Source organism: Mirounga angustirostris, unplaced genomic scaffold, assembly GCF_029215605.1.
Source record: "Mirounga angustirostris isolate CCGP_5_RB_7025 unplaced genomic scaffold, mMirAng1.0.hap1 SCAF_10, whole genome shotgun sequence".
NCBI classification, from domain to species: Eukaryota; Metazoa; Chordata; class Mammalia; order Carnivora; family Phocidae; genus Mirounga; species Mirounga angustirostris.
Window position 1 is genome coordinate 85,049,649 of NW_026991718.1, and position 72,089 is coordinate 85,121,737.

Sequence of the window (72,089 nt, forward strand, 5' to 3'; positions counted from 1 at the left end):
TTGGTTAAACATCTGACACTTGATCTCAGCTCAGGTCTTGATCTCAGGGTTGTGAGTTCAGGCCCCACAGTGGACTCCATACTGGGCGTGGAGCCTACTTAAAAAAAAAGAAAAGAAGAAAGTGATGATTTAAGCTTATTCCAAATAAATATACTTCTGAGAAATGATAACTGGTGACTCCTGGTTACAGTAGATAGCTTCCTTCTGAGGATCCCCTGTTTGGTATTTAGAACCACCAGACCAGCTATTATGCTAAACTTATCAGCATATGTCAAGCATCCAATGGAGATCCTGAATGATTACTTTGAGAATGTGGCATGTTAGTAAATAGTAAAAAGACATTACCAAGAACAGTGAGATAAACATATTCAGGGGTCTGCATGCAAATTATGGATTTATCTTTTTGTTAGAACCCTCAAGTTAGTATCTGGTAATTTTAAAATTCTCCTCTTGCTTTGAGGGCAAACTTTAGCTTCTAACACATGAGGTGGATGTTTATTTGGAGACGCAGCAATGTAACACTCTGGCAGGTTCCTACTAGACCTGGCCTACACATGAGTAGTCAGACAGAATTTGCTATCTGATGAAGTCCCAGTTCAAGATGAGGAGGATTTCCAGAGCCCAGGAGGACTTGAGTGGCTAACACAGAGCATTGTGTCTTAAGGCCAAAGTCCACTTGTTTTTCTCATAAGCTCTTCAGCAAGAGGGAGTCAGCTTCTAATCATATATGGTGGCTAAGAGTTGGCTTTAGAAGTGAAATTTCTTCCTGGTCACTTGATTAAATGTTTAGGGAAGAAGAACCAAAAAAACAAACATCTACCAGTGACTATTAGGAACTTCTTTGGAACTTTCTAGGATCACAGGAAAAACTCATTCTTTTGTTGTATCCACATTAAGAGAAAGATCAGGTGCCAAATTTAAAAGGATGTTTGTGTTGGGTTCCTGAGTGGCTCAGTTGGTTAAGCAGTCGACTCTTGATTTCAGCTCAGGTCATGATCTCATGATCCCTGGGATGAAGCTCTGAGTTGGGCTCCACACTCAGTGGTGAGTCTGTTTCAGGATTCTCTTCCTGTCCCCCCCACCCCACACCACCCCTAAATAAATAAATAAATAAATAAATAAATAAATAAATAAATAAATCTTTCTTTAAAAAAGGATGTTTGTGTTTGAGAGAGGCTCACCAGCCTATTTTAGTGCTCATGAAAAATGTGTCCTCCATAAAGAAAGTATAATAAAGCTGAACATGGAGTGCATTGACAATCCTACAGCCTGTAGGGAGTAGGTTGGACCTGCAATCTGCCCATCTCTCAGTTTAGCCCAGAGAGGCTAGGTTGGCCTTGAAGCTTAGCTAGAAAGTCTCTTAGATCCCTAACTGAACTCTGTAATTCCAGGATAACCTGGGTTCAGAATGAGGTCCTAGGGCTTCTTTTAATCCCAAATTGTTTTATCCCTGCATCTGTCCCTTAAGTTAAGTTGGATAGAGTTTGCAAAATACCACCACAACTGCTTACTTAATGTTAGGATTTTAAAGTTGGACAACCAAATATTTTGGAGTACAGCTAACCTGGGGAAAAAAAAACAACAACATATTTTCAACAAATAAACACCTGTTGTGGGGCCCCTGCTGCATTGCGGATCCTGCGGGATCACACGGGGTCCCTTTGAAAGATCTATTTACCAAGGAGATTATTATATGATGACCTAACAACTGTGAATATTGGAGCAGTGAAGCTCCTAAAGGCTTGAGAATCCATCCCCAAGAGGTAATTAGTGAGGTACTATTCGGTCATTATTATGTTGTCCTACCAAGGACATAAGAATTTAGACCTACTTGCCTTTGAAACTCCACTCTATCAGCTACCAGATTTGTGACATTAGCTTTCCTTTGAGTCTCAGTTTCCTTACTTCTAAAACGAGGATAACACTATATCATGCACAATTTTAACAGTGAAGTTGGACACACTGTAGGTGCCCAATACACTTTTGTTTCCTTTTGCATATTATTAACACATAGGGTTCCAACCATCAGTATCGGGCTACCCAAAATGAGATACTAACAGCCAAGCCATCTTTCAAACTGTCATACAAAACAAGATTGGGAATTTTCCCCCCTGGTTTTTGGTTTTTGTTTGTTTGTTTTTTAGTGATTATTGTTGTTTTGTTTTTATTTGCTTTGTTAGACTCTAGATAGCTTTATGGTGGCATGTCATATTTTTCTCTCTGATGTCTATGAAGACCTACTAAACATCTAGATAGATTTGTTTTTGTTCCTGAGAGCTCTCTATGTTGCCCATCTTCTAGTGCCCAGATCATGGAGTCTTTCCTGACTGATTTCACTTACACTGATCTTGTTCTACCTGTGACCTTGACTATCATGGTTGGACACTGACGGGCTGCTTTACGTGGACAGCTGAGCCTGCCTAGTAGGCCAGGGGAAATGCTGGGTGGCATTTTCAGCTGCACGCCCATGTGCAGGGTCAGTCAGGAGGAAGGACCTGTCCCCCCCACCCCACACCACCCCTTTGAGGTTGATAAAGCTAACCAGGACAATGCTGGAAGGCAGGAGGTGGAAGGAGGCCCACAGTAGTAGAAGCCAACAAACAGAGATGAAAACAGGAGGAGGTCCAGGCAGACCGTCAGCATTAAGCAGTCAAACCAAAGTATCAGTCTCCTTCAGAGTGCTAGGTTTCAGTTCATGTTCAGGAGAGAGACCTAGAGAAAGGACTGCTAAAGGATTGCCAAGCCCATTATTGAGGCCACCAAGGTAGGGAGGTGGGCATAGGGAAGACACATCTCTGAGAATCAGGAGGACATCCAGGTCGTGGGGCTTAAATACAGAGTCAGATTTGGAAATGTGGCAAATTCACCTAAGGGCTGATCCTTAGAGAGGGAAAAAAAGATTGATTAAGTGATCAAGTTGTCAGGACTTCTAGTTCCTATCCTTCTCAGAATCCCAAGAAGTCATTGAGGTATATTGTTCCAAGGATAGATATTTACTTATTTTCTAATTTTTTGTTTCCTTGATTAGGGAGTAATTTCAAATCAGAGACTATAACTTAGCCTTCAAATAATGAGCATCTACTAGGTGCCCAGTAAATATTTCTTCTTTCATTAATATTGGATCATGGCTAAATGCCAGCCCAACACAATGCACATAAACAAATTCCTTTTATGTGTGGTCTTTTATTCCTCTCAAAACTTATCTGTGAGATCAAACTCTAAAGCAGAGGATTGTGAATCTTCCATAATGTGAAGTAAGAGTAGAAAAGAATCTTGTACTGTATAAGATGTTCTCTTGGACTTCTCTTTCAACATTAGAAGCGATTTCATTTCATCTTCAGGAAAGCATTAAAGTAGTTGTATTGAACTAGGAAAGCCTATTTTTTCTACGTGTACAGGTTCCATTCTGGGGGAAATCACTGCTTGCACACAGCTGCTTTTGAAATGTATACACATATACATGTGAATGTGTGCTCACTGAGCCCAGCAGAACAGAAAGAAATAAAAAAGATTCCACATCTTAGACATTCTTGCCTTGTCAGCTGTTCACGACTATTAACAGCAACCCCCACAGCAGCAACTTTGGGGGCAGGTGGCTGCTTCCCAGACAGTGCTACTTGGAGCTGGGAGCAAAATGCCTCCAAGGCAGACAGAAGCCCATTGCCCAGCCAAGCAAAATCATCTGCAGAGCCACTTTGACAGCAGCTGCAGCAGGAAAGACAGGAGCCTGTGGCCAGGCTGGTGCAGTCCTGGGAGCTGGGTGTCTGGGTGCTGAAGGAAACGTGCAGGTGCCCCACTCCTGACAGCGCCCTACTCCAAAGCACAGCCAATTTGACTTGCCAAGGTCTACCATTACTCTTTGTAAAAGAGGCTCTAAGAATTGTCCTGTATAGTGCTTTTAAGACACAACCAATTTAAAGCAGTATACTTAGGAATATAGTCCCTAAATATAAAATATTAAGAGAAAAATTATTAAGTCGCTATTTATAATTAAGTAGGTAGCTCTGCAGACAAAGCAAGAGAGAAAGGCCAAACGCACCTCTATGTCCACTGGTTGGATCATTCAAGCACAGAAGCCCTCTCAGCTGCAACTTCCGCTCTGCTGAAACAGAGAGGAGATAAAGTTTATTTCTAACTCCGCCGCTGTCCCCGGACTTCTGGGTGACCTTGTACACAGGACTCTTTGGCCCCCAGTCCACACTGTCTCTCCAAAGCTGTGAACTTTGATAAACCTGTCCATTCCAGGCACCTGAGGGCCAGGGTGGTCAGCGTGGGGAAGAGAGACGCTAGAGGATGGAAGAGGCCAGTGACTGAGATCCAAAGGGAGGCAGGAAACCCAGCACGGGGGTGGGGCTGGGGATGGAGGGACAGGGTAGCACTGGTGAGGAGCTTTGTCTCCCTCCCTTAATGTTAGTTTTCCTTTTCACTTGTTTTGTTTTGTGATTTCTGGTTCCTTGGTGGATAGCCCTTGGCCCACATTTATCTTTTCAAATGCTTGAGTCCTGCTTCAATACGTGAAGGGTTAGCATCTTCACCCTCCCCATGATGACTTCTTCAAGTTATTTAAAGAAGCTCCACTTGGACCTAGAGGTTGAAAGAAGGGCAATGGAAAAGGAGAAAGGAGCTCAGGTGAGAACAACATACACTCAGTAACAGAGGGTTTGGAATAAATGGTTAAGTCTGCCGTTGTGGCCGTTTCCTGAGAGCAATAAGTGATTTAAGAAATCAATATAATATTTGGCTTCTTTCTGTAAAAACTTGGTTAGGAAGATTTATTTCTATTTACCACTTATTTTTAAGCTCAGTGCGACAAGGTGGAAAAGCAGAAAACTGAGCCAATAATTGGGCTATTTTAAATCGTGCACCATGATCTATGGCTGTAGTCACAATGTACATCAATTGTTTTTGGTTCTTTACCTGTTGATTTATTTTGACAACATGGTAATAACCCATTGCAGGTATTGAGAGGTCCTTAAGTGTAGTAAGTGACCAGATGTGGAACACATACCCACTCTTAATAACCCCGCTTCGTTGTTGGTGATTTAGTAGTGATGTGGCCCAGCATTTCCTCTTGTATTACCTTGTTGTTGTTGTTGTTGTTGTTGTTTTTTAAGAGCTATTTATTTTTGAGAGAGAGAGCAAGAGCAGGAGGGGTAGAGGGAGAGGGAGAATCTCAAGCAGACTGTGCTGAGTGCAAGCCCACTGCGGGGCTCGATCCCATGACCCTGAGATCATGAAATGAGCTGATATCAAGAGCCAGGTGCCCTGTATTACCTTGTTGATTGGGATACACACCCAAAGGCCCACAGCAACTGAGATGCTTGTTAAAAGCAGATTCCTGGGCCTCACCTCTGATCCCCCAAAGCTCTGAGGGACACTATTAACCTTGCCTGCGATGCTGTCTTCTCTCCGGGGAAGAGAAGCTTGAACCACGTCATCCTTCAGAAACAACCATCTTAAATTGGGGACTTCATTATATTAATTTTGACGTCACAATGAAGCAAAATCGCCTAGCTAGTTACATGGCTAGCAAAGCAGAATCCATAGCCAGTATGGAATCTACTATTTAGAGATGATCTGTGAAACATTTATAACAGCAATTTTACTAGTGATTCTTTCTCTTTATTTTCAGCTGCTTTGTCTGTACCCATGATGACTAAGGTGTGGGAAGATCTGAAAATCCCAGAGAGCACCATTTAGGCTATTATAATTGGCTTCTCTTTGGTAATCCAGGGATGTCTTCTTCCCAGAACTGTGGATGAGATAGAATTCCTTTGGAAATACCTGTGTTGTTTTTTGTCTGTCTGTTTGTTTGTTCTGTGGTTAGAGAAGAGAAGGAGCTTATAGAGAATCAATAATTGACTCTAATTAATTTAGACTCCTGGGTTTGTCTCTACAATCCAACCCTCCATCCAACTTGCTTTGTGTCTCTTCCTCCAAACGGAATGATCAGTATAGTTGTCCTCCAGCCCTTCCCTGTATTGACACCACCAGACCTCTCCTCATGCTTTTTCCAACACTAAACGAACTCTCTCCCCTGCTTATGCAAATTACACCCATAACCATTCTACCCTACAGCAAATACTTTCCTCTGTTCAGTTTGCAGGATTTATCATGTTTAGCCTCTACTATTTTGGTGGCATTTAATCATATTTTCATTCATTACATCCCTTGCATTGTTATTTAACTTTTTCACACTCTGTAAACTCTGACTGTAGTAATCATATGTTCTATTTCTTTGTTTTCCCCCACAGGCTATAGCGCAGCACACAGAGTATACAAAATATGTACAGTGAAATGACTATTCATTGTTTTACCTCAGCAAATTATATTTCAATTCTGGAAGATTGGAAGCATTTAAACAGACAATTTATTTTTTTGGAAATCAATAGGATTGTATAAAATATAAAAAAAAGATAAACAGATTCTTGAATATTCTTAGAAATTAAAAATGTTCAGTTTCTTAAGGAAGTGTGAGCATCATGTTTTTCTCATGTACATTTACATATTTTGTAAACATATGTATATGGTACAGGATTGCTCCTCAGGAAGAAGATCCTTTTCCTCCATAGGATAACACCTGGCTTATAAAAATGAATAAAAATTCAAAAATTCTTCTCTCCCTAAAGGGAAGCTACTGTCTGCACTTAGAGACCTGTCTCCCACTCCACAGCACCGAAGGTTTTTTTTAGTGATATTCGATATTCACATCTACCTTACATTGTTCTTTTCTTTAATTCTGTCCTGTTTTCCCACTATGGATTGTCTTTGAGAATTTCCGGTAGTCATACCTGATTTTGATATTTTCTATTAGTTATTTAGCTTCTCTAATAACAATGAGCTCTTTTTGTTCCCCAATTTTATTTAATCTTTTTACCAAATTGTACCTTGAATTTAAATTATTTTTATGTTTTGGGAAAAAATGAAAAACTTAATTTATCAGTCTTCAAAAAGAGGAATGAGGATATATCTACTGCCTCTTCAGGCCACCATCCAGATCCAGAATATCTTAAAGTCCTGGAATTTCTTCCTTCTTTTTAGCAACCATATTTATCTAGAACCAAACATGATATATGACTTCTGAGTTTTTTTCTAATTTATTATTCATATCAAAACCTTATCAGAGTATGAACTGAAATAACTTCCATTAATGTAATAGAACAAAGTTACATAGCTAAGAACTGTTCCACAAAACCCAAGCTGAGTTGTGTCCACGTGTATGGATGTGGCCGACAGAGAAGTCTGCTCTAGGAATGCATGCTAAGGGGTAATAGTACTCAGTGGACTAGACGAATGACAACCTAGTAAATAGTAAATGAGGGTTTAAATGAAATACATAAAACCTTAAAACTAATATTAAGTTTGTAGCATGAAAATGTTACTGAGACTAAGTGTATAGGTAGGATTATGGAGTAATCCATATTTAAGTTGACTTTGTTGACAGGAGTAATGTGATGTTTCTTTCTCAGCTTAACACTTAAGGGTTAATTAAATATCATTGGGGGTGCCTGGGTGGCTCATTTGGTTAAGCATCTGACTCTTGATCTCAGCTCAGGTTTTGAACTCAGGATCATGAGTTTGGGCCCCACATTGAGCTCCATGCTGAGTGTGGAGCCTACTTAAAATAAATAAAATAAAATAAATCATTGAATGAAAGTAGTCAAAAAGTACAAACTTCCAATTATAAGATAAATAAGCACCAGGAATGTAATATACAACATGATAACTGTCATTGACACTGCTGTATGGTATTTTTAAATGACAGGTACGAGAGTAAGTAGATCTAAGAGTTCTCATCACAAGGGAAAAGCATTTTTTTCCTTGTACCTATGTGAGAGACCTCCATCATACTGGAGGATAGGTTTCAACATATGAAACCTGAGGGAACCCAAGAGTTCATTCTATAGCAACCTATGAGCTAAAGAAAGAGGAAGTAGAAGGAGAATAGAGGGGGAAAGCAGAGAGGAGGAAGCTTAGTCCTGATCCTTGTGGGTAAGTGAGTGTGGAGCCTGGGATCATGTGTAAATGAACAAAGGGAAGAGTATGTGTGGCTGGACAAGAAGGAGAGTGAGGAGAGCTGGAGACAAGCTAGCCTTCAAGTCCAGATAGCTCTGGCAACACTGTCCCATGCCAAGAGTAGGCTTTGCTCACTGAGAGAGAGAAGGACAAGGCAATTTTTGGAAATATAATATAGGGAGAAGCACCCTCTACTTATTTTAGCTTGCTCCTTTGTACCTCAGATGTCTTGAGAACTAAAGGCCGAACACACAAACAAGTAAATCAATAAAAGAAGTAAATTATGTCAAAAAAATCATGCCTTAGGCACTATATCAATTTATCCATCTATATAAATTGTAACACATTAAGTAATAAAATGCAATATTAGATCTTTTAAATATTCAAAATTCCCAAGGCTGACCATAATCTATCTCCCTGATTATCTCCATGACCTCGAATTCAACTAATCTGTCATGGTAAGCTGGCTTCTGGGTTGGTGGGTCACTGAACTAATGCAGACGTGCTATTTTAATTTCAACAAGATATATCATAAGGTTCAAAGAGGTCTGTGTGAGTTGAGCCCAGCCTGAAAGCGGCTGGTAAAAAGTGATATTTTCTTCTAAAGATTTTGTACAACAAATACAAAGCCAACCTTGATAAAGAAATAGAGTCCCAAAGTGTAAAGAACTTTCTGAAAGATTTCAGTTCCCGTTCCATACTTTATATGCTTGCCTTCAAGTTAGAAGCTTTAGCAGAGTTTAAAGACTTCATCTCTTTAGATGTGGAGCTCTTTATTTAATGCTGAATTCCATCTCTTATACTCATAAGTAAATACATTAATAACATTCTGTTACAACTTTTAAAGTTTATAAGAAGTGAGCTTGCAGATGGCTACTTAGTGAAGTTCAGCAAAGACAGAATAGATCTTATTGAGAAAATGAAGGGGAAAGCAATCACTCCCTCTTTTTTTCTCGTGCACCACATCCTAGATATGACTTTGGAACAGCTGAAGCAGATGCCCTTTGAGTTTTCAAATTTGACAAAGTTGGGATGGAAGTTATTTTCCCTCCTCTATTATTTCTGGTATGTCAGTTTCCCGGTAATTTTGGGGAAGGTACCATAGTCAGGTGGCCATTAAATCTCATTTCCTTTTTCTCTGACTATTCCTTGACTCCAGTGACTAGTCCAGTGGTCTCCAAAGTGGGGAAGGCACAAGAAGATCTCTTGTGGGGGTGGTGCTGAGTGTTGTACCTTTACCTACAAAAATTGGCATGGGAACATGGTGACAAGTATGAGTTTTATCTTCTACGTGCCCAATTTTTAAACTTCATACTTCTTCCTTTTTAGGAATCGAATGATTTGCTGTCTTTGTATGTACACAATTTTGCTAGTATATGGGGATTGGAATGGGGCACATGGTTTAATCACAAGTACCTCAAGAATTGAGTTAAAATGTTTCTTCTGCATCGCTATTTAAAACATAAGACATGTCTATTTTGTAATGAAAGGATTATTAAAAGAATTTCTGGCATGAAGAAATAGATGACAGAAGAGTGCAGGGGAGAATTTGGGTCAGATCTTGGAAGTTCTCAACCAGTCATTGTGAGGCAGTTATTTAGTCCTGAATTGGCCTGAATACCCACTTCTCCTCCTCATCCTGCTCAAGAGAAGGGAAACTGAGCTGTGTCTGTGAGGAACCATCTGAACCACAAAGTGGAAAATCCCCACATGTTTGATCCTGCAGTTCCAATTCTAGAAATCTACTTTAAGGAAATAATTGAAAAATGAGGCAAGTAGTCACATATATACATGCTTACTGAAAAATATATTAAAAAACACAAAAGAGAAACAACTTACACACCCCCAGCTAGGGTACTGGGCACATTCATACTGATAGACCTGTTCAGTGCTACATGGGACTATTGTGCAGCCTTTAACACTGATGCTGTGTAAAAAAATACGAAAGCATAGAAAGTGACTCTTGATATGGAGTTCAGTTAAGAACTAATGATCAAATACTTTATCCTGATACTGATATTTAAAGAGAAACTATAAAGAATTGGAAGAAAATCCACCAAAATCATCCACTGTCGTAATCTTTGGGTGGCAGGGCCATTGGTTATTTTTACATTCAATTTTTATATTGTACACGTTAAGATTTTATTTTTTATAATAAGCATACACTACATTTACAATCAGTAAAAGAAAAACAAAATATTTAAAAACGAGAGAAAACAATGAGTCCGGCTGGCAGGAAGCCTCAGAGCTGGCGCCTCCTCTGGTAAGTGACGGTTGCTGACGCTCCTTTTCGTTTCCCCCTTCCCTGCTGAGAAGGGATGTGCTGTCCTCTTCTTCCCAGCTACCCAGCCCAGCCACACAGACACTACTTACTCCTTTTAGAAAGGATAGATAGATCTCTGTGAAGAAGTGTGGCCTTTTCCAGATGCACACCTGCCTTTTACAACTTTGCAGAAAACCGTCTCAAAGCAACAGAAATAACCTCTAACGACGATGAAGTACCAGGATCTGTACTTACACGAGTGCCTGACGTGGCACCGCACTTAGGGGACCCAATTAAGAACATGTAAATGTGATCTTTCTGCCATCAAGTTGAGAGCTCCTGTAGCCCGCAGGGCTATGCAATGCAGCCCCCACGTGGGAAGGGGAAGGCACTGTGCATGTTCATCCACTTGCTATTATTACCTACATGTTCTTCTACTTAAAATCCACAGGGTCATAAATAATCTGCTTTGATGAAGCGGTGAAGGCAATCTTTATTCAGACTTTGGATATTTTCTGCTTTATTTTTGTTTTCAACTTTTTTATGGAACTATGGTTCACATGCAATGTTTCATTAGTTTCAGGCGTACAACATAGGGATTGGACGATTCTGTACATTACTCAGTACTCGTCGTGATGAGCATAGTCACCATCTGTCACTGTGCAGTGTTATTACAATATTATTGACTGTATTCCCTATACTGTACTTCTCATTCACATGACTTATTTATTTTATAACTGAAGTTTATACCTTTTGTACCCCTTCTGTTCTCTGTTTTGGATATTAAAAATATATTTTGTCATATTCTTCCAAGCTGTTATGCAAATTGAGCCCCTGTCTTCAAAAGGGGGTTTCTGGAAGGATCTTAACACTGGCTGCAATACAGCTGACATATGAAATCCCACTGCGATCGAACATGCAAGGTGGGGAGCCTAGTTCCATTGTCCTCCACCCCACTCCAGTGTCTCCTAAGCTCTGGAAGTAAGACAGAGTAATTCTCCTTGCTGACTGTCTACTCAGGGCCTCACGATTCTGTGGCTGTCAGGTATGAACAAATTAAAGGCTTTTTGTAATTTTCTATTAGACACAGGCAGCCTTGGGATATCCTTGGCCACCTCATTCCCCTTACGTTCAATTTCCCATCATCAGTCTTGCCTGCCTTTGCCTGCTTTCTCCACAAAAGGGCCTTCATGGGGGCTTTCTCACGCAGTGGGAGCTTTCTCACGCAGTGGGGGCTTTCTCACGCAGTGGGACAGTGCAGGGGCTGGGCGGGATCTGTGATGAATTTCTTACCAGAGGTAATACATGTTGAGGTGGTAGAGACACTGCATAATTGGTTTTTCCTTCAAGGGTATGTTTGGGCCTCCGCCTCCGTGAGCTCTCGCCCTGGCCTCTTATATGCTCATTCATTCTGTGCGGGTCTCAGAAATGCACACACACGCACACAGGCAGTATGAGCACGATCACCTCCCTGGAAATAAAACATTTCAAAGGCTTTTCCCTCCCTTTCTTCAGTTTAAGTCCTTCATCATCTTCCCGCCTAGTAATGCCCACATCTTTTCACATTTTATCTGTAAATCACCCCTTCATCTGTGGATCATTCATCTTTTGGGATCAGGATTGCTTTAAGGATCAGATGGCAGATATCACAGACATGGCGCTTCTTTGAAAAGTGAGGAACAGTCTACAGGGGAACAGTGGGTTTGTACTGTTATCTCATAATTTCCACAGTTAGTGCATCTTGCCTGGTGTTAGAACACAGTGAGGGATTCTCATCCTGCTCTCCTTCCTCTCATGACTTGGGACTCCTGCCTAATCAGGAAATCTGGGAAGAGGGGAAGGCAGTCTAGCTCACATTAAGCATGGTGTATTACAGTCAATCCTTCTTGGAATCTTATGATGTAAATATGATTACCTTTTCTACTGATGAAGACACTATGGCTCAGGATAGGAAGGCCAAAGCCACCGGGCCAGAACATAGCAGGGTGTACAAGCGCATGATAATTCCTCTGCAGTTTTTCTACTTATTCCAGACAATGCTTCTCTAAGAGCCCCGTAGTGTTACTTCTGTGGTCCTACCTTACAGAGATGTATGCATATGTGTATCAAGGTGTTTCTCTAGTGGAGAAACTTGCAACTTGACAGCTTCCTATTGTCCTTTCTCTTGACAATGACCTTATCCAAGTATTTTTATTCTTGGGCTGGCTGGAAAAATTTATTGCTGATGTAGGGGGAGAAAATGATTCTTCTTCTATCCTCTTAGGTTCAGTGGCTGGGGCCAAGGGATCAAACGGAGAAAAGACAAATTAACAAGAGGAAGAAAACAATTGTTTATTTATGCATGCAACGCACATACACATGGGAGAATTCAGTGATGAATAACTCAAAGGAGTGGTTAGAATTTGGAACTTATATATATCTTAGCGAAGGGCAATAAATTTGTCGAAGGGTGACAAGACAAAGGAAAGGGGATTTGGGCTTCTTGGGGTGATAAGTCGTTGGAAGGTAAATATATGGAGAAACTAATGGAAGACAAGGGGTTTTTTTTTAGTAAGGTTTTTTAAAATTACAAATCCAATTCAGTGCCAGTTTTTTGTCCCCAGGACTAACAGTAGTTCTCCTCCTGGTATGGGAAAGAGGGGAGGAACACCTTCTCAAAGGGAGATTTATGCCCTGCTTTTAGGCAGAAAGAGAGGATAGAGAATTTTCCCTGTCCACAGTTTCTTATGCCAAAGTGACGTATTTGAGGTGGCATGTTCTGATCCCCTTCACTGCTTCTCAAACTCTGAAAAAGGAGGATGAGCCTGAGTAATACTGAGGGTGATGAGAGCCCTTAAGCCACAGAATGTTTTGCAAGCTGCTGCCAACTTTGAGATACCAGTGCAACACAAAAAGGACAACAGGCTGACCACCTCTATTTTAATGGGGGTTTAATTTTAAAATTGCTATTATGAGAGTATTACTTGGAAATTGACCAAAGTAATGCTTTGTTAACAATGTGTTCAGATAGAAACACATAGGTTTTCCTTATCAAAGTAAATATTTTAACTTCGTATGTCCCCTTAAGGGATCTAGGAATTCTAAAGTATATGATGTGCTACATTTACATGTGATACAAATATTTTTTCAAATATTTTGGTCCATTTAAAGTGCTTTTAAAAATATATTTTCAACCCTGTACTTCATTATGTACATTATCTATGACCCTGCTCCCCAATAAAGAAGAAAGAAAAATTCAGCTTGGATTTTCCTTGCTTCTTTCCTTTCTCAAAGGCTTAATTTATAAATGCTTCATGAAGAAGCAGTTGGTTTAAATATTAACATACAATGAACATGTACTAAAAGAGTCAATTATGTCAAGATCAACTAACCAGAATTCTCCATTAATGAGACATTAAAATACACTCTGCTTTTTTGACAAAAATGTTATCTTGTAAGAAAAAATATTGAGAGCAAGGTATTAAGAAAAAAAAATCAGAATATGATATAGACTAATGACCACAGCAGCCCCTGAATATTCATATCCTCCTATCTTTTCCAAATTCCCCAATGATGACCAGAATCATCTTGTCTTTTTCCTACATTGGGCTCTGAGCTCCTTAACCCAGGGATGTGTTAGCTCCTGATAGACCTGGGCCACAGCACAGTGCCTGGCTCACAGTAGGTTTTAGGAATGAATTCATAGCAAAAAATGATGACCCAGAGATCCTGATTCTCATTCACCTAAAAACGTTAAGTCAGTTCTGTAAGTACCCTCTTGATTAAGGTAAGTGGGAACATCATCACTATCCTGGGGTGGGAGTTCCGGGGACGGTGAGGGAATCTGCATCTTCCCTGATTACACCAACAACTCTTAGCCATATTCTACCCTCATCACCAAGGGCTCCATCTCCCTCCAGGGGAATTCATGGCTCATGATGGCAATGGGTCTCAATGAGGAATGGGGTGCATTTGCGTAGGCACTTTGGGGGGGATTCTCTTGTAGTAAAAGAAGGTGTTAAATACTCAAGCTCTGGACAAGAAGTGCAAAGCTCTGCTCTGTTAACTACCAGCTTGTTTAGGTTTCAATTAACCTTTCTGTGCCTGTTTGTCAACGGGAAATGGCAGTAGTAACTGCGAATACAGTTGACCCTTGAGCAACAGAGCTTAACTGCGTAGGTCCACTCACTCACAGACTTTTTTTCCAAGAAATACAATACGGTACTTTTTTTTTTTTTCTTATAAATTTCTCAATAACACTTTGTTTTCTCTGGCTTACTTTATTATAAGAATACAGTATATAATACATATACAAAATATGCGTTAATTGGCTGTTTATGTGATCAGTAGGGCTTCCGGTCAACAGTAGGGTGTTAGTAGTTAAATTTCAGGCAGTCAAAAGTTACACATGAATTTTTGACTATGCGGGGATTGGTGCCTCTAACCTCTGAGTTATTCAAGGGTCACTTGTTCTCCACAGGGTTGGTGTAGAGATTAAAAGAGACAATGCCTTCCAAAGTGCCTGACACACACATACATGTCGATTTCCAAATCTACTTAAGGAATTATTTGAACACACTGGCCTATCAGTGTAACAATCATTGATTTTTCCCTCAGCTAATCTTCGGTGACTGGACGGACCCCCAGTGAGAAGTTCTTAGTGTGCAAGGGTGCAGCAGTGTCTCAGATGCTTTGATGAGCCTATTGTTACTGAACATCTGCTTACATTTTGGGTTTGTTCCTTTGGCTGGATTCTCAGACACAGACTTACTAAGCTGAAAGTTAGCACCATTCCAAAAGCCGCTTTCCAAAAAGTTTGTCTGATTAATCCTCCAACCAGAGACCCTCAGCTTTGTGAAACCTTACTGTACTCTCTATTTTCCCTTAATCTTAAGTTGAGAGTATTCTACATGGAAATGTGAAAAAATAATGTAAAATCTAGGCATAAAGTCTATTACAATCTTGGGGAGCCTGGGTGGCTCAGTCGGTTAAGTGGCTGCCTTCAGCTCAGGTCATGATCCCAGGGTCCTGGGATCGAGCCCTGTGTCGAGCTCCCTGCTCAGCGGGGAGTCTGCTTCTCCGTCTCCCTCTGCCTGCTTCTCTGCCTACTTGTGCTCTCTCTCTATCTCTCTGTCAAATAAATAAATAAAATCTTAAAAAAAAAGTCTATTACAATCTCTCAGAGACTGTGCAGAGGTGATTGGCAGCACATATCAGGCAGAGCAGTGGACCCAGGTCAAGGTGAGAGTGGGGACCACTGCTGACCCTGCAGACCTACACAGTGGGAGAACCTAACAGATGGCCCCATCCATCTCCCTACCCAGAGCAAGAGCATCCTTTGATCCATAGCACTTCCTGATTCTAGGTATTTTCTTTTCCTTCCATCTTAACTTTATCCTTGGACCAATTCCTTCAAAGAGAGCTGACTGTTTCTGCCCCAGAGTCAGATGAAACTCCTTGTTTCTTGTGTTTAGATCAATAAAAAGGGCAAAAATAATTTAAAGAACTATTGACCTTCTTTGTTGTTTGCACAAATTATTTTCATCTTTCTGTATGTTTGCAGCTAAAGGGGTATTTAAAAAAAAAAAAGAAAAAGGCAAGAGCTATATTTTTTATCTCACTGGAGTATCCCCATTGCAATACTTCCTATATTTGCCTGCCGAGGAAATGTGCTACAGTTCTTCATGAGAGGAATGAAGATTTATATGTCTTGTCTTTGTCCTGTGCACACCAATTCCAGCTCATGGCTTCAATAAACTACAACAGTTAGAAGGTTTAGAAATGGTCAGCTGGAGGCAACAGATGATTTCTGAATTCAATCAAAAGATGAGCCAGTCAGAGGTGCTTAGAGTTTTCCAAAGCCTATACATGCTTCCCTATGTTGTGCTGAGCTGATAGAATAATTTCTCTTAAACCCAGTAGGCCAGATTCTAGAGCTCCTGAAGACTTATGCCCTGGAGAGCCTGAAAACCCATTCATAATGCACTATGTGGCTAACTTATAAATGAACAACCCCTGCTTCTAAGATCTGTCAGTCAGGTGTAATGGCATGGTGCCTGGAGACCCAGGATGTAGTTAGCAGAAGGCTTTAGTTCATAATCATAAGATGCCATCAACTCACTTTGTTTTTGTGTCAATGGTTTGATAATGAGGTTTTTTGTTCCAAATGGTGCTCTCGTGGAGAAACAGGCAATCAATCATTTTGTTCGCTCTCTCATCTGACACTTACTGGTATCTTGAATATGCAGTTTCTGCGAATAGCCCCGTGTCCAGACACAGAGACTAGTTGCCTGGGCTTTCTTGCTCCCTGAGTGTTGGCAGATCTGTCGGTGCCCGACGGATAAAGGGGACGGTGTGGAGAGAGAGGGGAGTACTGAGTCCACTGTGCAAATCAGGGGGATTGGGTCACAAAGAGAGGGAGTCCCACTCTGATAGTGAAGGTGAGTGAGTGGTGTGAGTTCCTCATATTTTAATGAGGTTTTTGATGACTTATTCATGCCTTCACTAAGCCAGGTAGTTCTGAACTCAATACGCTATTGTTCATCATGCATAACATATTGAACCTGTAAAGATTTATCAAGTCCAGTTTACTTCAATGAATAGTTATTGAATATCTGATATATGCAAATGTTCTTTAGGCTTCCAGACATGAATTCAGTGATGATAAGAAAGCAGAACATATTCTCAGGTCACCTCCTGCCCAGGCAGAGGGATAGCTTTGTGTGCACACCTGAAATAGGAGGTGGTAAATCTTCATGAAAAGGTATGAGGAGTTGCAGAGAAAAGAGCTCAAGCAGGACCAGAAAAATTCTATGAAGGAGATGGAATTTCAAATACAGTCATCCACACACCACACTGCATGGTGATCCACACACCACACCACACGCTGATCCACACACCACACTGCACAGTGATCTACGCACCACCCTGCACAGTCACCTACACGCCACACTGCACAGTGACCTACACTGTTGTAGAAAATGTGAGAAAATGCCCTGTCTTGATGGGGGGTGGATGTGTTTCTTGGAATTCAGTCACTTGGAAAGTTAGAAAGGTATAATTTTCTAATGTTTACATATAAAAAAAATTTACTTCCCTTTGCTTCTATGTTTCTTTCTTCCTTTTTCTTACAAATGATGCAGATGACTCTTAGTCCTGTATTTAAATTGGCTGGGAAAAAAATGAAATTACGTTTCAGCTGAGACTGTTTTCCCAAGAAAGGGAAGAAAATAGGGAATGCAATACATATTTTAATGGAGACTCATTTCTGAAAGTGGCTTGAACTATCCATATTAAGCTTTCAGATAAAGTTTTGGTTGGCATTTGAAGTTTGCGGTTCGTGTGGAAAACTTTAAATTGAGTGGGCCAGAATTTTGCTTTCCCTCTTCAACAACTTTTTATAGCTGGAATGCACTGTTTATTCAGACCTGTGCTCTGCTGCCATGTTTGCTATTTTTAAAATCATATCTAATTACATTTTCATCCTTTTTATATCCCACACTTTAAAACTATAAGATATGGTTTGATTTTATGGGGCTTTAAATGTTATACAGATACAGGATGACTATAAAATATGAAGACTGTTGTTTTGGAGCAGTTTATAAAAAATATGGCCATTGTTTATCCTTAAATCACAAAAGCCTCATCCTAATCAGAAAGTATTTTTAGAGATGGTATGTATGCCCCCTGCTCAGTACTGGACACCAGGAGTTTGGAACTGCCCTGAAGGATATTATCTCCATTTCGAGATACAGGGAAGAAAACGAAGTGGCTCCAGACTTCCTATCACGTGAGTGACAGGAGCAGAGTAGGGGAGGTGAGCGGGCAGACAGACCACCAGTCTGGTGGGGGATGGGGGTGTTGCGTGTGTCAGGGCAGGAAAATGGGAAATTCCCAAACCTTCCTCTCGATTTTGCTGTGAACCCTAAAGTGCTCTTAAAAAAAGTCTTTAAAAAAAAGGATTTCTCAAAAAGTTTCCATGTTTCTCAACCACTCCTTCCCCTTCCAGGAAATCTTCAAGTCACCAATTCCTTCTTTCCTTCCAGAGGATATTATGTGCACATGCACGCATTGTCCCCCCTTCCTTTCCAACATGAATATAGAATGCTCTACTCATTGCTTGGCAATTAGCTTTTTTATAAATATTTTTACATCATAAATCTTGAAGATAATTCCAGTATCAGTTTAAATAACTTCCTCAATCTTTTTTATTTTGGGGGGTGGTGGGTAAGTTTGCACATTATTTCATAGCACAGATAACCCAAACTGAAAATATATTTAACCCTTCTCCCTTTAAACAGCATAAAGAGAATTTATGCTGTTTAAAATCTTTGATAGTACAAACCATGCTGCAAAGATTATTAGTTGAACCATGTGCAACTAAACCCAGAGGACTATTTTGTTGTGGTTGAGTTGTTTTTCCCAAACAGGTCAGAGAGTGTCATGACCCTCAGCACACTCTCTCCATTGCCTGTTTTAAAAACAAATTTCAATTCCTAAGCAGGACTTAGTGCTCAGCTGCCTCCCCTGTCCCCCTCTCCGAGGTATCTCTGCCCAGTTCTACATTCTGGCTTCTGCAGTCTGACGATCACTGCTTCATAGATTTTCCCACCTCTGAGCGTTTGCTGTCATTGCCACTCAGCCACCTGGAATGCCTTCCATCAGCAGTCCCCCCTTTCTCCAGGCTGAAAAGTTACCCTTAGTCTTTAAGATAGCATTTAGCTTATCTGTGGAGATTTCCCTGAACCCCACAAGCAGAATTAAAACCCTTTTCCTCTGTGTTGTACCTCTGCTTCCATGAACGTCATTTTCCTGTGTGTTGTGGCGAGCCCTTCGTGGGTCTCTTCTTCAAGGGCAGCCCTGGATTTACTATTTCTATTCCTCCCTGTGCTGCCACTGTGACTGGTGTACAGTAGTCACACAGAAAATATCTGCATTGCGGGTGCCTGGGTGGTTCAGTCATTAAGCGTCTGCCTTCGGCTCAGGTCATGATCCCAGGGTCCTGGGATTGAGTCCCACATCGGGCTCCCTGCTCCATGGGAGCCTGCTCCTCCCTCTCCCACTCTCCCGCTTGTGTTCCTGCTCTCGCTAACTCTCTCTCTGTGTCAAATAAATAAATAAAATCTTTTTTTAAAAAAAAAAGAAAATATCTGCGTTGAAAGAAGTAGAATGGATATGATTTCCTTGCTTCTTCCTCCACCTGTCATACTCGACCTGCATTAGGTTAAGGTTCTTGTGCTCACAACAAATTAGTAACTATGGAAAGCAAGCACTCAAAAGCTCTGGCTAGAGAGAACCTTGCCTTCATGCCAGAGTCACCTTATGTCTATTGATGACTTAGTGACCTTTATTGGTCATCATCTGCCACTTCTTTTCAGTTCCTTAATCTGTTGTATGTCTGAGCTACCTTTGTTTCCTGCTGCTTAATTTTAATCTTGCTTGCCTAGAAATCATACTGCTGTTTACACCGACCACTGACTCCCAGCTACCTCTTGCCCTCTTCTTTACCTGCCTAGAATTTGAACCCTTTCTGCATCTTAGTTCTTCTAGATTTATTCTTTCTCAATACCACGTGCCTCTTCTAGTTCCAAAATGTATAGCTTTCCAAAGTCATCTTCCATTTACCATGATAAATAGTTTTCGGGTGTCTGATCTTCATTTGAGTCTTCAAGATGATAATTTCTATTTGTACTCCTCGTGAATGAGCAGAGATTGGTGTGGTTAACCGACAGAATGCTTGGATGGTTCTCAGCCCCACTGTCTAGATCTGTAGCTGGATAGCAGAGATACATGTCCACTTTCTAAGCCAATCTCTAATGTGACACCTGCAGTTTTCAAGCATGATCTAGTTGGGATTAGAGGATCTCCCCTGAAGTTCCTGGGTTCTCTCACACTTTGTACAGAAAGAGTTCTCCAAAATCTACAGTTCTCAATATGTATTGCTACCAGGATTCATCTTTGTTTCCACTTCCACTGCTATGCTGTGTGTGTTGAAGTTAGACCTCTCCTAGATCAGGGTCCTACCACTGGTTTCCCATAGTTCTGACCTAGTTTTTTTCCTGGATTGTGTTCTTTGAATAGACAAAGTAGGCTAGCGTGGGGAACAGCGAGGGGGACACAGTGGTTCATATGCAAGGAAGGCAAGGAAATCATTCTGACACCATCATCCACTCATAGACCTCAACATCTTTAATAGAAAGAAAGAAAAAAAAAAACAGCCTTAATGAAATGGGAACAGAATGTTAGATGGAGAATAGATTAGAAAGAAAGTTATAAAGAAGGGGGTTCTGAAGGATTGAGTGTAAACTGAAAATCAGTGCAATCATGAAGTGTCTTATATTGGTTACACTAATGAGCACAAATGATGCCATGGAAAATTAAATCACTAATATGGTAAACATGGCCAAAAAATCTTTCAGTGTACAGATACAAAAAGAGAGCTAATGGCACATCCACTTTGGATGGCACATTGGCAGTTTCTTATAAAGTTAAACATAGTCTTGTCATAGAATCCAGCATTTATATTGCTGGATATTTACCAAATGAGTTGAAGTTTTATGTCCACACAAAAGCTTGCATTCAAATGTTAATAGAAGTTTGATCAATAATCACCAAAAATGAATACAATCATGATGTCCTTTGATAGATGAATGGATAAACACACTGTGGTACTTCCAGACAACGGATTATTATTCAATAATAAAAAGAAATGAGCTATCAAGCCATGAAAAGATATGAACTTAAATGCATGCTCAGTGAAAGAAGGCAGTCTGAAACTGCTTCATACTGTGTAAATCTAAGTGTATAACATTCTGGAAAAAAAGCAAAACTATAGAAGCAATGAGAAGATCAAGGGTGGCCAGGGGTTTGAGGGGAGGAGGTAAGGGTTGAACAGATGAAGCACAGAGCATTTTTAAGGCAGAGAATGATTCTGTGTGATACTGTGATTGTGGATACATGACATTACATATTTTTCAAAACCTCTAGAACTTTACAGAACAAAGAGTGAAGCTTAATACATGCAGAGTAAAAAATAAAAAGCATCCCCAGGAAGGAATGTAGACTGTGAAAAAAAAATCTCACTGCATTTTAAAAATGCATGAAACAACCTCACTGAAGGAGAGGCTGTTACTTGCTATCTCTCTTGGATCACTTGCTCTAGGAAAAGCCAGTTGCTATATCATGAAGACACTTCAAGCAGTCCTATAGAGAAATCTACATGGTAAGGAACTGGGAACTTCTGACAATAGCCATTTTGAAGCCATATATGAAAGACCCACAGCAAGTATCAATCCCCAATGGGGAAAAACAGAGAAGTTTTCCTCTAAGGTCTGGAAAACAACAGGGATGTCCACTCTCAGCACTGTTCAACATAGTACTGGAAGTCCTAGCCTCAGCAATCAGACAACAAAAAGAAATAAAAGGCATCCAAATTGGCAAAGAAGTAAACTTTCACTCTTCACAGACAATGTGATTCTCTATGTAGACAGCCCAAAATATGCCACCAAAAAAATTGCTAGAACTGATAGGGGAATGCAGCAAAGTCACAGGATATAAAATCAATGCACAGAAGTCTGTTGCATTTCTATACACTAACAATGAAGTGGAAGAATGACACTGTATGTTAACTAAATTGAATTTAAATAAAATTTTTTAAAAATAAATTTTACACGAAAAGAAAAAAATAGTCATTTTGAAAGTAGATCTTCCAGCATTCAGATAATTGCAACTTTGGCCAACCTGGTGGGACAGAAACAACCAGTGAAGCTCCTTTCAAATTCCCGACTCAAAGAAACTGTGAGATAATAAATGTGCTAAGCTGCTAAAAAAGGCACAGAAAAAAGGAGAGGACTAAAGGAGAGGGAGAGAGAAACAGAAGGAGGGAGGGAGCAGAGGATGGAGAGAGAGAGAGAGAGAGAAAGAGAGATGAAGATATTGAGGAAGAAGTTGATAGACATGGAGGAAAGACCATGGAACTCCAATCTAGAATGAATAAAGAATAGTCAATATATAAAAGCAGAAACTTTCATGAGCTTTAAAAGTATTCAAATACATTGATTCAAAGAGTTGGCTATATTTTGAACCAAAAAAAGGGGAGAATTCCAAGTTTAATCCAAAACAGAAAGGAAAAAAATAAAAGAGAGAAAGAGAAAGTCATTCAGGTATCCTAGCAGCCAGAAAACAATAAAACAAAAACAAAAGGAAACACGTTATTTCTAAGAAATCTGCATGACTTCAGACATTTACTCTGCTATACTAAATTACAGCAGAAAAGAAAAGAAATAGTAGGAGGAGTGATGTCAGCAAAATGGCCAAATATCCTCCCTTGAACAATAATTTGGCATTCATCCACAGACAAAGGAGCCTCTGTGGGATCTGGGGGGCCAAGTAGGATTTGGAAACCTTGGTGCAATCCAAGACTGAAGAGGGCCATTTTGAGAAGGCAGGCTCAAATCCACGTCACGGAATCACTGACTATATGTGGTCTGGTTACAGAAAAGGGAACTCCACACCCCTGCGAACTTTGCGACAGCCCACTTTGGCTATGGGTCTATGAATCCTTTCTTCTCTGCTCCTTGGAATATATTTTTAGCAAATATTCTCAAATTTATGTTTCATTGGCATTATTGCACAGCATTAGGGAATATCCTTAAAATTATAATGAGTAATGCCCTGATAATGACAATGAGTATTGTCATTGTAATGATGAGCTATAAGATTGATGAAGAGGATGGCTTGTTAATGAAATGAAAAGTAGATTAAGTAAAATGTCAAATTAATTAGAAGAATGCAAGATTACGTAGAAAGAGTCAGATCTCAGCTATATTTATTTTTAGGTGCTTTCAAAATCAACCTGATAGTAATATGTCAAAATTATAAGGGTGACCATTTTAGGATAGTGGGATATAAGGTGATATATAAGCTAAAGAATAGGCTAAATTGCTGTAACAAAGAAGCTAAAAATAGAGTTGTTCAATAGAACACAAGAGTACTTATCAGTCAAGTAACAGTTTGGAGACAGGCAGGTGGTTCGGAGCTGGTAGGAGGCTGTGCAGTTAGAGCTCCTTCAGGAGCCCTTGCTTCTTTTTTTTTTTTACACTTTACCTGTAAATACTTTATTATGCATATCATTAGCTAGAGTTTTAATATTTGTTTGCTTGTTTTTTTTTTTAAAGAAGATAGAAATTTATTTCCCATATAACAGTCTAGAGGCCAAGGGCTAGTAAGCAGCTCTGTTATTTTAATCTGTGGCTTCTATTTCAGGATCCCACATGGTTTCTTTTTTTTTTTTTTCTTTTTTTTTTTTATTCTTATGTTAATCCCCATACATTACATCATTAGTTTTAGATGAAGTGTTCCATGATTCATTGTTTGTGCACAACACCCAGTAGGAGCCCTTGCTTCTGAACCACATCCTTCACTGTGGTCCCTGCCCACTAGCTCCAAGCTGGTTGGGCGGTACCAGCCTGTGTTCTAGTCTACAAGAAGGGTGCGGGGAAGGATGGGCTAAATAGCTTTCTTATAAAAATGTGATCTAGAGTTGGTATATAGTACTTCTAGTTTGATACCCTCATGGAGCTGAAAGAGGTCCTAGCAAAGACAGTCAGCAGCTGGGCTTCAGTCTAACTTCCTCAAATGCAGGCGGAATTCTATAGCTGGAAGTAGCAAAGGAAAGGAAGTGGCCAAGCTCATTTCATCATTAACTGGAGGACTTCTTTTCTTAATATTTGTCTATAATTTTTAATTAAAAATAGGCATGTATTCCACTTACGATTTTTATAGACACACACACACCTACACACAAACACATAAACAAGGAAGAAAAGAAACTCTCAAAGACTTCATTCTATAATACCTCTTAAAATAAAGATATTTATTACAGGTAGCTGTGTGCTCTGCAGATGCTTTACTTTTTTGTCAGATTTCTGATTTGAACACCAAGGAGAGAATGATGAAATGAATTATCTAACAGAAACCATAATCTCAAAGTAGTTTCTCTGGAGCTTTCATAGAACAGATTGTTGTCCTGATTTTATGTATTGTATTTTTAAAGCTGATCAGCCTTCCTGAATGCAGTTTGAGTAGTAAGTTGAGACTATTCACTCAGTGACGCCCAGCTCATGTCCAGGAGGAATTAGCTGGAATGCAATGGGTGGCTGTGAGAAGTTGTCCTGAGTTAGAAATTCCCACAAACAACCCAGAATTTGTTCCATATCGTTATTTTGTCTTTGGTCCGTGATCATATGCTTTCTAGTTGGATAGATTGCAACACTTCCCCTCTGTAGTATAGAAAGAAATATCAAGAGATTCTCCAAAGATTGTGAAAACTTCAGACCTATTTATTTCTCCAATTATAGGCTTTGGCTTTCAGATCAAACCTTATGTCCCTTTCTAAAATTTTAAATCATTGGTGGGCTTTAAAATATTGCTAACTACCAGAGGCAAAAAATGTGAAAGTGTTGAAAATATTAAAAGTGAGCAATGTGCCTGCAAAAAAATGTCTTCAACTGAATTTCTCAGCTAATGACAATGACAATGTGGGTGTTATTTAGTTGACTATTTTAACTGAAAAACACATATGATACAGTGGCACATGAAACACAAGAAGACTGATGAAATATGAAAGCTATTGAGTGGAAAACACTGGACATGGATGGGATGGTTTTATAACTGGCAGAAAATGTCCACTTAGGGACAAGATAATTGCTCTGTCAATCTAGATCCTATGGAATTAATAGTCTACTTGTGTATTTTTGTTGCATTCTCCCCCTATGATTACGGCAATGACTTTTAAGTAAATAGAACCACTTAATAATTTGATATTAGAGGTCACTAATGGCAGCCATTTATGGACATAGCATTGCCTCAAGCTTAAAATGAGTGAGTAATAAAGCTAATAATAATGGCTAACGTCATGGGCCAGGGATATTTGAAATGCATTACCTATGTCAATTAAATCCTCACAACAGTCCTCTGAGAAAGGTACTATTATTATCCACATCTTTTAGATGAAAAAAAATGATTGTTAAATTGCTTGAATAATCTTTCTAGGTTCATGTGTGTTTTAGAAGCACAGTGAGGGTGTGTGTGTGTGTGTGTGTGCGTGTGTGTGTGTGCTCCTTCTACAGAAGACTAGCAGAAAGTAGGTTGTAGAAAGAAGTAAATATGATTGACCCTTGAGCAACAGGGGGATTAGGGGCATGAAGCTTAATCAAATATCTGAATATAATTTTTGACTCCCCAAAAGCTTAACTGCTGATAGATTACTGTTGACCAGAAAGAAGCCTTACCGATAAGATAAACAGTATATTAACATATATTTTGTATGTTATATATATTATATACTGTATTTTTTATTGTTATGTTAATCACCATACATTACATCATTAGTTTTTGATGGAGTGTTCCATGATTCATTGTTTGGGCATAACACCTGGTGCTCCATGCAGAACGTGCCCTCTTTAATACCCATCACCAGGCTAACCCATCCTCACATGCCCCTCCCCTCTAGAACCCTCAGTTTGTTTTTCAGAGTCCATCAGCTCTCATGGTCCCTCTCCCCCTCTGATTCCCCCCCTTCATTCTTCCCCTCCTGCTATCTTCTTTTTTTTTTTTCTTAACATGTTGCATTACTTGTATCAGAGGTACAGATCTGTGAGTCAACAATCTTGCACAATTCACAACACTCACCATAGCACATACCCTCCCCAATGTCTATCACCCAGCCACCCCATCCCTCCCACACCACACCCCACTCCAGCAACCCTCAGTTTGTTTCCTGAGATTCAGAATTCCTCATATCACTGAGGTCATATGATACATGTCTTTCTCTGATTGACTTATTTCGCTCAGGATAACACCCTCCATTTCCATCCATGTCCTTGCAAATGACAAGATCTCATTGTTTTGATGGCTGCATAATATTCCATTGTATATATATACCACCTCTTCTTTATCCGTTCATTTGTCGATGGACATCTTGGCTCTTTCCACAGTTTGGCTATTGTGGACATTGCTGCAAATATCGGGGTGCACGAACCACTTCATATCCCTACATTTGTATCTACAGTAGTGCAATTGCTGGATCATATGGTAGCTCTATTTTCAACTTTTTGAGGAACCTCCATACTGTTTTCCAGAGTGGTTGTACCAGCTTGCATTCCCACCAACAGTGTAGGAGGGTTCCCCTTTCTCCGCATCCCCACCAACATCTGTCACTTCCTGACTTGTTAATTTTAGCCATTCTGACTGGTGTGACGTGGTATCTCATTGAGGTTTTGATTTGGATTTCCCTGATGCCGAGCAATGTTGAGCACTTTTTCATGTGCCTGTTGCCCATTTGGATGTCTTCTTTGGAAAAATGTCTGTTCATGTCTTCTGCCCATTTCTTGATTGGATTCTTTGTTCTTTGGGTGTTGAGTTTGATAAGTTCTTTATACATTTTGGATACTAGCCCTTTATCTGATATGTCATTTGCAAATATCTTCTCCCATTCTGTCAGTTGTCTTTTGGTTTTGTTGACTGTTTCTTTTGCTGTGCAAAAGCCTTTTATCTTGATGAAGTCCCAATAGTTCATTTTTGCCCTTGCTTCCCTTGCCTTTGGCGATGTTTCTAGGAAGAAGTTGCTTCAGCTGAGGTCGAAGAGGTTGCTGCCTGTATTCTCCTTTAGGATTTAGATGGACTCCTGTCTCACATTGAGGTCTTTCAACCATTTGGAGTCTATTTTTGTGTGTGGTGTAAGGAAATAGTCCAGTTTCATTCTTCTGCATGTGGCTGTCCAATTTTCCCAACACCATTTGTTGAAGAGACTGTCTTTTTTCCATTGGACAATCTTTCCTGCTTTGTCGAGTTGAGTCAAAGATGAGTTGACCATAGAGTTGAGGGTCCATTTCTGGGCTCTCTATTCTGTTCCATTGATCTATGTGTCTGTTTTTGTGCCAGTACCATACTGCCTTGATGATGACAGCTTTATAGTAGAGCTTGAAGTCTGGAATTATGATGCCACCAGCTTTACTTTTCTTTTTCAACATTCCTCTGGCTATGCGGGGTCTTTTCTGGTTCCATACAAATTTTAGGATTATTTGTTCCATTTCTTTGAAAAAGGTGGATGGTATTTTGATAGGGATTGCATTAAATGTGTAGATTGCTCTAGGTAGCATTGACATCTTCACAATATTTGTTCTTCCAATCCATGAGCATGGAACGTTTTTCCATTTCTTCGTGTCTTCCTCCATTTCTTTCATGAGTATTTTATAGTTTTCTGAGTACAGATCCTTTGCCTCTTTGGTTAGATTTATTCCTAGGTGTCTTATGGTTTTGGTTGCAATTGTAAATGGGATCGACTCCGTAATTTCTCTTTCTTCTGTCTTGTTGTTGGTGTATAGGAATGCCACTGATTTCTGTGCATTGATTTTACATCCTGTCACTTGACTGAATTCCTATGTGAGTTCTAGCAGTTTTGGGGTGGAGTCTTTTGGGTTTTCCACATAAAGTATCATATCATCTGCAAAGAGTGAGAGTTTGACTTCTTTGCCAATTTGGATGGCTTTGATTTCTCTTTGTTGTCTGATTGCTGTGGCTAGGACTTCCAATACTATGTTGAATAGCAGTGGTGATAGTGGACATCCCTGCCACGTTCCTGACCTTAGGGGGAAAGCTCTCAGTTTTTCCGCATTGAGAATGATATTCGCTGTGGGTTTTTCATAGATGGCTTTTATGATATTGAGGTATGTACCCTCTATCCCTATACTCTGAAGAGTTTTGATCAAGAAAGGATGCTGTACTTTGTCAAATGCTTTTTCTGCATCTATTGAGAGGATCATATGATTCTTGTTCTTTCTTTTGTAAATGTATTGCATCATGTTGATTGATTTGTGGATGTTGAACCAACCTTGCAGCCCAGGGATAAATCCCACTTGGTCGTGGTGAATAATCCTTTTAATGTACTGTTGGATCCTATTGGCTAGTATTTTGGTGAAAATTTTTGCATCCATGTTCATCAAGGATATTAGTCTGTAATTCTCCTTTTGGATGGGGTCTTTGTCTGGTTTTGGGATCAAGGTAATGGTGGCCTCAGAAAAAGAGTTTGGAAGTTTTGATTCCATTTCTATTTTTTGGAACAGTTTCAGAAGAATAGGTATTAATTCTTCTTGAAATGTTTGGTAGAATTCCCCTGGGAAGCCATCTGGCCCTGGGCTCTTGTTTGCTGGGAGATTTTTGATGACTGCTTCAATTTCCTTAGTGGTTATAGGTCTGTTCAGGTTTTCTATTTCTTCCTGGTTCAGTTTTGGTATTTGATGCATCTCTAGGAATGCATCCATTTCTTCCAGGTTATCTAATTTGCTGGCATAGAGTTGCTCAAATATGTTCTTTTAACTGTTTGTAATTCTTTGGTGTTGGTTGTGATCACTCCTCTTTCATTCATGATTTTGTTGATTTGGGTGATTTCACTTTTCTTTTTGATAAGTCTGGCCAGGGGTTTATCAATCTTGTTAATTCTTTCAAAGAACCAGCTCCTAGTTTTGTTGATCTGTTCTACTGTTCTTTTGGTTTCTATTTCTTTGATCTCTGCTCTGATTTTATTATTTCTCTTCTCCTGCTGGGTTTAGGTTTTATTTGCTGTTTTTTCTCTAGCTCCTTTAGGTGTAGGTTTAGGCTGTGTATTTGAGACCTTTTTTATTTCTTGAGAAAGTCTCGTATTGCTATATACTTTCCTCTTAGGACTGCCTTTGCTGCATCCCAAAGATTTTGAATAGTTGTGCTTTCATTTTCATTGGTTTCCATGTATTTTTTTAATTCTTCTTTAATTTCCTGGTTGACCCCTTCATTCTTCAGTAGGCTGCTCTTTAGCCTCCATGTATTTGAGTTCTTTCCGACTTTCCTCTTGTGATTGAGTTCTAGTTCCAAAGCATTGTGGTCTGAAAATAGGCAGGGAATGATCCCAATCTTTTGGTACCGGTTGAGACCTGACTTATGACTTAGGATGTGATCTATTCTGGAGAATGTTCCATGGGCACTAGAGAAGAATGTGTATTCTGTTGCTTTGGGATGGAATGTTCTGAATATGTCTGTGACGTCCATTTGGTCCAGTGTGTCATATAAAGTCTTTATTTCTTTGTTGATCTTTTGCTTAGATGATCTGTCCATTTCAGTGAGGGGGGTGTTAAAGTCCCCCAGTATTACTGTACTGTTGTCAATGTGTTTCTTTGCTTTTGTTCTTAATTGCCTTATATAATTGGCTGCTCCCATGTTAGGGGCATAGATATTTACTTGTTAGATCTTCTTGTTGAATAGACCTGTTAAGTAGGATATAGTGTCCTTCCTCATCTGTTATTACAGTCTTTGGTTTAAAATCTAATTTGTCTGATATAAGGATTGCCACCCCAGCTTTCTTTTGGTGTCCATTAGCATGGTAAATGGTTTTCCACCTCTTCAATTTCAACCTGGGGGTGTCTTTGGGTTTAAATGAGTCTCTTGCAGACAGCATATTGATGGGTCTTGTTTTTTAATCCAATCTGATAGCCTGTGTCTTTTGATTGGGGCATTTAGCCCATTTACATTCAGGGTAACTCTTGAAAGATAGGAGTTTAGCGCCATTGTATTGCCTGTAAGGTGACTGTTACTGTATATTGTCTGTGTTCCTTTCTGGTCTATGTTGCTTTTAGGGTCTCTCTTTGCTTAGAGGACCCTTTTCAATATTTCTTGTAGGGCTGGTTTTGTGTTCGCAAATTCCTTTAGTTTTTGTTTGTCCTGGAAGCTTTTTATCTCTCCTTCAATTTTCAATGACAGCCTAGCTGGATATAGTGTTCTTGGCTGCATATTTTTCTCATTTAGTGCTCTGAATATATCATGCCAGTCCTTTCTGGCCTGCCAGGTCTGTTGCCAATCTCATGTTTCTACCATTGTAGGTTACATATCTCTTCTCCCGAGCTGCTTTCAGGATTTTCTCTTTGTCTCTGAGACTCGTAAGTTTTACTATTAGATGTTGGGGTTTTGACCTATTTTTATTGATTTTGAGAGGGGTTCTCTGTGCTGCCTGGATTTTGATGCCTGTTTCCTTCCCCAATTTAGGGAAGTTCTCTGCTATAATTTGCTCCCATATACCTTCTGCCCCTCTCTCTCTTTCTTCTTCTGGGATCCCAATTATTCTAATGTTGTTTTGTCTTATGGTATTGCTTATCTCTCAAATTCTGTCCTCGTGATCCTTTATCTCTTTTTTTTCTCAGCTTCTTTATTTTCCATCATTTGGTCTACTATATCACTGATTCTCTCTTCTGCCTCATTTATCCTAGCAGTTAGTGCCCCCATTTTGGATTGCACCTCATTAATAGCCTTTTTGATTTCTACTTGGTTAGATTTTAGTTCTTTTACTTCTCCAGAAAGGGTTTCTCTAATAACTTCCATGCTTTTTTCAAGCCCAGCTAGTATCTTTAAAGTGATGATTCTGAACTCTAGATCTGACATCATACTAATGTCTGTATTGAGTAGGTCCCTGTCAGTCAGTACGGCCTCTTGTTCTTTTTGTTGAGGTGATTTTTTCCATCTTGTCATTTTGTCCAGAGGAGAATAGATGAATGAGAGAACAAAATGCTAACAGGGTAACAACATCCCCAGAAAATATACTCTACACAAATCAGAAAAGACCTGAAGCCAGGAGAAAAGAAAGGGAAAGAAAGAAAAAAGAAAAAGAAAAAGAAAAAGATAAAAGCAAACAAAACAGAACAAAACAAAAAAACCCCAGAATATGATCAAATATGATCAGGCTGGTGCATAGATCAGTGCCACACACTAGATTTTGGGTGTATTTTGGTCTGTTAGAAGAAAGTCCCTCCCCAATTTTTAAAGAATAAAAACTTATATATATACAAAAATAAGGGTTGATTTGATGAAGGGATGGAATATGACTGTAAAGATGGAAATTATAAAAAATTTTATAAAAGGAATTGATAAGTTATTTGAAAAAAGAAAGAATTGTATTTAAAAAAAAAGGAAAAAAAGGGAGAGAATGTGATCAGGCAGGAGAGTAGAACAAAGCCATAAACTAGAGATTTAGGGTATATTTTGATCTGTTAGAAGAAACTGTGTCTCAAAATTCTAAAGAGAGAACAGCTTATATATATATATATGCCAAAAATAAGGGTAACTACTATGAAGGGATAGAATATGACTCTAAAAATGAAAAATAAATTTTTTTTAAAAAAAAGGGATTGATAAGATGTTGGTTGAAAAAGGGAAAAAGAAAAATTAAAAAAAAAAAAGACAGTTAAAAAAATTAGCTTTGAAAGACTAAAGAATCATGGTAAAAAAGCCATGGATTCTATGTGCAGTATTCCCCTAGCGCTGCAGTTCTGCCATTCTCATTGATCAGTAAACTTGGTCTTGCCTGGCTGTTCTCGCTAATCTTCTGGGGGAGGGGCCTGTTGCTGTGGTTCCCAAATGTCTTTGCTGGAGGCGGAATTACCCCGCCCTTCCCTGGTCCGGGCTAAGTAATCTGCTCGGGTTTGCTCTCGGGAGCTTTTGTTCCCTGTAAGTTTTTCGTACAGCTTTGGAGGCTGAGAGTGAAAATGGTGGCCTCCCAATCTCCACCCCAGCGGAGCTGAGAACTCAGGGCCCCGCTTCTCAGTGAGCCCCAGAGAAAAGCCGTCAGTCACTCCCGTCTCCCCGGTCTCCAGCCGCACTCCGTGCTCACCCGGCCTGTGACCGCACGTTTCTACCTCTGGCACCCGACCCTGTGTGGAGTCTCCAAACCCAGCAAATCCCTGCGGTGCACTCCCGCGCGGCTCCTCCTGGGGGAGGAAAGTGAGTCTCCCTGCATCTGCCGCTTCTTGGGTCCCTGCTGGAGGAGCAGTGGCCCGACTGTGCCGCGGATCACGGTTTATGGCAACCCCAAGCTGAGAGCCTTGGCTCCGTCTCTGCAGCCGGCTTCCCTGCTCCGTTACCTGGGAGCTCTGCCACACTCAGGCATCCCCAGTCTTCCTGTGATCCCGAGGTTCCTGAGACCACACTGTCCCGCGAGGGTTCCACCCCCTGCTTAACCACTGGAGCGAGGTCCCTCAGCGGAGCCGACTTCTAAAAGTTCCGATTTTGTGCTCCGCGGCTCTATCACTTGCCAGAAGCGGCCGACGGAGGCCCCTCCCCCACCGTCTATCCTCCCGAATATTGCCTCAGATTCACTTCTCTGCACGTTCTACCTTCCAGAAAGTGGTCACTTTTCTGTTCAGAGAGTTGTTGTTATCTTTTCTTCGATCTCCTGTTGAGTTTGTAGGTGTTCAGAATGTTTTGATCCCTATCCAGCTGAATTCCTGAGACCAGACAAAATCCTGGTCTCCTACTCCTCTGCCATCTTGCTCCTCCAGATCTACTGTATCCTTATAATAAAGTAAGCTACGTCACGTCTTGGCCTTTTGGCTAAAATCAAGTGTAGTACCTTTTCTTATCAGTTTAATATCTGAAACATCCTCAATCCAAGGACAATATACTACATGGATTTTTAGAACAAGGAGATGGAATAGGAGTTTGCTCTGTCCACTTCATGCATCAACCTGGTATTGCAGTAATTCCAGGAATGGTGCATCCTCATCGGAGGATAAAGAAAAAGTAAGCTAGAGATAAAATAAAATGTTATTTACTGTATTGTCCGGTATTTAGCTCTATGGTAAGTTTACATCAGCTATCTGTAAGACTAATCATCTGTTAGTACCTACATCAGTATTGTCTTATATGATACAAAACACCATAGATGGTACATGTATTATTAGCACTGAGCATCAAAAATGAAAAGATAATGTATAGTATTTGTGTGCATAAGTTTTGATAAATTTTAACTTTTTATAATAGATTTTAGGTATTTTATGGTAGTCAATGATAAAACAGAATTGCATCTGCATCTATTTTATGCATTTATGAGACTCCTAACTTTTTCTTAATTTTTTCAATATTTATAAGCTATGTGGTTCATCTGTGAGATTTTTCAAACTGTCACAAATCTCCAAAAATTTTTCCAATATATTTATTAAAACAATTTGCTTATAAGTAGACCGACACAGTTCAAACCCATGTTGTTCAAGGGTCAAATGTATTTGGGGAAATATCCCCAAGAAGTCAGTTATACACCCAAAAATGTGGTTGCATACTTGAAGAGCCTTCTGGTAGATGAGGTAGATGGATTACGATGAACAACAGGCCAGGAATAGGCTTTGGCTTTGTTCAAAAATTAAAAGTGATGTCTTCTGGAAAGGAAAAGCAATAGTAATAAAGGGGAAAGAAAAGGAGAAAAGGCGGGAGAAGAAGGATAAGTAATAGCTAACATTCATTGAGTGCCTACTGGGAGCAGATGACGTGCTTATGTTACATTTTTCCTTCACAGATAAGGAAACTGAGACAGACAGAGGAACACCACTGAAGTTATGGCCAGGAGGTGGCGAAGCAAGGACTCCCACCCAGGTATCCTGACCTTTGAATAGAACATGTCTGAACACATGGCTATCTCACGCATGCATAACTTGTCTTTTTAGCTACAGCAAGTGCTTCTGTAAAAACAGGTGTTCTGTTTTCTTCCATTTCTATTTTGTGCTGTGCAGCCCTGCTTCGTGCAGTCCTCATTCAACTCTTTAAGAAGGCATAGTGAAGTAAAGTGACGGTAGTTATATGCAGGTTAGGGCAGGAGAAGTGACACATCATTTCTCTGTCCTACTTTAGGATTAGCAGGACACGTTCTGTAGACTCCTCTCTCCTTGCCTTCACTCATGGTGCTCCCTCGACATGAACTCTGTCCATCCTGCCAGTGTTCTTCAACATCGATCCTGAATGTTGCATTGTCTTGGCAGGTGAATTAATCTCTTCCTCTGCTGTCCTTCCAACTTATAAAGAATACTTACTTCTGGCTTCCTTTTGTTTTTGCCTCCTCCTCTTTTAAAGACAGTGTTCATTTATTATTTTCCCTGGGCTCTGTCACACTCCTGGCATCCTGCCTTGGCACACACTCCTGGCTTTGCCTGGAAATACCTCACATAACCACATGGCTCACTTTTTTACTGATTCAAGCATCTCATCAGAGAGACCTGGTGTGCTCCTGTGGGAAGAAAACATGCCAAGGAACTGCAAGTTCTCAGTTCCAGCCCTGGGAGCATAGAAGAAAGTATAAGAGGGTACAGTATGGGCAGCAACTCCATTGATGCCACCATGCTACCTACAATAGTCCCCCAGCTGCCTCTTTTGGGTTTGTTTGTTTTAAAGATTTTATTTATTTATTTGAGAGAGACAGAGAGAGCACAAGCTGGGGGAGGGGTGGAGGGAGAGGGCCAAGCAGACTCTCCTCTGAGCAGGGAACCCGATGCAGCCAGGACCCTGAGATCCCAACCTGAGATGAAATCAGATGCTTAGCCAGGCTGAGCCACCTAGGCACCACCCCAGCTGCCCCCAACTCACTGGGTTTAGCCCCATAGCAGGTGTCTGCTCCTCCGGAGCTTCCTGGGTGTAATCTGAAACTGGCTCCCATGGGCAGAGGGCAGAGAGAGACTGAAGAAAGACAGCCACTCCAGGTTGGCAGGTTTATTCAGCAAGAAAACTTACATTCAAGGCTGTTCTTGGGGGCTGTAAGCAAGAGGAGTAGATTTCCGCACCCACCCACCAAATTGTAAAAGTTCATGAAGAGGCCTTACCTGGGTTCAGTCACATATACTGTGCAGGTGTTCTCAACACTGCATCACTATCTCGAGGCTGTGTCCCTGGAGCAGCTTCTGGGACTGGGGAAGGCAACTGGAACCCACAGTCCAAGGATGGGGATGTGTGCATAGTTTTATTTTTTGTTGTCTTTCTCCCCCTAGATTTCATACTCCATCAAACAGAACAAGTGAGTGGACTTACTTTGTTCAATTCCCTGTGGTGCTGTCAGCACAGCATCTGGCACATAGTAGGTGTTGCTGTATAGATACTTGTTACATGAAGCAACAAATAAATATGTGTTAGGGATTAATTGACTGTCCTGTTTTGTTGAATTTTTATTTAAAAATAAAGTGTGGTTCTGGGTGTCTCGGTTAAGCATCTGCCTTCTGCTCAGGTCATGATGTCAAGTTCTGGGATCAAGTTCCACATCGGGCTCCCTGCTCAGTGGGGAGTCTGCTTCTCCCTCTGACCTTCCCCCGTCTCATGCTCTCTCTCTCAAATAAATAAATAAAATCTTAAAAAAAATAAAGTGTGGTTCTGGGATGTCTTTTAAAGCATTATTTGTTCAATACTGTATTTCAAAGATTCTATTTTTTAATGTGTGGTAGGGCCTCATTAACTGATTGTGTTTGCAAATGACCTCAGCTTAGGCAACTATCCGTTATCTGTGACAACTTTTGCGCAGTAACATTTTTATTATGTTTATTGGTATATTTTCTTTTTTTAAAGATTTTTATTATTTGAGAGAGAGAGCACAAGTGGGGAGAGCGGCAGAGGGGCAGACTCCCCACTGAGCAGGGAGCCCAATGCGAGACTCCATCCCAGGACCCCGGGATCACGACCTGAGTCAAAGGCAGACACTTAACCAACTGAGCCACCCAGGCGCCCCTATTTCCTATTTTTCAATAACATAGAGAACCTGTGTGTCAAACACTTCTTTATTTCAACAAATTTGGGGAAACCAACCCTATTCTCTCTCTCTCTCTCTCTCCCTGTCTCTCTCGTCATCTATCATTTGTACATGGATATGCGTGCAATAGCCATGGCGGTATAAGATGTCAGCAAAGGCAAGCTCCTTGGATACAGATGTTTTGGTTTATAGATGAGCAAATTGAGTCTTGAGTGTTTGTGATGCCTTCAAGGTCATGCTGGAAAACAGTGGCAGAGCAGGTCCGGAATCCAGATTGCCTGCCTCCTACAGAGACATTCTTTCTGCCACACAGCACAGCCTCCTTTCATGAACTGTTGTGTTGTACCATGATGCTACGTTCCTTTCACATGGCATGGCTCTTATAAGATGAGCTTTTTAAATGTTAGTTAATTCCCCAAGTGAACATCTGAGCTTGAGTGATATGATTATTCCTTCTATGTACACGAAGGGAGACATCTGCACGAGGCTGAAGGATTGGCCATAGGTCACAAGAATGATTTGTTTGAATTCAGAGCCTTCCTTGGATGTTGGAACAGCCCTTTCCTGTGGTTCAGAGAACAGAAAGTTATGCAAATCAGGGAGCTGTATTCTGACTTCAGCGCATCTGGACCCTGATTACATGGAAGCAATTTCCTTATAATCCTTATTCTAGTACGTGCTTCCTCTCTTGACTCTTGAGCCATTGCTACATGAGGCCAATTCAGCTCGAGTGATTTGCTTCCACGTAACTTTATTTTTGCCTAGATTGACTGGATATTTTGCATTTACCTTCAGCAACATAGGAGAAGTTATTTTTGGAGGGGAGACGTTAAAAATCAATGTGTTATTATTGGGTGTTGAATTACAGTAACCCAGGGAAATTGTCATATAATTGTTGCTGCCTCCTATAATCTACTTTCTTTCTAATACAAAACGTGAGGCAAGCTCAAGCACCCTGATGGCTCTATTTTTGTTTCCAGAGCCATAAACACCAAACTTAAAGAGTATCACTCAGGCTGCCCAGGTGGTAAATGCCGCAAGCTTCACTCAGGGCACAAAGGGTGCTGAGGCGCGTGCATGTGCTGGCCTGACACATGAGCACTGTTGTTCTCCTGGCCGTGTGCAGTGGCTGCAGAGCCACGATGGGCCTTAGTCTGCTAGAACCAGCAACGGTGGATTTAACCACGTCATCCCCAAAATTTCCTTGACAGAGTATGTATGGGCATTTCTATTTTTATACAATTTCAATATTGGGAAGTAGGTCAGACATTGCAAATTTCCTCCCCTAAACCATGGACAGAAGGTTTCAAGAATATGAGCATGTGTATGGGTATGGGTATGTTTCTGAAAGAGAGAATGGGTGCTTGAGAGAGACAGACAGAAAGACGATGACAGAGACAGAGAGACAGAGAAACACAACAAACTCACTTTTCCTGACTGGGTCAGTTTCTTCTTTATTATTTCCTCTCACCCTAGCTTGGGGTTATTCAGCCATACTTTTACTAAATCTTTAAACAAATGCTTAACTCATTGCTTTCCAAACTCTCCTTTTTTTTTTTTTTTTCCCAAGATAGGCCTTCAAAAGCATCCATACATTCTCTACAGCCATGTTCTTCATTCTTGAGGCTGACCAGTCACCTCCAAATGTTCACAGAAGAGGGCCTGGATCCTTGTACGACCTGGCAAGTCCCATTCAAGGAATATTTAGGCCAGCAATGATCCTGGCCAGCCACATTTGCTCAGTGTCATTTTGGTAATACCATCTCTGGCCTCAGCGCTCCTGAACAATGGGGTTCATGTCCAATTCTCCTGATACATTGGCTCTGTCCCATAGGAGCCCACCACAGAAACCAAATCCCTGGAATAGCAACAGCAGCAACTATGACTCCAGGTTGCCATATCAGGTCGTGGAGGTTGTGCACTGCACAACTCCAGGAAGGGACAGGCATCTCATAGCTTTCAGAGATTCATATATTTACTCCAAGAAATTTTCAGCTGATAGGGCATGAAATGATCAGAGGAAGTGGTGCTTCTTCCAAATTTGTACATCACCAGATGGGATGTCAGTGGGGATGCTTTCTTTGAGCAGGAGAAACTCTGAAAGCTCACCCTTGCCCTCTGGCTCCATAGTGGTCTTCAGCCAACAGCCTTAACTCACCTATGACCCAAAATGAGGAGTCCCTCTGACCCCAGTCTTGCTCTCCCTGCTCTGGCTAGGACTTTGCCTCTGCTGTAGACAGTGATGGTCCCACCCCTGCATTCTCATGCCAGACACATGCACATGAAGACACTGCTCTTGCTGTTCTGTATTGCATGTAGATAATGTAAGCCCATCCCAGCTTTGCTCCATGCTTCCAGCATGAGGTTCTGACACAGTCGCACTTGCCTCAGCTCTCCCTTTGAAAGCGCTCAGCGCACATTGTCCTTGCTGCTGGGTCTTCTCCTCTCTCTTCTTGGCACCCCTAGACCACTGCAACCATATTCACTCCCAAAATACAGTGCAGGCTGAGTTGTGGAGGACAGTCAGCCCACAAATTCCTAAGACAGGGTAGGGGCATTTGTCCATGCTTGCACATTCTCCTCTCTTCCTGGGCTGGCTTGACTTCCACTCTTTTAACACCAGTAGGCGTAAGTGTAAAATTTGGAGTAAGCATGAGGAATGTACTTAGGTGGATATTTGATGAAAAAGCAGGGTGGTTAGGTTTATTTTCCAGAAAAGGAAACAGCAGAAAAAGCAAGAAAAACGTCCCATTCCATACACACCTATCCATCAGGAAAGATAGAAGCAGAATAAATAGCATGTTGCTTATAAAGACACTGCATTAAAAGAGATGAAGATTTTATACCCCAGTCGTTTGCTGAGCCATGAGGTTGCTTGAGGTCACTAAAGTCCACTGAATTTTTGGGCTGTCTCAATTTTGCCAGGATCCTGCTCTTTTAGATTCAGACCGATGGTTCCGCTAAAAGTTAAACAGGCACACTCAAATGCACATGTGTGCACTCACACACACAACAGGGTGGGAGAGCAACATGGACGCTGTGGACATGCTAATCCATTGGGTTCCTCAATGCAAAGAGACATTCTGTCTTCCCATTATTGTCTGCCACGGGCTGAAAAGTATTGCATTTGACACATCTTTTATAGTGCCCTACTTTACTATGCATTTCTATGGCAACGATCAGTGCAGCACCAGGATCCTCATTAATCCTCTCAATGTCCCTATTTGGTAGGCAGCTGACAGCTAATATAATCTTCATTCTGTAGGTAAGGGAAACTTTACCATCATTTGTCAATATTGCCGGGAAAGAAGAAATGTATAAATGATCTATAAGCAGACATATCAGCGCATTAAAAGTTTTGGAGAAGACTTTCTCACTTTCACTTTTCTGTTCTCTTTTTTTTGGGGGGGGGCTTCATCCTCATCTCATATCCTGCTTTCAGAAGCCTCTGTCTCTTCCATTTATGCACAGAAATAGAGCAGGATTGCTGCCAATTTCCCATGTTCAGAAATAAATCGGTGGAGGAGTCTCCTAGCGCTCCTCTGCCTCTTGCCTGCTTTGGATAAAGGAACCCACTGCTGAGTTCAGGATCACGTTCTGGTCTGGGCTAGACTCTTCACAGAGACAGTTTGTCTGCCAGCACTCACCTTTTCCTTCAGCAACTTTATAGCATTTTATGTATTTATTTCATAATGCCACCTGGTTGCAAGGCTTAGCGTTCAGTCAGTGGACATGATGTCACTGGAAGGGCTTCTACAGTGCCCTACCTGGAAGTGTGCAGCCTGGCAGATGAGTAAAGACTGGGCACTGAGTTGCTTTCCCTGAGGTCAAGGGGCGAGACCCCCTTCGACATGCACAGATCATTGGGGACCGCCCAAGAGTACTTAATAATTTTAGGTAAAGAGATAACTTTGAAAGAATAGGCGACTTGAGAGGCAATTACCAACTTGCTAGATATACACATTAGCTCTAACTCTCACCCCAGTTAAGCTATTTATCTATTGAAATATTGAGGTAATGTCAATATTGTTTCAAATGTAGCTAGCTTTAAGTCAGTCAAAGAGTATCTGTTAATGAAGGGGGAGATATTTTAAAAAAACAATACTCCAGGAGCTCATCCATCCACTTGAAGCAAGTGCTATTCTTTTTGGATATGATGAGATGTGATCAGATACAGAGTATTTGAGATTTTCCTATAATATATAAAACTGTGCTGGGAACATTACCTTTCATCTTTCTCACCAAGCCCACTGTTCTATGTTGCCAGCCTTAATATATGGTAGAAATAATAATAGACTAGCATAAGCAGCTAAAATACCTGCAGTGAGTTGAAATATGCCCCAAGTTCAGAGCTATAGAAAGAACTTCAATCACATTAGAAGATTATGATCATATCTTCCAGTGATAAAAAAAAGTATCCATAAAGGTACCAGATGTAAAAATCTTTAGCATTGAGAGACGGAAGAGATTAATTTCCTTCTGTATTAGAGTCTTTATGTTTCTTTGTAAAATCTGCATTCTCTCAGTCAAACCACACCATGGAAAGCAAGCAAGCATCATTAGCAATTATAATAAAAACCGAGAAATGATATTGAATGCCAACTCCACACCCAACAGAGTTCCTGGACCTTGGGATATTTCAAGCCCTCCCTTGTTCCTCAGCAGGGCTATTTCCTGGAACTGCTACATGCTGATTTTTGGCTTCACCTCTTCCTTGCCCTACCATTTGCTCAGTCATAACCGGTGTCTTTGTCCTCTGCTGGTCTACTGTGAATGCTGGTGGCTGCCTGTGTCTGGGGGTCTCACCCTACAGCTGCTGATGCTGTTCTCAGTGGGACAGGAGGGAACTTTCTTTCCACCAGAAACTTCTTTCAAAATAGTGATCTTGCTTTTGACATCTTATTGGACAAACTTGCAAAAAATTAGGAGCAAAAATGCTTTAGGGCTAAAGAGGATGTAGAGAACCACAGGGTTTGAATTTGGAGTTCCATTCCCCAGTGGTCAGTGTCTCAAAATGGAGCTTCAGCCTCCATCACCTGGGGATAGGGATCTGGACACTCTTGAGCTCTTTCCTCAGAGGCTGTGAGGTTTGAGGATTTTCAGCTGAACATTGTAAATCTCCATTGTAGATCTCAAATCTCCTCCATTATTTGACCAAAAAACTCAATTGCTTCACTTAGAGTCTTGATCATTATTGTGGATTGGAATGTGCCCCTGCCAAAAATTTTATGTTGGAAGACTAAGTCCCAGTACCCCAGAATGTGATCTTATCTGGGGAAAGGGTCTTTACAGAGGTAATCAAGTTACAGTGAGGTAATTAGAGTGGACCCTAATCCAACATGACTGGTGTCCTTGCAAGAAGAGAAAATTTAGAGATGGACTCATACAGAGGGAAGACAATGTGAAGACACAGGGAGGAGGCTAGCTACAAGCCACAGAGGGAGGCCCGGTGAACATTCTCTCTCAGCCTTCAGAATGAATCAAACCTGCTGACACCTTCATCCCAGACTTCCAACCTCCAGAATTGTGAAACAGTAGGTGCTGTAGCCACCCAGTCTGTGCTACTTTGTAATGGCGACCACACTGAGCAATGCAGTGGTTACCCAGGATAATTCTTATTCCCCCACAATCTTTATAAAAATTAAATACCATTGGATGTGGGATAGATTGGCTATGTACTTATTAACTGATATAGGTGGTTAATAAGATGGGTACGATGACCATATTATCATCACAGAAATATTTTGAGGGTCATCAGTGGTGATATCACAATCACCCTGAAAAAAACAGGGATAATTAGGGACTCCTTTTGGCAAACAGGATTGGTCATTCTCTGGAACATATAACATATCATAAAACAAAAGACTCATAACAATAAAACAAAAGACTCAATGCCCTTTGTATTCTACTCCTTTCATCCATTTATTGAAGAAACCAGGCCAGTTGCCTTGTGTTTTCACAACTAGATTTTGCTAATTGCATCCCTGTGATGGTATTTTTATATGTATATATAAAATATATATTTACATATATATTATACATATATAATAACCTTTTCACTTCCTTTAAACTGCTACTTAGGTTCTGGAGGCCTTATCAGATTCAGATTCCTATTTTTTTTTTTTTTTTGCAAGAAGACTTCATTGGTGGTGCTTTGTACTTCCCATTACTTACTATCAGGAAGCATCCACTGTCCTGTTGTCTCCTCTCTTGTGGTATTGAGGTTGAACAAAGGATTCATACATCAATGCCTGGTCCAACGCCTATAGACTTCCCCTCAGCCTTTCATTTAAAGTTAGTGTCAGCAGCTGGACTGTTGAATGGGTCAATTGTTTTTATTTGGGTTTGCAAAATGATGATGTTCTGCCCTTCCTTCTGCTTTTATCAGTTGCAATTCTTCTATAAAGAAGAACGTTCCTTATCATATATTTTGTTACTCTGCTGCACATTTTTACAGGAGGAGCAGGAAAAATCCTTGAGTCTTTCCCTTTATTTGCAAATTTTCATAATACAATAATGGCCTAACAACCTCCAGAGTTAACTAGCTTGGGCTTAGTTACTTTCATTAACATCTCATGGATTTTAACATATTTGATGAGTTTCAGTTCATGCTCCAATTATCCTGAGTCTGGCCTGTTGGAGCTCTTTCAAGTTGGTTCCTGTGTATTTGTGACCCCAGAATTCTTTATTAGTGTCTTTGCTTTCAGTTACAAGATATTTCAGACTCATCTTGGACATTTTATGCCCCAGACCTGAAATCAGTCTTTTGTCAAGGAGCCTTGGTTCTTTTTAGTGAGAAATACTCTTTAGAGACCATAGTCTGAAAACTAGTTATGCTCATTGTAACTGAATTAATCATTGCTTCGGGGCCTTTCTGGTAGAGAGAGGTAGAAAATGCATATTTTTAAAAGGAGATTATATTATGAGTTCATATTGATATTTCCAATTCAAATTTAAGAATATAGTATTTTTACACAACTTCTTTGACTTTATGCTAAGGACATTGGTTCCTAATATCATTTACATAATTATTTATTTGCCTTATCCTATTACATATATAATAGTTTCAAAACATCAGTATAATTTTATTATGAAGATTTCATTACTGGTTGTAGTTTAAGATGTATTTGTCAGTTCCTTCTGTCTTTTGCTCTCTCTGGGTAATTTTATTAAATATTGTCACTCCTGTCCATGGTGGTTGAGTCAATTTGCAACCTTATCCTAAAATATGGGAGTGCTATGTCCCAAAGCTTTGCTTCAGAGTATGACATACGTATAGATTTTGTTCAGTTTGAGTGCTAGAAAAAAAAAAAGTGTGGTTTACAAAAAAAAATGCTTTCCTTTGTAAACTTATGTATTTTATATTATCCATTTGACACATCATTCCAAAAAGAAGTCCATAGTTTAAGCCCTGGTCTAAAGAGGCCCAGCTAACACTCTGGTCTTTTTTAACAGCAGGATTCTGCACAGAAATGATTGTGAGCAAGGTTCCTCCATGGTGTTTTAAATTGTCTTAATATCTTACTTTACTTTCTCTTTTAAGGAACTAGAATGAACATCTTTTATTTTTTAAAGGCCATTTGCTTTTTTGTGAGTTGTCTGTTCTTATGTCTTGCCCATTTTTCTAGACTTGTTTTTCTTCTACTTTTATAGTTTTCTGATTTACTTTTGGAAAATATTTTAGGACCAGCAAAATTTTGTGAGATGGATTATAAATAGATTTTTCCATATCTCATTTTATTCCATTGTTTATTTTGCTCTTTTTTCCAGATAGAAATGTTTGGGGGTTTTGAGTAGTAAAATTTATTCTTTTTCCTCTTCTTACTTGTGATTTGTGAGCTATAGTTAGAAAAGATTTCTTATTTCCAGGCTTTTAATAGACTCACCCATGTGTCTTCCATTACTTGTATGGGGTTATTTATTTGTTTTTTCATTTGTTCATTTTTTGGCATTAATTCTTTGAGCCATTTGGTTTATCTTTTTTTTTTTCTGTGAGAAATTACCCCAATTTTATCTTTTTCCACATCACTTTTACAGTTATCCAAACATTTCTTGTTCAGAAGTCCTTCTTTCCTTCATTGATTTGAGATGCAGCCTTTTTATATTATCATATTGCAGAAATTTCCATCTGCAGTAGGGTCTTCCTTTGGATTTTGGATTTTGTTCCATTGACATTTCTGTTTATTCATATGATATTAGCATTTTTAATTACAGTGTTTTATATTATTTTATGCCTGGTGGTACTAGCCTTCTCATTCAAAGCTTTCCTGGCCAGGCTGGCTAGCTTGCCCTTCCAAATGAGCTTTATGATCAATTTGTCTTGCTTCAGAATAAGTAAAAATTCTGATGCTATTTTTTCCTGCCATGCATATTATGATTCAACTTACTGTCTTTCCCTCTATCTGCATCTCCTCCCTCTCCTTCATCATTCACTTTATAATATTTGCAATAGAAAAGCACACATTCAATATAAAAGAATTCAGTTGATGCAGCAAATGTAAAAGAGAAAAAGAATCACTCAAATCCCAGATAAAATAATTGTATTAAGCTGGAATCATTTGACACATGCCCTAAGTGGATTTCATCATGTAGCAGTTTTGGTAAAAAGTACTCATTGGGACTCTATTGGCTGAGGTTTTTCATAGTGGAGACTATGTGGGGGTTGCCTTTGTTCTTGGACACCTTGATTACTTACAGTGATACTAGGTCACGTTCATGGAGGGGAGACTATATTGCAGAAACAAACTAACTCAAAGTATTAGTAGCTTCACACAGCAAAGATTTCTCTCTGATCAGATGCCCAGGACCACAGAGGTCCACATCTTGTCCTTGTTTCTTTTATAATACATGGCCATCCAGTTGCCCAGGGCAAGGGAAAGAGAAGGGGAATTCAACTGCCTTGGCTCTTGAGTGAGTCAACTGCCTTGGCTCTTGTCACTCAGCCAGAATTTGTCATGGGGCCTCAACCTAATTAAAAGGAGGCTGAGAAACACACAGTACATTTGGACATCATAACTACCTATACCTGTGGGTCAATGTAAATGTTACTCACTACTCGTGTGATGATATGAAGAAATCTGACAAGTCTGTTCCCCCATGTAGTTGACTTATTTAGATTTCCTGAACGCCTGAAAAGTTTGTCTTTATTTTTGAAATTCAGATCTTAACTAGAATAAGTATTATGTTAGGTAGTTCTTCAATTTTTTCCCCTAGAAAATAGATCTTTAGATCTATAGATCTTTAAAAATCAACCTCAGATTTTATCCTTTATTTCAATTTTTCCTTGAGATTTTTACTCAGTTATAGATTTCAACATTTTCTCCATTTCACGTATTGAGTTTTCTCAACACAAATTACCCTTTTCTATAATGTCATGTTTTCTTTTACATTTCTCATTTCCTTTGTACTACCCTTTTTTTTCTTTTCTTTTTTTTAAAGATTTTATTTATTTATTTGAGACAGAATGAGAGAGAGAGAGAGAGCACATGAGAGGGGGGAGGGTCAGAGGGAGAAGCAGACTCCCCGCCAAGCAGGGAGCCCAACGCGGGACTCGATCCAGGGACTCCAGGATCATGACCTGAGCCGAAGGCAGTCGCTTAACTGACTGAGCCACCCAGGCGCCCCTGTACTACCCTTTTTTTCTTTTGAAATCACAATAATTATTGCAGTTTTCTTCTGTCTTAATAGGTTAGAATATTAATGTCTTTATTCTGTCTAGTAGCTTCTAAATTATGCAACTAGTGGTATGAAAGTATTGATGTAAGTCCTCAAAACTCTCGGCGATCTCACTTCATCATCATCCTGTAGTTTAACCACAACTCCTTTGAGCTCCAATTTTCATGATATTATGATTGTATTAAATGTTCTTGAACATGAAAAACTCAATGAGTTACTTCCTTTTTCCCTCTCATTTTTTTTCCAGACCAAATTCTTGATCCTCATTCCAGAGGCTGTTCTTCTCCCCTTCTCTTCTTCCCTTCCCTTTCCTTTATAGAGTGTGAGACATTTGCCGTGACATTTCCTGCCATCTTGATCAAGCAATCAGACACCAGAGCAGGCTGCCTGGTCCAGAGTTTCTATTTTCTCTAACTTAATGCATGTAAATTCATCATTCTCCTCATGGCTGATTGAAGGCTGGCTATTTTCAATTTCATCCATTTTTGAAGCTTAAGATGGGAGTTAGGTAGTAGGGTGGTGGAGAGCTCAGATATAGACATGGTTAGGAGACTAGGCTCTATCCTCCCTTCTGAGATGGTGTTAAGGACCTCAGGGCTCACCTTATCAGCTGGCATGTGTATTTTATTTTCAGATAGAAATACCTATTGGCTTTGAATCATTCTCCAAATCCAGTAAGTCCTAAGGGTTTACTACTATAAGACCTAGTCAGTCTGTTGGTTGCTTGCTTATTTCATCTACTTCATGGGCAGCATTTTCACCCACATTAAGAAAATTATAAAGAAAAGAATATTTCCTATATTCCTTAAGTTTACTTTAGATCACTTTACTAGGCTTAGAGGTCAGTCATCATTCTCAAATTGTGTTTGCTTCTGTTCTTGACGGCCACTTCCAGAAGTTTTCTATGTGAGCTTATATTCCCTGTTCGTGTGCTGCTGGTACATGTTTTAAAATGTTTTCATTAAGTACTGGATGGGAGGGTTCTGTGATCTGATTTCATCCCACCAACTTTACTTGGAAATCTTTGAGGATATGTGCTTGAAAATGTGATAGTAGAACACCACACAACAGAAACCCTTAGCCGCTTCTTAAACACATGAATTCCTGGCTCTCAGCTGAGACAGACAGATACAGAATCTCTAGGAATGAGGGCTAGGACTGATGATGCTACAAATTGAAAATCCCTGACTATGAGAGCTTCCACTTTTTCTGTTTCTAGCCCATTAAGGATTCCCAGGGCAATATTTCTTTTCCATTAGTTTTTTAAAGCATCTGAACATTATCTAAATAAGGTGTTTGTAGCAAGAAATAAAGAGATTCCTTCTTGGTATTCAGGGATGCCCATAATTCCATACATATCTGCTCAACCTAGTTTAGTAAAAAAATGATCTGATATTATTCCAGATAGCACTTTAGATAAAAGGGAAATATGTGCAAGTGCTGATGTCTGCACACCCAGAGGTCTTGTTAATGCTAAATAATAATTTAAGTTAATGCCTGGGTTTGCATATAGCAACAATATGTAATAATTAGTGCTAAGTTTTAAAGTTTTCTCTTCCTGTAGGTTTCTCAAGAAATAAAGATGAGTTGCACCACTGTAGGGTGAACCACAGGGAGCTCAGGGGGAACAAAATGAAGTGTTTGCTTTTTAAGATGTTTATTTCCGTTTCAGAAAATTATAATATTGTATATCAGCATTAACTCCATTAAGAAAGCCACTAACCTTATAATATACATTATCTCAAAAAAAAGTATCTGATTGGGGTGCCTGGGTGGCTCAGTAGGTTAAGCATCTGCCTTTGGCTCAGGTCATGATCTTGGGGTCCTGAGATGGAGCCCCGCCTCAGGCTCTCTGCTCAACGGGGAGTCTGCTTCTCCCTCTGACTTTCCTTCTGTGGTTTCCTTTTCTCTCTCTCTCTCAAATAAATAAATAATTTAAAAAAAATGTCTGATTATGTTGCTTATGTAGTTCTCAAAATCTTATATTAAAATATGAAGGATGTACACATGAAACAAATGGAGAAAATGCAAATCTAGATTCTGTCCTGGTAAATTTTGAAAGAAGCAGTAAGTTGCAAAAAAAGGTCTTCATCCTCTTCCCCTCCATGGATGTCCACTCCTCTCACCTCCTGCCAGGACCTTCTTTATAAGATTACTTTCAGGGGCACCAAGTGGCTCAATTGGTTAAGCGTCTGCCTTCAGCTAGGGTCATGATCCCAAGGTTCTGGTATTGAGCCCCACGGCAGGCTCCCTGCTCAGTGGGGAGCCTACTTCTCCCTCTCCTCCCCATTCCTGCTCTCTGTTGCTATCTCTGTCTCTCTCTCAAATAAATAAATAAAATCTTTAATAAAAAAAAAGATTGTTTTCAGTGCACGACCTGGCTCTTTCTGTGGTTCACTCTGAATATTATTCCGTGTGCCACTTTTCCCAAGAATATTAGAACGTAAACCAAGTTTCCTTAGATATCATCAATCCTTGGGTATAAATTAAGTTAATTTCCTTAAAAAGACAAATGAAAACTAAAAATACAAATATTATTATACTAAGATGGAATTTATAATTTACAACATTACATAATACAACAATATACATTATCATAAAAGATAGGTAAATGTAATTAAACCTTGTGATGTTTGATATGTACAATATTAATTTTAAATAGGTAGTGATACTTTAAGAATGAATATTTGAGTCCATTAATCAAAAAAAATTAATAAAAGGGAGTATAGCTAAAAAGCTGGAAAAAGAAGAAATAAAGTAGAAGATGAAAGACGTTTGATGAACTATAAAGAAATCTAGAAAAGATAACAAAGACCAAACAAAAACAATGACAGCAGCAACAACAGTTGGGACAAATAGGAAACAAATAGCAAGATGATAGACTTAAACCAAACCGATCATTACATGAAATGTAAATGGGCCAGACATTCCATTTTAAAAGTAGCCACTATCTGACTGGATCAAAATTACTTAACTGTGGGCTATCTATAAGAGGTGTACAATAAACATAAAGGCACAGATATGTTGACAGTAAAAGACTGGGGAACAGCAAATCATTCCTATGGTAAGTGATAGGAACCTAGTATGGCTATATTAGTATCAGACAATACCAATATTAATGTTAGTATTTATACTACCGATAATATCAACCAAACAAGAAGTATTACCAAAGATAAAGACTTTCATTTAATAATGACTGAAGATTGAGTCAACAGGAAGACATAGCAATACTGATTTGGTAGGGACCTAGGAACAGATTCTCAAAATACACAAAGCAGAAACTGATCATTTAAAGGGAAAATAGAGGAATCCACAGTAAAAGTTGGATATCTTTTTATAACATGTAGAACAATTCAACCAAAAAAAAAAATCTGTAAGGAAAGAGGAGATCTGAACATTGGCAACAAACTTGATCTAAATCAACCTTTGCAGAAAATTACAACCAACTATGGCAGAATGTGGGTTCTTTTCAAGTGTACATGGAAGATGCATCATGACAGAAAATCTACTGGGCATAAAATGAATATCATATATTTGAGTTACTGGAATTTTACAGAATATACTCTTTGATTGCACAGGAGTTAAATTAAAAATAAAAAAGGAAAGCAATATACCTAGCAAATATCCAACTACTTGGAAATTAAACCAAGCATTTCTAAGAAAAAAAATCACCCAAAAATGATAACAAAAATGCAACATATCAAAATTTGTGGGATGTTAGCAAAGCTTTGTATACTAAGAAAAATACCATTTAAAGACCTATGTCAGTAATGAAAAAAAGACTTCAAGTCAATGATTCTAAGTTTCCACTCTAAAAAGTTATAAAAAGAAGAGCAAATTAAATGCAAAATAATTAGAAGAGAGGATAGATAGACGAGAGCTGAAACTAACAATGGCAAACAAAATGAACTAAGGCTGTTCTTTGAAAGAATTCATAAGAATAATCTCTAGCAACTTTGATTAAGAAAAAGAAATAAAATGCAAATTACAAATATCAAGAATTAAGAAGGTGATGTCACCATAGTTATAAAGGACAAGAAGGGAGTATTATAAATAACTTCATGCCAAGAAATTTAAAAATCTAGAAAATACACACAAAGTACTTGACAAGTAATTTTATAAAACCAACATAGGAAAATATCTGAATATTTCTTTTTTTAATTTTTTTTTTAATTCATGTGACAGAGAGAGAGACAGAGAGAGAGAAAGAGAGAGAGAGGGAATATGAGCAGGGGAAAGAGGCGGAGGGAGGGGGAGAAACAGACTCCTCGCTGAGCCAGGAGCCTGATATGGGGCTCGATCCCAGGACCCTGAGATCATTCCCTGAGCTGAAGGCAGATGCTTAACCATCTGAGCCACCCAGGTGCCCCTGAATATTTCTTTATCTCTAAGAGAAATTGAATTTTTTTTAAGATTTTTTTTTTTTTTTTTTTTTTTTTTAATTCATGAGAGACAGAGGGAGAGAGAAAGGCAGAGGGAGAAGCAGGCTCCCAAGGAGCAAGGAGCCCGATGCGGGACTCGATCCCAGGACCCTGAGATCATGACCTGAGCCGAAGGCAGACGCTTAACCATCTGAGCCACCCAGGCGCCCGAGAGAAATTGAATTTTTAATCAATAACTTTCTACCCCCAAAATTCCAGAGGCAGATCTTTTCAATGCTGAATTGTGCCAAGTATTTCAGGAAAAATTATACCAGTGTTATACAAACTCTTACAGAAATTGAGAGGGGAAGAATGCATACCCGGTTATTTTATGAAGAACGTCCCTTTAATATAAATATCTCCATAAAATGTTGGCATGGAAAATTCAAGCATACATAAAACATGATCACACCAAATGTGGTTTACATCAGGAATGCAAAGTTGGGTCAACATTAAAAAAAATCAATCAATATACTTAATCACATTTATGTAATTAAGGAAAAACATGTACAATTACCTCAATAGGTGCAGAAAGAGAATTTGATGAAATTCAACTTCCAATTATCATAAAATTCTTTCAGTAGGGGACGCGTGGCTGGCTCCAGTAGGTAGAGCATGAGACTTTTGATCTTGGGGTTCTAAGTTCAAGCTCCACCTTGGGTATAGAAATTACTTAAAAATAAAATTTCAGAAAACTGGAAACTGAATCAAACTTATTCAGTTGCATAAATAACATGTACAAGAAATCTACATCCTACAATTTTGATTCACAAAGATTTATATCTCTTTTACCCACTGTCTATACAGTTTATCATTAATTGTGACTGGGTTTTTTTTTTTTTTTTTGTCTTTTGAATCATTTCTTTCTTAAAATCAGCCTTGTTTGATAGGACTTCATTTTGTTGCCATTTTGATACTATGTCTTTATACTTTATCTTGTAGCCTCAAGTCAATGTGTTTTATTGATATTTCTTATGTACCAGGTTTTGACCTAAAATGTGTTTTTTTTCATTAAAGAGCTAATGTTATTTCTTTTGCTTTTATTAATAGAAAAAATGTTTGATTTAGTTCTAAAATTTTATCTTATATTTTCTGTTTTAATTTTTCCTTGTGCTCTATCATTTGTTCCATTGGGCATCTTAGTGCAGTATGTTTTTGCATATTTATTTTAAAAACTGCTAAGTTTTATGGGTGAAGAGGACGGGAGATATAGGCTTCCATTTATGGAATGAGTAAGTCATTGGGATAAAAAGCACAGTATGGGGAATATAGTCAACGGTGTGGTAACAGATTTGTATGGTGATAAATGGTAGCTCTACCTGTGGTGAGCATGGTATAACATACAGACTTGTTAAACCACGAAGTGTACACCTGAAACTAATATAACATTGTGTGTCAACTATACTTGAATAAAAAAAAAAAAAAAGAACAAAAAATCTTGTAAGTTCTGTATTTGGTATTGGCTTACTGTTTTCAATCAGTTGGTGTTTGTTTGCAAGAAATGGAAATCTGGGTGAGGAGCAGTGGTTCTAAGGTAAAGAATTGAGAACTGACAAGTGGGTGAGGGGGTGTGCTCTCAGCTGGCCTCCAAGACAGTCTCCAGACTGTACCCTAACACTGGCTGACTGAGGGTCAACTGCCAATATAACAGGGAGGAGGGTGGTGAGGAGCCACCACTGATGACAGGAGCACCTTGCCATCACTGGGAAGCCCGGATCAGGAAGCTTTCTCACCACTGTGTAAGGGGGGAGTAAGGGGCACTGCGCAGTGCTCAGAGGACCCCAGCATCTCCAAAACCACCCTTGCCAGCAACAACCACCCCAAAGAAATGAAGTGTCCTTGTGCCTGGCTTCCATCTTCCAAATCTTGATGGAATGCATGAATTAGCAGACCAAGCTTCGTGCAGTTCCGTGAAATGCAGTTTGCAGCTTTCTTCCATACCGGGAACACACAGAAAAGTTGGAATAAATGGTGATTACAGAGCCAGTGCATGGGTTGGTTTTTAATTAGCAATTAAATAATCTTTACAGGTGACATTTTCTAGGGAATCCCCCAATTAGTTGATATAAATTCTCCAGAACTATCCATTTAGCTAGAATTATTTATCCGCATCAGTTACCTGGAGATTTCACAACTGTACAATTCCTTACCCGAATTCTGGCCTGAATTTTTAGAACTGACCTCACTTCAAACTGTGTATTTCGTGGGTATTCTGCTGACCCATTTGAAAGTTATTATCAGATATTACCTTATTCTTCTGTCATTTCACAGATAGTTACATACATTCCAGCTAGCCTTCTTTCTTCATTATCACCCTAGTTTTATTTAAGAAATCTTTAATCCACATAGTCTGAATTATTTCTTTGGTTAAAACAATACAGCTTAATTGGAAGAAACAGGAAATCCACTTCATAATACAGGATGTATAGATGTATATGGTACAAGTACAAAGGGAAGTGTGAAGTTGTCATGCACTATTTGGAAAAAGTGTTCTTTTTTTTGGCGTTCAAATAAATCTCAGTTTTAATAAGATCCTCTACACACACATTTGCTACTAAAAATTGAAATAGCACATCAAAAAATGTTTATTACAATTCCAATTTTTGAAAACCAGAAAATCTAGCATATGCACCCTGCCCTAATTATGCTCTAGCCAAGCCACCCAATGTTTTCTATGTATTCCTTCTGCACAAGTTACTTAGCTTTCAATTTTTGATGTTAGGTTTTATCTTAATGACTTCAGGCTTCTCAAACACATGGGCAACACTCAAAACCTGTTAGTGCTTCCTTGGGTCAAGTCAAAAGTGAAACTAACATATATTGAAGTCTTTCAAATGCAAACTACAGGAGTCCTCACCAATTACTGGCATCAAGGTAGAAAAGATACAAAAAAGACAGAGCTTTGGGCACCTGAGTGGTGTAGAGAGTTAGGCGTCCAACTCTTGGTTTCAGATCAGGAGTTGATCTCAGGGTCCTGATCTCAGGGTTGTGCGATCCAACCCCTAGTGCGGCTCTGTGCTCAGCGTGGAATCTGCTTAGATTTTCTCTCACCCTCTCTCCCTTTGACCCTTCCCCCTGCACACGCATGCTCTCTTTCTCAAATAAATAAATAAATCTTAAAAAAAAAGACAGAACACATGTCATAGATTATCAAAATACTATAGTTTGTCCTAAGATAGAGCAGATTTCCCAAGCTGCTGCATTATGATCCTAAAATTACTAGCAAGAAAAAAACAGTACAAGAATAAGGTTTATGTTTACAATGACTCCCTGTCATAATTATTCTTCATGCTTGGTATCCTCAGATACATCCTCTATGATACATGCAATAATGACAGCTACATTTAAATCTTTCCATTCTTGATTCAACCTCAAGTTCCCTCCGCTGTAGTTCTTTCTGAAACCTAGAATGCTGTTTGAGGTGGTGCTGGTATTTATTTATTTATTTTTAGATTTATTTTTGATTTATTTATTTGAGAAAGAGAGAGGGCATGAGTGTGTGTGTTGGGGGGTGGCATGGGAGGAACAAAGAGTCTTAAGCAGACTCAGCACTGAGCACTGAGCTCAATGCCGGGTTCAGTCTCATGACCCTGAGATCATGACCTCAGCCAAAACCAAGAGTGGGAGACTTAACTGACTCTGGCACCCAGGCACCCTGGGAGTTCTGGTATTTGATAAATTGCATCATCCTTTCATCCTCTCTTTCTGAGCAGTTAACAATGTCCTTACTCCATACCTCCTCCTCCTGCTGAGCTGGCAGTCAACAAGCCCCTGTGGTTTCTTCTCTCTGTCGGCTGTTGGGGTGGATATTCTGGTAGAGAGGAAGCGAGTTTGATACTAAGGTTGAGAGCCAATTTACTAAGGTTCTTTATTAATACTTCTGAGATAGTTTGAGAGTCTGAGCCTTCATGGGAATTCTCTTCACTGGCCATCTAAGAAGATTCCAGGGCCCAGTTTGGGTAAAGCTTCTTCGGCAAAACCACCTAAAGCCTAGTCACAGACCGAAGCTCCTCCTAGAACTTCGGATTCCAGTAGGAGGTGATGCTCACTCTCAACTTGCTACAAAGTTGGAAAGAACTATATCTATATACTCCAGAAAGAGTGAAAAAAACCCAGACTCCAAGAAACTGTGGCAAGAAAAAGAACAAACCTGGAAAAAGTATTCTTTTTTTTTATTATATTATGTTAATCACCATACATTACATCATTAGTGTTTGATGCAGTGTTCCATGATTCATTGCCTGCGTACAACACCCAGTGCTCCATGCAGAACGTGTCCTCTTTAATACCCATCACCAGGCTAACCCATCCTCCAACCCCCCTCCCCTCTAGAACCCTCAGTTTGTTTTCAGAGTCCATTGTCTCTCATGGTTCATCTCCTCCTCTGATTCCCCCCTTCATTCTTCCCCTCCTGCTATCTTCTTCTTTTTTTTTTTTTAACATATAATGTATTATTTGTTTCAGAGGTACAGCTCTGTGATTCAACAGTCTTGCACAATTCACAGCACTCACCATAGCACATACCCTCCCCGATGTCTATCACCCAGCCACCCCATCCCTCCCACCCCACCCCCCGCTCCAGCAACCCTCAGTTTGTTTCCTGAGATTAAGAATTCCTCATATCAGTGAGATCATATGTTACATGTCTTTCTCTGATTGACTTACTTCGCTCAGTGTAATACCCTCCTGGTGGAAAAAGTAATCTTAAAGCCTATGGTTGGGTGCCTGGGTAAGAACAGTGAACTCTGCCTGCCAGTTCATTAGCATAATGAGGCCAAGCACATTCTGAGTGCTAGTTCTTAACAAGGAATAAAAGGGAAGAAGATTTTGCTTCAGGTGATCCTAAAATATGGTAGAGGCGGTCTACAGTACTTCTGGGGAAATAGCTGATTGACACAAAAAAGAATTATATGGCTTTCTCAGACCTTTGTGCAATTTTGTTTAACCACTCTATGAAGCCTAAATGCTATTAAAAATGCCTCAAAGGGAATCAGGGAAGGCTTGCGCAGGCAAGAAAAGATCCTGTCAAGCTGAAGAAAAGGCTGGTATTTTGTATTACCCTAGTGTTTGTCTTAAAATCTAGAAATTTTAGGGAAAAATAGGTAGAAAGATTGAGAAATCAAAAGTCTATTGTTTCTTTTTGCGTTTCCCATGGAATCCATATTTCTGCTTTCAGTCGATAGAAACCTCTTGATTCTGACACTTCTGTGGATTGTTCTGTGAATTACTCCATGCTTAGTTAACATTCATTAGCTTTTCTCTATAAAAGCCGTAGAACCACTGTGTTTTATCTACATTCAAAAATTAAGCTAAAACAGAATAACTGTTGAAAATCTCCCATTTGTGAATCATTTAATGCTTGAATCTCAGTAGGATTATGCCCTTATGTGTGGAATGATCTTAAATTACAAACAGCAGTCAATCTTTCTGCATGCTTTGGGAACAATGCCAATACCATGTGACTGAGGCTTCCCCAAGAACGGTGATTGCCAGCCACGGGCTAAAATGATCAGATTCACCGTAGATGTGGGTAGGAAGACAGCGCCATCATTTCTATTCTATAACAGAGCAACTGAGCCAGGGAGGACAGAGTTAAATGTGAAAGTTGGTCACAGACCCCAGTTCACTGAAAACCTGGTTTTTCTCTTGGTAGACTGGTCAAGACCTCTTACCCCAAATTTTGAATTAAAAGAGAACTCTCTATATGAGCTATCTTATCCATTATTTATGAAGTTATTAGACCAGTTATTGTTATTATTATTACTAACTGGATTGCAACACAAAGAAACCTGGGGAATATTTTAGAACACAAGTAAAAAGGGATTGAAAGAATTTATACTGAAAGATTAAGTGCTGGTACTAAGAAAAAGAAGTATTAATCAGAAAGGTTACATTCCAGTAAAACATTACCTTTTTCTCAGAGGATGGTTTGTGAAGGTCAATGCCATCTAATCTGTCCAAGAACACTTTTTCCTGCAGCAGACATGATCCTTGGGCAGGGCAGGATGGAGTTTTATGAGAGCTGCTTTCTCCTCTGCATCATGTTTAAAGTTTCTTTCTTAGAGGGGAAAGGAGCATATCTGTGAGAGCTGGAGTGGCCACTGTAAGCCCAGCACCCACAAAGGTGTCACCTCCAAGAGTGATGGTGCTGTGCTGACTGATGGTGCTAGAGAGACAGAGGTGGGCTAAACACTATTGGTTGTGGGTCCACTACCTTGCCCTTGACTTTACTTTTTATTCAGGTCAATAACTTTTCACTGAGCACTACCTATGTTGCATGCACCATGTGAGCTGTGTGTTGGACATAGGCAGGTGAAGAACCCACAGTCCTTCTCCTTGAGGAGCACACGGTCTGATGGTGAGCCTATCACACAGGTGGTTTTCATCCAGTGTGGCAATGGTAGAGAGGTTAGTTCCAGGGCCTAGGGAAAGTTGGAGGCAATCCACATCTCCTGATTGGGGGGGTTCAGGAGAGCCTTTGCAGAAGAGGTGATGCTTTAAGAAGGGTTTTCCACAATGAGTTAACCAAGTGGATAAGCTGAGAAGAGCAATCCAGGAAGAAGGAGCCTGGGAAAACCTGATCTACAGGCACTTGGTATTACTAAATTTAAAAGTGTAAAGTAAAGGGGCACCTGGGTGGCTCAGTGGGTTGAGCCTCTGACTCTTGATTTCAGCTCAGGTCATGATCTTGGGGTCATGAGATGGAGCCTGGCATCGGGCTCTGTGCTCAGAGCAGAGTCTGCTTTCCCTCTCCCTCTGCTCCTCTCCTGCTTGCACACACTCTCTCTCAAATAAATAAATAATATCTTTTAAAAAAAACTGTAAGGTAAAAAACAAATGTAGGATACAGGAGCCAGATCTATTTTAATAACAGGCTATTTATAGTATTTCATCTAAAAATTGTCACAATATGTAATCTTTGCTAATCACTTTGCTGAAATATTTAACTGTGTGATATACAGAGAATCTGCATTATGAGATGATGCCATATTCTTTACTCTCTAGGACTTCCAAGGAATAACTAGCTAGCTTCAATCACCTTGGGATTTGTTTCAGCCATTTAAATGAATGTTTATAGAAATGGAGGTGGCCAATCAGTATGGGGTCAGTGGCCACACATACAGAGTTGCTCAGGAAGGTGGGGAGGGGTGTGCAGGGTGAGGCGGTATCATTGTGGGAAACGCCATCTGAAAGACCATCTCTCTAGTTGCCATAGGAATAAAAAATTACTAAAAGTATGGATGGTATGGATAATCGCATTCTTCCTATGTGAATTACCGAGGTTTTACAAGGTACTTTGACATGGGAGGAGGATATTTGGAAACAAATTAGTGGATGGATGTGTCTGAAGTGGAGGTAAGACTCACCTTGGGTGCCGCACTAAAGAAAGGTAGCCACTTGAGATACTACTTTGTCCAACTGAGTTCTCAATCCTTTCTCACTTGGCTGATGAACCTAATATATGGGTTTTCCAGAATTGGCCAGAGCCAATACAAGGATAGTATCAACATCTTGCTGTTTTGTTCTTCTTATAATTACTTAATTAATAATGATGACTGAGCCACTTCAAACTGCATATGTCTCTTGTCTGCATTATTCCTTCCCTGAATAGCACAGAAACTCTGATACCTGAATTTCACCCAGAGTGTATTATGAACTCACAGTTATTCAAGTTTTTTTAAAAAGAAGGTGTATAGTCCCCAGCTAAAGGGGTATTTTGGACATGCCTTCGTTTTTACATTCACTCCCATCTCATTCCTATGTTCTTGGGATATCTGTGCTCAGAGCACAGAAATATCATTATACTCCTTTCTTCACTGGAGTTAACAAACAAAATTAGCAAACTATCTGGCCTGTGGGCCAGAATGTATTGATCTGTTAGTATCCATATGTACTGGCACATCTTATAGAACGGTTTGTTGTCTTGGATTCATATTCAGAGCATTATATTAACCCATGTCTACTAATTTGTATTTAATGGCTAAATGTTGAAATATAAGTTAAACTACTTGGTTATGGCTATTGTTTTTATCTATATTCAGGTAAGACTTTTCCACCTGCTGTATAGGGTGGTTGGGCTAAACCATCGTGTATCAATTATACCTAACTTTAAATAAACTATAGTTTCACTTTTTTATAAGGTAATTTCTAACTCCTACTATTCATTGTGTATGACTGGAGATTCGTCAGTCTTGTGCTATTTTGTCTTTCTTTAATAAAGTTAAGAAGAGTGTAATTTGTACAATTCAGCTAAGTTTTCACTGTGGACTTGCTTCCAGATTATCGTCCGAGGCCCTGAGCCCATCGTGCTAGCTTACTTTTGCATAGTACTTTGTATGACTGAACAATGTGATTCTATAATACATACATTATATTGCAGTTGCTGTATTTTTTCAGAGAATAATTACTAAAATTCCTTTGTATTGCATTTTATGGTTACAGTGCCTGTCACCTGTGCTGTTTAAAACAAATGTGTAAGGTAGGAGGAGAGAAATAATTGTCTCTGTTTCACAGATCAGGAAACTAAAATTCAGAGAAGTTAAGTGTCTCCAAATCACATGGCACATAAGTTACTAAGACTTCCATTCAAATGTCTTTATTTCTGGTTCATTGCTCTTGTCAGTATTCCCCTATGCTCATATGACATATTAGTTACTCACTGTATGTTTGTGTGTCTTTGGGGTGGGGGTCTATCTGACAGCAGGGGAGGCAGCATCTGAGGTTTCCCATGAGCAGGCCAGAAGTGCCCCTCTGCTGGGATGAGGTGCCAACTGTGCTCTGTTACTTCTCCATAGTGCCCGGGCATGCCCAAGGTGATTTGTTTCTGAAAGAAGATGCAGTGGAGGCATCTCAGGAGCAGCATGGGGATGGTGGCCATGAGAAGTTCACATGCCACTTGCCAGATGCTGCAAAAGGCAGCTGGCAAATCCAGCTTAACAAGGGAAACCTGGGTGGCTCAGTCGATTAAGCGTCCAACTCTTGATTTCCACCTAGGTCATCATGATCTCAAGGTCATGGGATCTAGCCTGGAGTCGGACTCCATGCTGAGTGTAGAGCCTGCTGGGATTCTCTCTCTCCCTCTTCCTCTGCCCCTCTTCTCCTTGTTCACGCCCATGCACACACACACTCTCTCTCTGAAAAATAAAAATAAATAAAAATAAAAGTAGACTTAACAGTAGCAGCCTCCATTGTCTAATGCTGGGGAGATCATTCTCTCATTTTCTTTTTTTTTTTTTTTGAGATTTTTTATTTTTTATTTGACAGAGAGAGAGTACAAGCAGGGGGAGCGACAGGCAGAGGGAGAGGGAGAAGCAGGCTCCCCACTGAGTAAGGAGCCCAATGTGGGGCTCAATCCTAGGACCCTGGGATCATGTTCTGAGCTGAAGGCAGATGCTTAACTGTCTGAGCCACCCAGGCGCCCCCATGCTCTCATTTTCTGATCCACAATGGTGTCAAACTCTACAGGGACAAAATGGGAGAGGGGAGAGAAGACAAGAGAATCCTTATCTCCCTCAGGTCCAGGAGCCAACACAAGTAATGCTTTCCTTGATCCTGTGGAAAGTCTCTAAGCATTTTGGAATATTTTACATTAACACAAGTACTTTATAATTCTTACTAGTGTCCTCTCTCTTTTTTTTTTTTAGGGTCACATCTTGATTAATGGTGCTTTGTAAATAAATAAGTAAAGAAAGAAAGACATGTAACTTCTCAAATGCCTTCTGAGAGATACTTTGCTTATGAAAAAGGGAAATTCAATTTATGATTTATTTTTATTTCATTATGTTCCCCTGCTGATGGCTGACATTCCACTGAGAGCTCTTCACAGCAGATGTTTATACAAAACACGACACCTTTCCCCTTCCTTTCACTCTCTTTCTCTCCCTTTCTTCCTCTTTTTCTTTTCAAGAGCTTTCTGCAAAACACTAACTCAGCTGAAATGGAATTCAGAATGTGTAGAAAACTAACTTGGTCATTATAAGGGGCAAGTGTCCACAGTAGCTCAGGGAAATGACAAAGCACCAAATTAAGAATAAAACTGCAGATGACCTGTGTGCACACTGAAAGCTGTATCAATTAGTCCAGGGAAATCTTCCAGAGCTGTTAATGTATACCCTACAGTCTTTAACTCTTGACTTCAAAGCAGCAGAAATAAACTGGTTACCTAAATTCTATAAGAAATAGGATTTTGCAAGCTATAACTGGGCTCTATGTGTAAATAATGCAGATAATAAATTTCATGGGAGCAGTGTGGTGACTTCTTTCATGCTATAGATTTGTAGGCTGACCATATGTCCTACTTCAAACAGGACAGTCTGGATTATGCCTGTTGACCCAGTATAATTACTAACAGTGACATTGGTTAGTATAACCAAACCAGCGTCCTCGTTTGAATAACAAATTATATGTTCATGCAATAGATCAGCAAAGTATTTACATATAGGTATCCTTGAGTGATTTTAGACAGTCGTCTGGGGTTCACACTTCACTGGCAGATCTTTTAAGGTCAAAGGGATTCAAGGATCTAATTATGGTTGAGGTTCTGCTTAACAGCACACAGAGCTGAAATTATGTCTGTCAACACTTTATAAAGTAATAGCCTACACAGGCTGGGCTGACACATGAAAATAACTGTCAGACAACCTCTGGGGGAGGGTGGGTCCTGGATAAGGAAAGTTAGAGTGTTTGGTGAGAAGGATCTGGATGAAGTTATGAGCAAAATAAGGTAATGAGTGATGATTGTGCAAATCTGAGTCATCAGCCTGATAAATATGGAGAAAAATGATCTCTGCACCATGACACTGCTGTTGACCTTTCCAATATAAAAAAGTAGAATTATCAGTCTCCATTGTTAACCACACTAATCCCAACTGCGAAAAGGAGCAGGGAACAGAGAAATCCAAATAATTCAAGAGTGCTGAAGTCTATCAATCACAGAAGGTAGAGAAATACAAAATCTAGAATGTTAGTAGGAATGATTCATGTCTCTAGAGTTTGGGTTCACATAATGGTGTTATCACTATAAGAGAAATATATGTTTTACTTTAAAGAAACATTTTCTGAGCTTCAGAAGGAAGAATTTTAAGAAAAGTAATTTTCAGAACTTCAGTCTTCAAGGTATTAAGAAAAGTGAGATTCTATGGTCATGATCTACCTAAACATTATGTTACATTTAGTAAATTCTTAAAGGTCAAAGATTACTTTCAGTCGTTATCATCAGACACAAGAACATGGCAAGGTGTGGGCAAGAACATTGTCTTTTGATTACAGAAAGATGTTCAGTTTTAAACCCTCACTTAACATCCTTCTCTCAGATGCTTCTCAATGACAGCTGAGAGAAAAAGTAAGAAAAGGATTTTGGGAGGCTTAATGTCAGGCAGGTATTATTTGCTGTGCTTTTAAAAATCTGTGTGTGTGTATGTGTGTGCATGTACACACAAATTTCTTTTCTCTGCTGAACTTTTACTCTCCCATAAGTAGCAGTAACAAATTTTCTGTGCTGCATAGAGATTGGTGCTGACTCTGAAAATTTAGTAACCACCATAAAGGGTATCAGATGTAACTGTATCTATCACTCACGTGGATTAGGTAGAAATACCAGGACAAAGAGACAAGTTCATTGTCACTTTATCATCTGATGTGGCAGGGTTCAATATAGCCTTCCTGGATATATTCACCAGGAATCTTTTTTAACTGTATAGATGTGGTCCATGACGTGTTCTTGTTTGGGACAGGTCTACACATCAAAAAAAAAAAAAAAAAAAAAAAAAAGTAAAAATGTGAGCAATTTTTCAATCCCAAGAGTTATTAAATATTATTCAGTCTAAAAAGGAATGTGTTTAAACTATTTGCCTTGATATGTTAGACTGTTCAAAATTTAGCAGCCTATTTAAAAATCTTCCTCTTGGCATTGGCTACATAGAACTACAAAGTTAAAAAAGCTAAATCAATCTTAATTTAACAGGAAATACCTCTGCCAGAAACAACAAACTTGACAAAAAATGATTGGGATCATTTTTTGCAAGTATGGTCAAATAAATCTGGATCAAAATGTTCTCACCCTTTATTTCCTTTAAGAATATTTGATGTACTGCTCAACTGTCAAATCATAGAAAAAATGAATAAGGAATTTCTACAAAGCTATCAGAAATTTTAGAACATTTTCTGCCATGAGTGTTACATCTTCTGTTGGCTCACATAAAACTCTCCAAGTCTTTGTTCTTGATGAGTCACTAAGCATTTTGTAGAGCTGAATCTGGGTGTAACATGTAAAAGCAACCAGATAATGGACTAAATATGAAAACAGGTTTCTTTGTGACAGCTAAACAATGTCATGAATTAAATATATTTTTCTTTAAAAGAATCAAGCATTTTTCCATAAGAGTGTTTTCATTTGATTCTAGAAAGTGTTTTAACATAGTGTTACTTATAGCGTGGCTTGTAAGCCAAAAAAATTGAGCCTTGGAAATTTTTACAGTCATTTGAGAATTGAGAGTAATTTTTTTGAGAGTAATTTTATATCTGTTGAATCTAATTTAAAAAATTGGGACTTTATTTTATTTTTTCTCCAGTAATTTGATTTTTATATATTTTATAAAAGTGGAAATTAAAAAAAATGTCATTTCAACATACACAGTTTGGGAAGCATTTTTCTAGCATACACAAAACACTTCTAATGGGTTTTCCAAAAATAAAGATGTCCAATGACTTCCAATTGTCTCTGAAAATCACGTTACTGAGATCAGAATACACATCAAAGTTAGTAATGGTAGTAGTATTTATAACTTATCCCCAGGTTATTTTTCTAAGGGAGACAACTGAAGCAAAATTGATCAAGAATGTATTTTGGAAGCATCTATAATTATATAATATCATTTGTATGAAACTAGTTAAAAATCTAAGGCCATGAACTTTAAAGAGCAAAAAGAATGAAGAGTAGCCCAGTTAAAATCCTAAAGCAGGAAATCTATAGCTTCACCCAGAGGACCTTCTATCAATGGATAGCTGGCTCAGCTGTAAGTTTTTTTCCTTGTGATCTACCTAGGCCTGTGAACTGGCATCAGATAAAACAAGAAGGCCGGAATGAACTGGTATCTGGCTCATTTCCTGTACAGGGCACTTCACAGTTCTATGGGATGAGGCCAATGCCAATGCCCATGTCCAATATCAGCAGCATCCACAAAGGCAGATCAGCAGCTCTCTCTCTGGGGTCTTGAGGAACACCCGTGTTCAATAAGCTGCACCAAAGGGGTTAGACTATCAAATCCAAGATTGATTATTTTTTTAATTTGCAAGGAAATGAAAACTTAAATAAACATTCCTCAGTTTTCAGCTTTCTATTTACCACTCTTTTAAAACTCTCAGGTCTTCAGGGGCACCTGGGTGGCCCAGTCGGTTGTGTCTGCCTTCAGTTGGGTTGTGATCCCAGGGTCCTGGGACTGAGCCCCTGTTGGGCACCCAGCTCATGGGAAGTCTGCTTCTCTCTCTCCAACTGCCCCATGTGCTTTCCCATGCTCTCTCTCTCTCTCATGAATAAATAAAATCTTAAAAAAAAAAAAAACAAAAAAAAAACCTCTCATGGTATGCCTCTCTGGAGCTGCTCTCCAACGCTACCTGTAAAAAAAAAAAAAAAAAACAAAACAAAACAAACAAAAACAAATTGCCCAAAACTTGAAGGGCAATTTTAATGTGATTTCTTATAAATATTTTATATACTAAAAATTTTTAAATGAAGGGATATGTATTACATGGAACTATATATTTTTGCTAGAAAATTATGTTCCTTGAACACAAAGAGGAATAAGTTGCTTGATGTTGAAAAGCAACATGACATAAGGTGTTTTGCACCTGTATAAATTTTAAGACTGATGGGTTTAGATCAATGTGTGACCAGTTTTTCTATTCTGAATAGGTGGATCATCCATTTATAAATGAAATCTGCAGCTAATCACTTCAGGGATCAGGATTTTAAGGGACTTTTTTTTTTTTTTTTAACTCCCTGAGTAGTGTTCTTTTTGAAGGCATTGTGCAGAGCCCTCTGGTCACTCTGTTGTCAGGAAATTAATTGCCTTTGTGCATTCATTCATCAATAAATATTTATTGAGTATCATCTATATGACTAGTGCTGGGCTTTTACTAGGTACCCAGTGGTTAATAAAACACCAAGATTCTGGATCTCATGTAGATTGCAGTCCAATGGGAGACTCAGACAATGAACAAAAAGATAAATATTTAATTAAAAACTGTGCAAAATGCTAAGTGGGAAACATGAACAGAACAGTGACAGAGAAGATGTGGGGCAGCCCTCTCGCTGCTACATCATTTGGTCCTTATCTGCCTGCTCAGCTCTTCCCTGGAGATGGTGTGCAGTTTATCTATGTTCAGCTCATGGCTCGATAGCTCTGTGCAAACACAGCCAATGTCTAAACCCTGCGGTTCTCATAGAACACATAATAGAAAAACTCCTTCCTGGCCCCTACCCCCAACCAACAGAATCAGAGTCTCTGGGCAAGGATTCCAGGCATATTTTTAAAAGATCCTCAATTGATTCTAATATGCAGTGAAGGTGGAGGGGCTCTGGAAGCATTCCATTGGTGGTGTCCTGGCAAGAACACTCTACTGGGTCCCATCCCTGGACTCACGGGGAACTCCAACATCAAGCACAACCAGCAGTATTGACTTGGGCAGACCAAATTTTACAGCCCTGCAGGAGCCAAGGGCTACAACTGCCATCTGGTTCCAACTGGTCCAATTGCCAACTTCCAATAGGACCAGGTTCTCCTAGAGCAAGAGTCCACATACTTCACTCTCTATTCCTGTCCATCAGCCTGCTGCAGAAATAAGCAGGTGAGCTATGAGTTGCCAAGGTAAGAAAAATACCTACAACTGGAAACTGCTTCACCTCCCCAAAAGAATATATCCCGGGTTTTCTGTTTCTCTTATCACCACCTCTCCCCCTGGTATTGGGACAGGGAGACTGGATCCTCTCATTTTTCAGATTCAATCTACTTTGAGTTCCCGTGCTTTCCTCCACCTGATTTGTTTCTTTCCTTTCACTGTTGTTGCTCCCATCCCAGGCATAATCCTTGGACTATCCAATGGAAATATCCAATGATATTTCACGACTTTTTTCCTGATAGAATACCTTCTAAAGTGTCTTCACAGATTTTCCATTGTTAAGTTCCATTTCTTTTCCCGTGTGTCATTGCCTTACCCTGGAATGCCCTCCCTCCCACTGATCATAATTTCTAGATTTTTGGAAATCATTTTGGGACCAAAAATTCTGTTTCTTTATTATCATAAAATTAAACACCATTCTAATGTCTTAGAAGTCCAGTGTTTGAACATTAAAACTATATTCAAAAATTACTCCTTGCGCCAGAAGTATATTAAAAAATAAAGCCATGAAATCCGTCTACTTTCTGAGAAAGCATGATGCCATTATATCTCTTTCATTGCTCCTTGTTGAAATCCTACCCATTTTCCATGGTCCACTTCAGAGGCATCTTTCTTTATGAGGCCTTCATAGATCAAACAGAAAAGAATAAAACTGTTTTTCTCTTCTGAATTCCCAAGGCATACTCTCTTTATATCTTTAGGAACTCATTGCACATTGCCTCTTATTATAGATGTTTTTTATAGGTATGGGACATCCCTACTCCTCCCTACTCAACTGTAGGTTTACTGAAGACTTTATTTTTACCATTTTTCAGGATTTGTCACTGTCTTTTGCAAATAAGTATTTTTGAAATAAATGGAACAATGGATAAGTCAATGAATGAAAATGTTAATCTGAAATATCACTTTACCTATGATTGATTGTTTAAGCCAAATTAATCACATATTTCAGCAATGAACAAAAATCTCAGCATAATTACTTATGGCCTTTCTACCAAACTGTCCATATGATCATAATATCAGACAATATTATTAAGCAGCTGCTATATTCTAGGCCCTGTGCTCAGAATGTGGGATTTTATGGGAAGACAAAAGAGAACAGCAGGAATTATCCATGCTCTCAAGAAAGTTATAGACCTGTGGGGGACATAGACATTAATCAGTTTATCACACAAAGAAGTGAGTAATAACAGCTATGTAAACAACTTGGAAGGAAACTTCTTTCTTTTTTGAAAGCCTACTAACCATCAGGAAGGCAAGGCAGGCTTCCCAGAGGGTGCACAGCTTGGAATGTGATCAGAAAGGGAGGGAAGGGCATTACAGAGGGAATGGCATGTGTAAAGTGTCTGAAGGAAGAGAGAACATGGAGGGAAAGGTGCTAGGGTGGCTGGAGGTGGTTGTGAGAGGTGCATGGAAGGTGTGGACAGGGGAAGCAAGTGAGGATGTGACATGATCACATGTACATTTTGCACAGAGCCCTCGGGCCATGGTGTTAACATCAGATGAGAAGGCAGAGTGTATCAAGCTGTAAGAGGTGCAGGCAGGACAGACATGACAGGCTTGGACCAAGGTGGTGATGATGGAGAAGTAGATACAATGAGTGATGTTGGGAGACATGCATGACATGAGGTAGTGAACATTTGGACAATAGAGGGTGTGCGGCAGGTCAGGGAAGTGTTTTGGAGGCTTCTCAGGTTTCTATCCTGCTTACCTGATGGGGATGTTGACATTCACTGACACAGGAAACTCTGGACCAGAAATTGGACTGAGTGGGGGGAGTGGGGAGAGGGCAGGTGAAATGTCAGGAATTCAGTTTCAGACATAGTGAACATTTTGTTTAAAACATGTCTTGTCTTTGTTGCATTTATTCTATTCTTCTTATATGTTCACTAGGCTCTGGCTCCAGAACTGAAACAGTCTTAGAAAATCTATTGAGAATGAATTTGTGTAGTGTCTGTCCCACTGGTATTTAGCATTTCAGTCAGTGCTGATACACGTTAGGTATTTTCAAGAGGGCTCATAACCTTGACCGTGGAGATCTTATGAGGGAGCTTAGAAGTTTAATTCTGTCATTAGAGAAAAAATGTCCTTGGATCCTTCATTGTGAAAGTGGCATTTGAGAGCATAGAAAAATGATTCAATGTAATATAATCATTTGGAATGATTTGACTTTGATGCAAGCAGATTTATTTCCAAGTCCAGTGAAATTTGAACTTTTTGAGGTAATCAATGCTAGAAAAGAGTAGAAGTTTTTAAATCTAAATTTTAATAATGCTTTCTCCCTTTAATGAGATTGCAGGAGACTTTTATATGAGTTTTTTCTTTTTTTAAAAAAAATATTTATTTATTTATTTATTTATTTATTTATTTATTTATTTGACAGAGAGAGAGTACAAGCAGGGGGAGCAACAGAGGGAGAGGGAAAAGCAGGCTCCCTGCTGAGCAGAGAGCCCGATGATGCAATGCAGGGCTAGATCCCATGATCCCTGGGATCATGACCTGAGCTGAAACACCTAATTGCTTAATCGACTGAGCCACCCAGGGGCCCCATGAGTTTTTTTTTTTTTTTTCTTATAAGTTTCAAATTTTTAAAAGCCAAGATATTTCATTTTTATAATTTTAAAAATCACATTTTTCAGCTTATAGAATTCAATGCTCTCTATTCAAGTAATACACAGATTTTCCATTGAAGAGATAAATGCTCTGCTGTATGAAGTGTACAAGAGGAGGGGCCATGTCAGATGCTGACATTCCAGCATCTTCTTTCATGTTAGGAATCATGGTGGAGGTTGATATAGGTGTTATCATGACAGGTACACATCCACCAGGAGTGAGAACCTCTTCTCAGTGAATGCCTGGGCTTCCAAAACAACTGTTCTCCATTAAATTTGCTGGGCCAATAAGCAACTACAAGTACATTATAATATGCAGTATCCTATGATTGGAAAATCCCCTGCTTGCTTTGGGTCGACACAGTCCAGCAATTGTTTTGTTTTGAGCGAGAAGAGCCCTTCACTTCTCAGTTGGCCTTCAGATTGCAAGCCCACTCGCCTTGTGCTGTTTTATGATGCTGTCTTTTGTATTCGTGTTCCCATGTCCTCTGTGTACTGTTCTTACATTTAATGAGTTTTTATTAGACAAGTTCCCTGAGGGTTTTTTTTTAATGGAAGGCCCAACTTTGAAAATCCAGGCCATATATATATATATATATGGTGGGGTTTTGGAATAGAGGGTTCGGTGGGACGAGGTCCGAAGTCGATGACCAAGAAAGAATTCTTGAGACATCTTCGGTGCAAAATGGTGGTCTGTTAAAGCACGAGGACAGGACTAGTGGGCAGAAAGAGCTGCTGCATCAGGGTTGTGAGGGGTGGCTGATTACATACCATGGGGTTGGGGAGGTAAGGAAAAGGGAGGTTTCAAAAGGATTTTCATATGTTAAAGAAGACACAGATACCAGAGGCCTTGCCATTGTCAAGTTCAGGTTGTTTTTCCCCTCTAGCAAGGCATTAACATAAAGATAGTGGGAGCTTCCTGGAGGAACATTACACTCTGCCTGCTTCAAGTATCTGTCAATAGGCTGCAGGTCATAAGAACATTTAATTCTATCTACATTTCCTTCTGGAAGCTAGGTTATTGATAGAAATGCTTTGTTCTTGTGAATTGCTAAAACCTTTGTAAACTGAGGGAGACTCATGTCTTGCAGGATTGTGATCTCTATAAATTAAGTATTTGTTTTTCCTTTCCTTAGCTTTAGGGCAACCAGGAGTGCATGAGGACTGTCACATATATCCCATGGGGGGGAGGTTGTGAGGTGTCAGCTTCTGCTTTTTCTTCAGCTTGCCTTCTGTTCCCTCATCATATATATGTATATACACAATATATATTCACATATATATATGTATATACTCTCTCTCTCTCTATATATATATATATATATTCAAATGGGCTTTGACAAAGAGAGGAGAGTATACTTGGTATAATTCTTCCAGATGCTGATATTTGCATTTGTTATAAAATAGCACCAGCATTTCCTTATATGGTGTCTTAGTTAGCTCAGACTGGCATAACAAAATACCATAGACTGGGTCGCTTCAAACACAGACATTTATTCCTCATAGTTCTAGAGGCTGGGAAGTCCAAGACCAAGGTGTCAGTTGATTTGGTTTGGTGAGAGCTCTTTTCCTGGCTTGCAGATGGCCATCTTGCTGTGTCCTCAGATGGTAGAAGCGGGGGGTGGGGGGGAGGTATGACTTTGGTGTTTCTTCCTAAAGAAAACACTAATCCCACCATGGGGCCCCACCCTCATGACCTCATCTAAACCTAATCTGATTATCTCCAAAAGGCCTCATCTCCAAATAACATCACATTGGAAATTAGGGCTTTTACATGGGAGTTTTGTCAGGTCTGGGGTTAGGAGAGAAACAACTTAGTCCACAGCATCTGGCCTCTACTACCCTCTTGTCATCTCATTCTGGGTTGGGGCAGGAGAGGGTGAGGGGGTCACATGATGTGCACAGCCTGCCTCTGAGCCAGTGGGACCTACATTTCAGTCTTCCGAAGGTCCACTGTTTGGTCTTATTATGTAGTATGTTTCATACTTTCATTTTATTGTTCTTTCTCCTACATAAACTTTTTGATAATAGGTATACTTATTTATCTTTAGTTACGACGTGGGCAATTCATTTTTCCATTGATTTCTATTTCTAAGAATTCCTCATAAATGACTCCTATTGTTAAGTTTCCAGGTTTTGAGTACTGGTATAAACAAGTCACCCCAGGTGTGGTTAGTATGTGAGCAGAGAATTGTTAGCTGTTTGAAACTACCTGCAATTAGGTCAGTCCCAGTGTCTGCCCCTAATGTGCATTCACAAAGTTGCAGGGTGTATGTAATACCTGTCTTTTCTGTGAATACTGCCATCTGAGTTTTATTTGGCAAAGCACGTGATAGTCTTGTCTGAAGTATATATTAATATTTAGTTAAACAAATTCCGAAGATAAAAAAAAGTCCCCAAATAAAACGTTTTCCTCTTAAAAAGATTGACAATTCTTGTACTTATATATTGCATGATTTATTTAACAAAATTATGGAAACATTTATGTACAAAATTAAGCAAATTTTAAGTGGAGGTATGTTTTCATCAATTTGCCATATATGTTAGGAATGAAATTGCTTGGTCATATAGTAACTTTGTGTTTAACATTTTGAAGGAGAGCCAAAATGCTTTCCAAAGCAGCTGTGCCATTTTGTAATTCCATCAGCAGTGTATGAGGGTTCCATTTTCTTTATGCCCTTGCCAACATTTGTTATTGTTTGTCTTTTTTATTCATCCTAAATGGATGTGAAGTGGTATCTCATCATGGTTTTGATTTGCATTTCCCTAATGACTAATGATTTTGAGCAGCATTTCATGTGCTTATTGGCCATTTGTATATATTCTTTGTGTAAGTGTCTATTTCACTCCTTTGCTAATTTTTTCCACCTTATTTGAGGTATATTTGACATATAACGTTGTGTAAATTCAAGGTGTACAATGTGATGATTTGATATATATTTATATTGTGAAATGATTACCACAGTAAGGTTAGTTAGCACATCCGTCACTTCACACAGTTACTGTTTTCGTGTGAGTGTGGGGGGCTAAGAACGTTTAAGATCTACTCTCTTAGCAACTTTCAAGTATATAATATAGTAGTATTAATTATAGTCACCATGCTGTGTATTATATTCTCAGAACTTACTCATCTTGCAACTATAAGTTTGTACTCTTTACCAGTATCTCCCATTTCCCTCACCACCAGCCCCTGGCAACCAGAATTCCACTCTGTTTCTTTGAGTTCCCTTTCTTTAAATTCTGCATGCAAGTGAGATCACTAGTATATGTCTTTTACTGTTTGACTCATTTCACTTAGCACAATGCCTGCAAGTTTCATCCATATTTTCACAAATGGTAGGATTTTCTTCTTTTTTATGGATAATATTCCTCTTAAAGTACTTGAATACAAATACTTATTAGCAGCGTATGTTTCTAATTATGGTTCTAAAATAAGCAAGTTCGTAGGGACAGAAAGTAGATTAGTGGTTGCTGGGAATTACAGAGAAGGGGAGAATAAGGCATGATTCATACATATATATGATGTGTATGAGATTTCTCAACTGAAGAAATTTTTCTAAAATCAGGCAATTCTTTAAATATATTAAAATAAATAACAAAACACTGAATCACACTTTCGAAGGATAAATGTTATGGTATATAACTTGTATCTCAATAAAACTGTTAACTTTTTTTTAATTTTAATTAAGCAAATGTCATTTTTGTCCTAAGCTGCAGGAGTGTTATGGTCTACTACAAGGCCTGAGCCAAGATTAAAGATTTGGAAAATTGAATAAATATAGCCATTTATTTCCTCAACTAAATTATCAGGGACAGTCATAGATTCCCCCCTCTATATTTTAAAAATTTCAAACCCACCAAAAAATTTAAAGAATAGTACAAAAAACACAGACACTTTGTCCATGTTCAGCAATTACGAACATGTTACCACATCTGTGTGTGTGTGTATGTGTGTGTGTGTATTCTGAATCATTTGAGATCAATATCACAGATATTGATATTTTCTCATCAAATACTCCAGATCCAGAATGTGTCTCTGAAGAACAAGTACATTCTCATACATCAGCAGGGCGCCATCAGCAGGCAAGAGATCCAGGGCAAGAGTATCTGTAGCACACCAATTAACGATAGGCAGCCTTTAGTCATGTTTTCCTGATTTTCCCAACGACACACTTTCCAGCTTTTTAGTTTTTAGATCCAGGATATAATCACTGCATTGTGTCTAATATCTTTTAATCCAAGACAGCTTCCTTCTCCTTTTATCTTTCAAGCCGTTGACATTTTTAAAGAGTCAAGGCCAGTTATTTTTTCAAATGTCCCCTGATTTTTTTTTTTTTAATTGAGGTTCATGTTAAACACTTTGGGCAAGAATATCACATTGGTCATAATGCATCATATCTGGAAACATGATATTAGCTGTCCCCTTCTTAGTGAAATTCAGTAGAATAACTTGTTTAAGGTGGTATCTGTCAGACCCTCTCCACTACGATCGTCCCATTTTTCTTTGTAATCAGTGAATAGTCTTTGCAATTAATATGTAATAAAAGTGAATTATTCTGTTTCCCCAAATAATGAAACGGATTAATATTTTTTAAAAAGCAATATGTTTAAGGTGTTTTGTTCTTCTTTCAGTGCTAGGAATTTATGGAGACTGT

General features: G+C 39.4%; 1 non-coding gene across 1 annotated transcript; it reads left to right on the forward strand.

The window, feature by feature from the left end:
- The first annotated feature begins 32,645 nt into the window (after positions 1 to 32,645).
- LOC123852239 (U2 spliceosomal RNA) lies at positions 32,646 to 32,836 on the forward strand. Its single transcript, XR_006792845.1, has one exon. It is a non-coding gene; the product is annotated as a U2 spliceosomal RNA (small nuclear RNA).
- The last annotated feature ends 39,253 nt before the right edge of the window (positions 32,837 to 72,089 follow it).